This window comes from Medicago sativa, chromosome 1 (genome assembly GCF_051527215.1).
Source record: "Medicago sativa cultivar Bolivia chromosome 1, Bolivia_mono, whole genome shotgun sequence".
Classification (NCBI taxonomy): Eukaryota; Viridiplantae; Streptophyta; class Magnoliopsida; order Fabales; family Fabaceae; genus Medicago; species Medicago sativa.
This window is the reverse complement of record NC_140749.1, coordinates 33,047,194-33,119,282: the sequence shown is the minus strand read 5'-3', so window position 1 is coordinate 33,119,282 and position 72,089 is coordinate 33,047,194. Positions and strand designations below refer to the sequence as shown.

Below are 72,089 nucleotides of genomic sequence, written 5' to 3'. Positions count from 1 at the left end.
CTGGGCTCATACGGCGCTCTATCAGAATATATATCTTTGAGATTTGTAAAGTAATTTATAAGAGTTTTATTTTCAACAAGTTTAGAAAATTCAGAATATGAAGATTATACTTAAAAATGATTGAATAACAAACCTAGATTATAAGCTTAGAATTAAAATATTACATAAACAAAAAAAATGTCCTATATCATTTCCAAAAAACAATAAGTAAAAGAATAATTAAAGATACATGGTATATGTTGCATTCATGGTATAAAGATACATTCATGGTAAATGACTTCACAGAAATCCAACCCTCAACATCAAAGGTTTAATAACTATACGTCCATGGTATATAAAGTTTTTATACACATGTTTAATCATATTTCAGCATCTGACAATATCATCTTGTTACTTCTCAAAACATGTTTATGCCGTGACTAAATGGTGAAATATATTTGGAGGTCTGTGTAAAACTTGTTTGCACTATCATTGAATAGTTATTAACCTCCAAAATAAATGACAAAATATATTGAAGAAAACTACAAACTACATTGTTTATGTAACCAAAATCAGTGTTTTCAATGACAGATAGCGGTTAACCCATAAAACACTATAGTGGTATAGTGAATAGTAGGTTGACTGCTATTCTAAATTTTCCACACATTTTATAGAATGTAAACTGTTACTCTATGTATATAAATTCTCAAAAAAAAAAAAAAAGGAAAAAATAATTGAAATCCCAGACATTCAACATTATCAATGTCTCAAACAAAACAGTCATGCTAAATTACAGCCTTCTTTTCTTGATATCTTACAAGCTGTTCTATGGCCAAGACATGTCAACATTCTTGTCCAGTGGGCATAACCAATGCATAAAAGGAAATAGATGCTGATTCTTGTTGAGTTGAGATGCTGTTGCCATGACTAAGAGAGGAGGAGCCCAAAACATATAGTGGCACAGCACAAAGGCATAGAGAGAGAGAGAGAGACACAAAAACGCACTAACACAGAGAGACAAAAATTTCGAGACGTCAAAGATGCAGAACAGCCATCAGAAAACACACATCACCACAAGAAAATGAAACAAAACTCACTTGCAGGGATGAGAGACAGTCTAGAAATGAGAGTTAGAAGATGAGAAATGAGTATACGTAAAAGCCATAACCAAGTCTACTGGTTTTTTAAGTGCAAAAAAAAAAATCTACAAAACACACCCAAAAAAAGTCTGAACGTTTTAATTTTGAGAGATTTTCCAAAATTTCAACGAGGCATAACTGGTGCGGCATAAAAACACGATCCCAAGACTCAGGCCACAATCTGACTGTTATTGCCACTACACTGAAACTCTACTACTGCGCTACTTGTAGCGGCCAGTAGCTGCTCTTCTATGCTATGGCGCTATAACACAATATTGGCAACAATGCACCGTTGTCATTTTAAGAGAACACTTGGGTGTATATTAATGGGTACATGTCAACTAAATTTGAAAAAGCAAGACATTAGAAGTTTCTATAGTAGTACCTAGTAGTAATACCCATTGTTATCAAAAACGCGACTTAAGTCCCAAAATCCTGGTTTTTGCGACTTTGCGTAGCTTCAACGACTCAAATCCATAGCAAAGTCCCAAAAACAGGCAAAATCCTATCAAAATCGCACAAAATCGCATAAAATCGTGAAATCCGTTCAAAATCGCAGGATTTTGATGGATTTTGTTCATTTTTTGATAAGGGTCAAAATTTGACCCGGTTCGTAAATTTACCCGATTTGAATCCATGACCCGGTTCTATAAATACCCAAAAGGCCAAAAATTTTCATTCTTTCACTTCCCCCACACTTCCTCAATAGTTACACGGGATTGTTCATTTTTCATCTAGTTCAAAATGAACTAAACCTAACTAGATTGCCTCCTTCCTATCCATCATTTTGTCAGGCATTTAGGATTTGCCTTTAAGTATTTTGTCTAGATTATTTACCATTATTATGACTACTAAAGAATATTTCCATCTAGGCTTTGAGTCATTTATGTTTATGTATTTTGTGAACTTTGAATTTTAGTCATTTATGACTATATGCAATTTATAACATATATTTAACATTTTTTTTTTTTGGTAGAATCCTCGATTTTGATTGCGATTTTACGAGTCCCGACTTTGCTATCCTATATCGATTCTACAAAAGTCCTTGAGTAAAATCCTTCGATTTTGATTGCGATTTTACGAGTCCCAATTTTGCTACTCCCTTTCGACTTGAAGTAAAGTCCCGATTTTGATAACCTTGGTAATACCATTTTGAACTTCAGTACTTTTTGGCTGTCAAAGCAAAGCAGCTATTCACAAAGCATGCAACATCCAGTGAATGGACAGCAGCTATGGAGGACAATTTGATGGTAAATAGCCAAAATTAAGTTGTGAATATAAACTACTGGCTTATAGTCACTTGGAAAGATGTGAGAAAATGGTCGATATGGCCTCGAAATTGGTAGAGATAAACCCAAAAGCAAAAAGCTGGGAAACTAGTAAAATAGATTTCAAGTAAATGAGATTCCATTATAATTAAGGATCAGGCACTATATCAAATTAGAATGCATGTGCCAATCCAGCTTAGAAGGAAAAAGGATTTATTTCCGTATTATGTTCTGGTTTATATTCTTGCGTTCCACAACTTCCTACAACAAGAACAATAAACAAGTGAAGAACCACTGAACCAACACTATGCAACATATGCAAAAGACTATTTAGATTTGGAAGGAAAAAGAAAGTTAAAAGATAACTGAGCTTGCAGGGGGCAACAGAATCAAAAGAAACAGGATGGGTCCAATGAAAAAAAACACAAATGTTGTTCTGCAATTCAGCCACTTTTGATTTTGTCTATTAACCATTTCATCAACACGGAAGTTATACCCATTTTGAGGATGACAACTTGTCATGAAACATAATTTGATATGAAGAAATGAATCTGGTATCTGAATTTAATAAAACACAATCTTGAGGATTAACTCATCTACACGTTATAGCAGAAACAGTAAAATGAACAAAAACAGCTATGAAATGTAGCACTGATCCTTACAGAAAATGGATAGAAAATCAAACTAAAAGAAAGCACCTTGCTGGGAAAGAGACCAAACTTCTCTACACAGAATAAACCACCTAAATCACTCAACAGAATTTGCGCCTACCCATCACGACCCCCCTCAAACCTCGTCTCATTTCCTCTTACTAGGCCAATCACAAGTCCAAGGCCTTCATCATTCCTCAGCTCCCAATAAACATAAGGAAGGTCAGAGTAGTCTTAGTGCAGTAAAGCAAACTCAACACAATACAATGTTCTGCTAGTTATTTATATGATCTAATGAGCTACACATCAGTATGTGATTTCGAAGATGTCTACCACAATGACATGACATAGCATCCGTATGACCGAGTCACAAATTTTTAAGTATTTAGAAAGAAAAAAAAATAGGATAAATTTTGCAATGAACAGAGCTACATATAACCCCGTCTGCCTCTTTCCTGTTGTAGAAGAGAAGAGAACCCCCATCTAAAAGGCTTTAATTGACCTGACCCCCAGTCTGTCCTCTGTTAGAGAAAACTAGGGAATGGCTAACCCAATTTTGTTTGTCCGCCTAAGTCTATACTCTATAGTCTATATATATATATATATATATATATATATATATATATATATATATATATATATATATATATATATATATATATATATATATATATATATATGGGATTTGCTAGAACACACCCACTAGTTTTTATGTGGGTGTGTTTTAGCAAGCTACACCTTAAGGTGTATTTAACTACTTTTTAGTTATAACTTGCTAAAACACACCTTCTAAAAATAAGTGGGTGTATCCTAGCAAATGCATATAGGAGTTGCTAACATACACCCACTTATTTTTTAGAAGGTGTGTTTTAGCAACATTCACCTTAAGGTGTATTTAACAACTTTTTAGTTATATCTTTGCTAAAACACACCTTAATAAAAACTAGTGGGTGTATCCTAGCAAACCCCTATATATATATATATATATATATATATATATATATATATATATACATATATATATATATATATATATATATATATATATATGAAAAATAGAGTGCGAAAAAGATAAACCCAGAACAATAATACCTAATAAACATAAATAAATATTACAGTAATTTCAATTCTCTAACAACTTCCATTTCCTACCATATCTCCAACCAACTTTGAGAAATCATATGTTTCTTGTTCTTTCTAATATCATATTATTGTGCTCTCATAAGCTATAATGTAACTTAAAATACACTTTTATAAGGTCTTAAACTATCAGGATAAAAAGAAGAATAAAGACCACCTGAGTACAAGGATTCAGGGTGAACAAGAACTTACATATACGGCCCTGCAAAAGTTTGAAATATTCAATTAAAAAACAATGCCAAGATGTACAATGCCAGCTTTCACAGTATCAACAACAAGAAAATTATTATCTACCTGGAAGACCCTTCAAGGCATTGAAACAGAGGCAAGTGTCTTCAACCAAAACAGGTCCTTTAACCTTGCAACAAACAAAAATAATGAGAAAGCTAATATAGAAAATAGAAAAGGAAACCAACCTAAAATCATACAAGCCTAGGCATGTTGTATCAAATAGGTAGTTCGGTAGGTGAGCTAAAAGATACCGAAAGAGTTTTAAACAGGAAGTTAGGGTTCGAACCACAGAAACTAACATACTAACATTTGCGTATTGAAAATAAGTACAAGCCTCGGTGTTTGTGAGAAAAGATATTAACTTGAGTACCTGAATAGCAGCCAAACGAGCCTTTTCTTTGGAGATATCTTCAGGCTCTCCTTGCAACTCAGGCACTACAAAAATACAAAAAAAAAAAAAAAACAACATAAAACCTACAATAAGCAGGTTTTTCAAAAAGAGCAGAGAAGAAATGCACTAAAGATAAACAACTCAAATAATAAAGAAAATTGGATAAGAAAGATTGTGGGGATAGAATGGTATTACAGTCAAGTTTGAGGGATTGAAAAGGAGTGGAGTGACCCAAGATGGCGCGAACTTCCTCAAGCTTTTTGGCATTTCCGGTAACAAAAGTAACCGGACGTGGCAGAACCAACCCAGAGGCAGCAGATTTTATAGCAGCCATTTCCCAAATCTTCGTTGATATTTCTGCGGTTACAAGAACCAAACATAATCACTAACAATGTCAATATACTTGACTTCAATCTTATAAAGAACCCGATTAGAGGGATGTAATCGAGTCGGGTTGATGGGAAATAAGAAAACAAACCAATTACAAGATTAACAACATTGCATATTTTGCACTCTCACTATGAAGAATATGTATTAAAACAGTGATTAGAACTCTATAGTGTTGTTGAAACCCTCTGGGTCAGAACATTTATCAAACACCTTGTGTTCAACCAGCAACAATCAAATTAAATTGGTATAAGGATAAAGATTGACAACTTTGAAATACACCCATACTATTTCTGTCCCACAAAATACAACAGTTGCACGTGATAAGCTTCTCCCACAGAATATAATGAATCAGACAATTGAATCTCGATCTCTTCTATGGGATGATCCTTCTTGAAAAGATAAAACATTTAAGGGGCATGAATAATATATAGAGGAGTATCGTTCTACCCACTCATGTATAAAATCAATTTCCAACAAATGTGATTTCTTAGATGAAAGATTTCAGCCATTGGATACCCATTCAACTAATAATGAGGAAGCTACATAGAATCAGAATGGTGTATATATGAAACTAAAGGAATTGATTGTTGCTGATGAAAATCAAAATTTATCTTGGCAAAACAATGTAAACGGTACTTCTTATGCAAATGAGAATTGGTTAGAAGGAAGAAATGAGAACTGGTCGGAAGGAATAAATGAGCATTGGTCCGATGAAAGGAATGAAAATTGGTCCGAATGACGATATTCATAGGAGAATGAGGAGAATCACAATTCTACATTACAGGAGAACGAGAATTCTAGTTTTGCATTTGAAAAAGAGTACAATACTTAGTTCTCCATTAGAGCATCAATACAACATAGCTAAGGTTGTTGGGAATCTTTTATAACAATTGATATATATGTAATTTATTAAATTTTTTACATATAAATAACTTGTAATAATTGTTATTTGTAAAAAAACAATAAGTTAATATATTACATATGTAACAATAGTTATCAAACATTCTCAACCACCTGAGCTATGTTGTATTGATGCTCTAATGGAAAACAGGTATTTTCCTCTTTCTCAAAGAAAAAACTGAAGTTCTCCTCCTCCTCTAATGGATAATGTGGATTCTCCTCCTTCTCATTTGAATGTTTTCCGTTTGACTAATTTTCATTCCTTCCATCAGACTAATTCTCATTCCTTCCTTCAGTCCAATTTTTATTTCTTCCTTCTGACCAATTCTCATTCTTTCCTTTCGACCAATTCTCATTTGCATAAGAAGTATCGTATACATTGTTTTGCCAAGATAGAATTTGATTTTCACGAGCAACAATCAATTCATTTAGTGTCATCTATACACCTTTCTTATTATGTGTAACTTCCTCCCTATCAGCTGAATGGGTATCCAATAGCTGAAATCATTCATCTAACAAATCATTCTTGTTGGAAACTGATTTCATACTTGAGTGGAAAGAACGATGCTCCTTTATCTTTGATTCATGCCTCTTAAGTGTTTTATCTTTTCAAGAAGGATCGTGTCATGGAAAAGATAGGGATACAGTTGTGGGACAAACTTAGCTTGGACAATTGTCGTATTTTGTTGGACATAAATAGTAAGGGCGTACGCAAAAGGTGACAGTAAAGTAATATATCGGTTTGTTTGTCCATGGTCGGGCTCAAACCATAATCGATTATGAACATAATAGTTTGCAGCAACATAGTTTTAAAAATTGGACCGGTCATCGACTTGGTGAGGTCACTGGGTAACTGAGTCAATGGTTCAACCATTAGGTCATTGGTTGAACTGCATGACTGAACCAGATTATATCTGATACCCGGCAATTTAACTCGGCCTCTATAAAAAAGAACCAGATTATATTGGATGTTCCGCTTTTTATAGAGGCTGAGTTATAAATCCGAGTAATCCGGTTTAATCTGATTCAGTCATGCGGTTCAACTAATGACCCCATGGATGAACCATTGACTCAATGACCCGGTGACCTCATATAGTCGACAACCGGTCTTGTTTTTAAAACTATGTTGATGACAAATATTATGTTCATAACCATTTAGGGTTTGAGCTCGACCATGAACAAACAAACCGATTGATGGCTTTACTGACAACTTTTAAATACACCCCTACTATTTCTGTCCCACAAAATACAACAATTGCACGTGATAAGCTTCTCCCACATAATATAATCAATCAGACAATTGAATCTCGATCTCTTCTATGGGATGATCCTTCTTGAAAAGATAAAACATTTAAGAGGCATGAATAATATATAGAGGAGTATCGTTCTACCCACTCAAGTATAAAATCAATTTCCATCAAATGTGATTTGTTAGATGAAAGATTTCAGCCATTGGATACCCATTCAACTAATAATGAGGAAGCTACACAGAATCAGAATGGTGTATATATGAAACTAAAGGAATTGATTGTTGCTGATGAAAATCAAAATTTATCTTGGCAAAACAATGTAAACGATACTTCTTATGCAAATGAGAATTGGTCGGAAGGAAGAAATGAGAACTGGTCGGAAGGAAGAAATGAGAACTGGTCTGATGAAAGGAAAGAAAATTGGTTCGAATGAAGATATTCAGAGGATTATGAGGAGAATCCCAATTCTACATTACAGGAGAACGAGAATTCTAGTGTTGCATTTGAAAAAGAGTACAATACTTAGTTCTCCATTAGAGCATCAATACAACATATGTAACAATAGTTATCAAACATTCTCAACCACTTGAGCTATGTTGTATTGATGCTCTAATGGAAAACTGGTATTTTCCTCTTTCTCAAAGAAAAAACTGAAGTTCTCCTCCTTCTCATTTGAATGTTTTCCGTTTGACCAATTTTCATTCCTTTCATCAGACTAATTCTCATTCCTTCCTTTAGTCCAATTTTCATTTATTCCTTCTGACCAATTCTCATTCTTTCCTTTCGACCAATTCTCATTTGCATAAGAAGTATCGTATACATTGTTTTGACAAGATAGATTTTGATTTTCACGAGCAACAATCAATTCATTTAGTGTCATCTATACGCCTTTCTTATTATGTGTAACTTCCTCCCTATCAGCTGAATGGGTATCCAGTAGCTGAAATCATTCATCTAACAAATCATTCTTGTTGGAAACTGATTTCATACTTGAGTGGAAAGAAAGATGCTCCTCAATCTCTGATTCATGCCTCTTAAGTGTTTTATCTTTTCAAGAAGGATCGTGTCATGGAAAAGATAGGGATACAGTTGTCATATTCATATTATGTGGGACAAACTTAGCTTGGACAATTATCGTATTTTGTGGGACATAAATAGTAAGGGCGTACGCAAAAGGTGTCAGTGATATATCGGTTTGTTTGTCCATGGTCGACCTCAAACCATAATCGATTATGAACATAATAGTTGGCAGCAACATAGTTTAAAAAATTGGACCGGTCATCGACTTGGTGAGGTCACTGGGTAACTGAGTCAATGGTTCAACCATTAGGTCATTGGTTGATCGGATACTTGGCAATTTAACTCGGCCTTTATAAAAAAGAACCGGATTATGTCAGATGCTCGGCATTTTATAGAGGCCGGGTTATAAATCGAGTTATCCGGTTTAATCTGATTCAGTCATGCGGTTCAACTAATGACCCCGTGGATGAACCATTGACTCAATGACCCGATGACCTCATTGAGTCGACAGTCGATCTGGTTTTTAAAACTATGTTGCTGAAAAATATTATGTTCAAAACCATTTAGGGTTTGAGCTCGACCATGAACAAACAGACCGATTGATGGCTTTACTGACAACTTTGAAATACACCCCTACTATTTCTGTCCCACAAAATACAACAATTGCACGTAATAAGCTTCTCCCACAGAATATAATGAATCAGAAAATTGAATCTCGATCTCTTCTAAGGGATGATCCATCTTGAAAAGATAAAACATTTAAGAGACATGAATAATATATAGAGGAGTATCGTTCTACCCACTCAAATATAAAATCAATTTCCAACAAAAGTGATTTGTTAGATGAACGATTTCAGCCATTGGATACCCATTCAACTGATAATGAGGAAGCTACACAGAATCAGAATGGTGTATATATGAAACTAAAGGAATTGATTGTTGCTGATGAAAATCAAAATTTATCTTGGCAAAACAATGTAAACGATACTTCTTATGCAAATGAGAATTGGTCGGAAGGAAGAAATGAGAACTGGTTGGAAGGAAGAAATGAGAACTGGTCTGAAGGAAGGAATGAGAATTGGTCCGATGAAAGGAAAGAAAATTGGTCCGAATGAAGATATTCAGAGGATTATGAGGAGAATCCCAATTCTACATTACAGGAGAACGAGAATTCTAGTGTTGCATTTGAAAAAGAGTACAATACTTAGTTCTCCATTAGAGCATCAATACAACGTATGTAACAATAGTTATCAAACATTCTCAACCACTTGAGCTATGTTGTATTGATGCTCTAATGGAAAACTGGTATTTTCCTCTTTCTCAAAGAAAAAACTGAAGTTCTCCTCCTTCTCATTTGAATGTTTTCCGTTTGACCAATTTTCATTCCTTTCATCAGACTAATTCTCATTCCTTCCTTTAGTCCAATTTTCATTTCTTCCTTCTGACCAATTCTCATTCTTTCCTTTCGACCAATTCTCATTTGCATAAGAAGTATCGTATACATTGTTTTGCCAAGATAGATTTTGATTTTCACGAGCAACAATCAATTCATTTAGTGTCATCTATACACCTTTCTTATTATGTGTAACTTCCTCCCTATCAGCTGAATGGGTATCCAGTAGCTGAAATCATTCATCTAACAAATCATTCTTGTTGGAAACTGATTTCATACTTGAGTGGAAAGAAAGATGCTCCTCTATCTCTGATTCATGCCTCTTAAGTGTTTTATCTTTTCAAGAAGGATCGTGTCATGGAAAAGATAGGGATACAGTTGTCATATTCATATTATGTGGGACAAACTTAGCTTGGACAATTATCGTATTTTGTGGGACATAAATAGTAAGGGCGTACGCAAAAGGTGTCAGTGATATATCGGTTTGTTTGTCCATGGTCGACCTCAAACCATAATCGATTATGAACATAATAGTTGGCAGCAACATAGTTTAAAAAATTGGACCGGTCATCGACTTGGTGAGGTCACTGGGTAACTGAGTCAATGGTTCAACCATTAGGTCATTGGTTGATCGGATACTTGGCAATTTAACTCGGCCTTTATAAAAAAGAACCGGATTATGTCAGATGCTCGGCTTTTTATAGAGGCCGGGTTATAAATCGAGTTATCGGGTTTAATCTGATTCAGTCATGCGGTTCAACTAATGACCCCGTGGATGAACCATTGACTCAATGACCCGATGACCTCATTGAGTCGACAGCCGATCTGGTTTTTAAAACTATGTTGCTGAAAAATATTATGTTCAAAACCATTTAGGGTTTGAGCTCGACCAAGAACAAACACACCGATTGATGGCTTTACTGACAACTTTGAAATACACCCCTACTATTTCTGTCCCACAAAATACAACAATTGCACATAATAAGCTTCTCCCACAGAATATAATGAATCAGAAAATTGAATCTCGATCTCTTCTAAGGGATGATCCATCTTGAAAAGATAAAACATTTAAGAGACATGAATAATATATAGAGGAGCATTGTTCTTCCCACTCAAATATAAAATCAATTTCCAACAAAAGTGATTTGTTAGATGAACGATTTCAGCCATTGGATACCCATTCAACTGATAATGAGGAAGCTACACAGAATCAGAATGGTGTATATATGAAACTAAATGAATTGATTGTTGCTGATGAAAATCAAAATTTGTCTTGGCAAAAAAATGTAAACGATACTTCTTATGCAAATGAGAATTGGTCGGAAGGAAGAAATGAGAACTGGTTTGAAGGAAGAAATGAGAATTGGTCTGATGAAAGGAAAGAAAATTGGTCCGAATGAAGACATTCAGAGGAGAATGAGGAGAATCCCAATTCTACATTACAGGAGAACGAGAATTCTAGTTTTGCATTTGAAAAGGAGTACAATACTTAGTTCTTCATTAGAGCATCAATACAACTGATAGAAAATTGGCAAGTGTACTAATAACTGTACTAATAACTATCGAAGTAGTAAAAATATCGATCCCACAAGGACTGTTTTGATCTCAATAATTCAATTGCGTTATAGATATAGGATGTATAAAAGTTATTTTTGGATTGCCACTAGGCAGTAGATTTGGTTTGATTTTATGAAATCAAATAACAGAAAATAAAGATTTGTTAAGAAAATATGGAGAGAAATGAGATTAGGTTTTTCGAATCCTCTATGGTTCCCCTAATTGGTATACTGCACCTATTATTACGAATGATTCTCTAGTTTCACGATAGTTAACAAATTAGCCCTAATCAATCCCTTGAGTTAGGACCCTCTTCTTAAACTACAGCCCCTAATTCCTCAAGTGGTCTAATAATTATCCAAGGTTTAAGCACGTTAACCGAATATCACTAACAAACGATTATCCATTCCTAGACTAACCATGTTTATTAGAATAATTCAATTAGGTCTAAGTGAAAGCTATGGTCAGTAGTCATTCGTTCTCACTAAATCATGTTTATATTTGATCAGGATATAAAAAGCATTAAGAACAATTGAATTGAATAAAAACTAGATTATCATTAATAAGTAATAGAGTTTCACAGCAACAAGGATCAATTAGGGTTACATAGATTCATCTCTGACCTAATCTCTGAGAGATTTAGCTACTCATAATTGAGTTTACAAATAGCATAATCAATGAAATAATTAAAACATACATGAACTGAGTAATGGAGGATGAAATCGCCCTTGAAGCAGTCTTCAAGTCTCAAAATCGCACTTTTGTTCTCCAAAATCGTAACCCCCGTTTCTTAGACTGACTTCTGTTTAAATAGGAAATATTCTCCTGAATGCCAAATCGCGCCGCGTTGCCTTCCAATCGCGTCACGATGCTTTAATTACCTCGAGTCATTCCAGATCTTTCTTCTCAATCGCATCACGCAGCTTACACATCGCGCCACGCTGTGGATAGCTCAAAAACATGGCTCTCTGTTTGCCAAAATCGCGTCACGCTGCCTGTAAACGCGCCGCAATTTGGCCAATTCAGCTTTTGATGTTTTCTTGCTCTTTAACACTCCTGGATCCTTATATTTGCTTTAGAACTCTATCAAATTGTCAAAATAAGTCCTAAAAATTACGTAATGACAGCATGTCATCAACAACATAGCTAAGGTTGTTGGGAATCTTTGATAACAATTGATATATATGTAATTTATTAACTTTTTTACATATAACTAACTTGTAATAACTGTTATTTGTAAAAAAAAAACAATAAGTTAATATATTACAGATGTAACGATAGTTATCAATCATTCTCAACCACCTGAGCTATGCTGTATTGATGCTCTAATGGAAAACTGGTATTTTCCTCTTTCTCAAAGAAAAAACTGAAGTTCTCCTCCTCCTCTAATGCAGAATGTGGATTCTCCTCCTTCTCATTTGATCTCCTCCTTCTCATTTGAATGTTTTCCGTTTGACCAATTTTCATTACTTCCATCAGACTAATTCTCATTCCTTCCTTTACTCCAATTTTCATTTCTTCCTTCTGACCAATTCTCATTCTTTCCTTTCGACCAATTCTCATTTGCATAAGAAGTATCGTTTACATTGTTTTGCCAAGATAGATTTGATTTTCACGAGCAACAATCAATTCATTTAGTGTCATCTATACACCCTTCTTTTTATGTGTAACTTCCTCCCAATCAGTTGAATGGGTATCCAATAGATGAAATCATTCATCTAACAAATCATTCTTGTTGGAAACTGATTTCATACTTGAGTGGAAGGAACGATGCTCCTCTATCTCTGATTCATGCCTCTTAAGTGTTTTATCCTTTCAAGAAGGATCGTGTCATGGAAAAGATAGGGATACAGTTGTCATATTCATATTATGTGGGACAAACTTAGCTTGGACAATTGTCGTATTTTATGGGACATAAATAGTAGGGGCTTACGCAAAAGGTGTCAGTAAAGTAATATATCGGTTTGTTTGTCCATGGTCGGGCTCAAACCATAATCGATTATGAACATAATACTTGGCAGCAACATAGTTTTAAAAATTGGATCGGTCATCGACTTGGTGAGGTCACTGGGTTACTTAGTCAATGGTTCAACGATTAGGTCATTGGTTGAACTACATGACTGAACCAGATTATATCAGATACTCGGCAATATCACTCGGCCTCTATAAAAAAGATCCAGATTATATCGGATACTCGGCTTTTTATAGAGGCTGAGTTATAAATTGATCCGAGTTATCAGGTTTAATATGATTCAGTCATGCGGTTCAACTAATGACCTCGTGGATGAACCATTGACTCAATGACCCGGTGACCTCATCGAGTCGACAACCGGTCTAGTTTTTAAAACTATGTTGCTGACAAATATTATGTTCATAACCATTTAGGGTTTGAGCTCGACCATGGACAAACAAACCGATTGATGGCTTTACTGACACCTTTGAAATACACCCCTACTATTTCTGTCCCACAAAATACGACAATTGCACATGATAAGTTTCTCCCACAGAATATAATGAATCAGACAACTGAATCCCGATCTCTTCTATGGGATGATCCTTCTTGAAAAGATAAAACATTTAAGAGGCATGAATAATAGATAGAGGAGCATCGTTCTTCCCACTCAAGTATAAAATTAGTTTCCAACAAAAGTGATTTGTTAGATTAATGATTTCAGCCATTGGATACCCATTCAACTGATAATGAGGAAGCTACACAGAATCAAAAGGGTGTATATATGAAACTAAAGAAATGATTGTTGCTGATGAAAATCAAAATCTATCTTGGCAAAACAATGTAAAATATAATTCTTATGCAAATGAGAATTTGTCGAAACGAATGAATGACAATTGGTCGTATGGAAGAAAAGAGAACTGGTCTGAAAGAAGGAATGAGAATTGGTGCGATGAAAGGAAAGAAAATTGGTCTGAAGGAAGATATTCAGAGGAGAATGAGGAGATTCACAATTCTCCATTATAAGAGGACGAGAATTCCAATTTTGCATTTGAAAAGCAGTATAATACTATTTCTTCATTAGAGCTTTAATACAACATAGCTCAGGTGGTTGAGAATCTTTTATATGTAATTTATTAACTTTTTTACAAATCGCTAACATGTAATAACTGTTATTTGTAAAAAAAAAAAGTTAATATATTACCTATATAACAACTGTTATCAAACATTCCATCTTTAAAAATGATAGAAGTTTTGTTGAGGATGGTAATGTTAAAGTTAATAATAGTGGTGAAGTGAATGTTGATGAAAAGAAGAGTGGTGAGTTGTCAAATGTGGGTGGAAAGATGGTGAAGAGAGAGAGAGAGAGAGAGAGAGAGAGAGAGAGAGAGTAATGTGTCTGGTTCTGGTCTTAATTTTTAGGGTTTGGAGGAAAAGATTAACACTAACGTTAGAAGGAAAAGACTTATGGTCATGAACATATTTTCTCCATTCAAAATTTCCATTAGTCTTTTCCTCTACGTCATCAAAATTAAGACCAAAAACATATGTTTTATCCACAAAAGTAACCATTTAGTTCTCATGTGTTTGAGATCACTGTTGCAGTTGAAGTATCAATTGTTCTCTTTGATTATGATCATTGTCGATAGAGGTAAATACGCAACCTAAATAGAAATTGAGCGGTGGTGCAAGCCACACTTTGTAAACCCAATGGGAGAATTGTAAGCTTTCATAGAAGGTCTAAGGTTTTTTTTCGATATCTAGGACATTTCTCTCATCACCATAATTGGAAAGTATTGGAGGATTGACAGTTTATTTATAATGAATTTATGGAATGATGGTTGGGGGAACTGCAACTCCTTCTCTTGTGACTTAAGAATTAGTTAAGTTGATGGTTGTATCTGTTGCAAACACTGCATCTGTAGAGCTCTGTTTGGCGGCCTATGCATTTGGAAGTGCACAAACCATCAAACCATGTTGCAGCTTGATAGGTTGTTTAAGGTAAATGCTTACGTGTCCAATGGTTGAGGATTACCATATGGAATGCATAACATGATGAGTAGCAACATCAAAAATCCCTCATCTTCTACTGAGGGTCGTATATGCAAAATGAGTATTACTGCGTCTTCACCACCTAAACCTCCTCACTTATAGTTAGAGAGCCTTGTGATTTATATATTGATGTTCAATCAAAACATACAATGTTGTTTTATTTTTAAAATTTCGATTTAATTGAATTGATAATTTTGTGGGTAAAATAAAATTTATATTGGACGAGGGTGGTGCACTGACAACACAAGATTCTTAAGGAATCTAAGAAACATGGATTTATAATTTTTTTCACTCATAAGCATCTATGTATTTCAATAATGGATTTTCAAATGGATTTTGAATGAAAGCAAAAAATAAAAATAATAAAAACAATCATCAATCGTTGATCATAATTAGAGATACTTCACCATGTAAAATGCATGGGTGTTGGCCTTAGTTAGTGCACCTCCTCTTATAAGATTTGTATCCTTTTTATTTTTTTAATTTTATATAAAATAATTATTTTAAATATCACACCATTAAAAATTTGATAAACATTGTATTAAAATTCTCTTAGAAATAATAAAAAAAACTCTATTAAAAATACAATAATCTAATTGTAGATATATCATGAAAAATTTGATTGAAGTTCAATATAGTTTATTATGGAAAAATGATATTTTAGTTTTTGGATAACTATATAAAAGGTAATTGATTGAAAAAGATATGCATAGCTAATGTTTAAAATCTAATAACAAATTACAAACTAAACCACGATTTATCGAAGAGATATAGATACATAATGTAAAATGATAATATAAACCCTAAAACATGTTTGATAACAATAAACTGTTGTAAATAATCAAGGAATTAAACTTTGTTGTTTACCTTTTCTGTTGAAATCTTTCCGTCAAAGTTTAGATTTGTTGCCAACGTTGAGAGATCTTCTTGCAAGGAAAAGAGGACTTCAATTTTAGGTTAACTATTCTTTGAAGTCAGAAATAATGAATAATCCCAAAATGTATAGCATCTGTATATATTGCGACCAACCCTGCATAAAAAGTAACAATATTATGTAGTTAACGATATATAGATTTATTACTAATATCGATATATAATTTAAGTGAATTTAAGTATTTAAACATATGATTTAATAAAAAATTAAAAACATTAACATATTTTTGTAATACAAAAAAACATCAACATATGTGTATGTTTGCTTTATACTTATAATTGTTATATGACATCTCAACTCTCAATCCATATAAGTGATAATATTTCATGGTGTCTTCCTTTTCATGATGTCCTGATATGTTGAATTATAAGATAAGTAATTGAAATTATTTAACTAAAAAATTATAGCGATAACCTATACAACAACAAAAAATTATTAAATCAATAATAATAAAGTTATTTCAATATTTACACAAAATAACATAAATCTACAAGAATTATGGTATAACATAAAAATTGTCAAAGTATAAATTGACTAGGGAAATGTAATACATTTGTTGAAACAATATTCCACCAAAAAATTAACCTCAAAATAGTGGATACCAATCCATCAAATTTATGAAAACATTAACATAAATGTGTGTATTTAATCTAAAATTAAATACGATATAAATGAATTAAAGTTTTCATTTTAAACTGTATGCATTCCTTATTATTTGTAACTTTGTCATTTCTCGATCTTCATAAGTGTTAGTGTTTCAAGTTGTCTTCCTTTTCTTGATGTTCTATTGTATGACTTTTCAATCTAAACACATATTAGATAAAAAAAACACAATCTAAACATTTAAGATAATTAGCTGAAATTAAAAAATAATTATAGCGATAAAATATACAACAAAGCAAAAAACTTAAACCAAAAATAAAAAAGTTACTTTAATAATTAACCAAAAGAGTGTAAATCAACAATATTTATGTAGATTTTGTCAAAGGAAAAAAATTCATGTAGTACATCAAAACTGTCACGTTATAAATAGACTAGTGAAATAGAATACATTGTTAAAACAATATTCCACAAAAAAAAAAATATATAAAACTAGTGTTGAGCTGAACAATGTTTACATTATTATATTCGTAATAGAGGTAACGACCGTGATTCATAGTTCACTTTTAATATGCCTTCTAAATTTTAAAACTTAATTTTTTGACAGGAAATTTTAAAACTTAATTGATAATAACTTTTTACATTTAATTTACTAAAATTTCAATCTAAATTTTAAAAAACTATCTTCCCAATTTTACTTAAATTTAGAATTGGATTAACAAAAAGTTATATATGCAAATCATCTGCTTAAATTCACAAAAAGGAATCACGCATTAAAATTATACGATTTATTGAAGGGAAAAACAATCAAACAAATAAACTTCATTATTTACCTTTACTACTTGAATCTTTGTGTTAAATTTTGGTTTCATTGATGTGGATGGATAATCTAGCTGCAAGACAAAGGGAACTTCAAATTATATGTTGAAAATTATTGGAAGTAAAAAAATATAAAATCATCCCCTTCGATAATAGTACATATATAAAATATGTTGAAAAACTTTAAACTTGAGTATAATGTTTAAAAATGAAAAATATAAACTCAAAAACAGAATAACTACACACATCATTAAACTCATGGTTGTTAAAATTGGGATCCCACTATAGATCATTGGTGTATAGAAAAAGCGTAGATCGTAGGATCGTAAGATCCCACTTATTAGAAAAAATTATAAAAGTAACTAAGAAAAATAACCTTTAATAAAAAAAAACTTTCATTAATCATCATTCTCATTGTCTTATACTTATACATCATCTAAAAACTTTCATAAAAAAATAAAATAAAAAACACAACATAATGATGCATTGAAGAATTACACAGTGAATTGGATTTTATACAGTGAGATACGAAGAGTTACAACTGGTTTTTATGGAAGAAGTGAAAGATAAGAGGGAATTTAATCATTGATGAATTACAATTTCATAGAAGATGAGAAAAAGTCTCAATTTCCTAACCTAATGATTCAATTAAACATAAGCAAGTCCCAAAAAAACAAAATTGAAGATAGGTTATAACCTTCTAGGGTGAAACAGGTCAAATTATGACCGAATCAGTTAAAAACGAAACTGACAAAGCAGATCAAAACCGGGTCGAATCGGGTCAACGCCTACTAAAACTGGAACAACCCTCTTCTCTATTTTGGAAAAATGTGATGATTTCGCGAGTTTCCGCTTTTCCACGGCGCGCCGCTTGATCTGTCATGATCTATAATCTTCAAACCACTCCAGATCGGTGGAGGCAGGATGAATCGCAAGATCTTGAGATGTAAATCGCGATCTCGACAACCATGATTAAACCCATTACCTTCTCTACTATTCTTGATACTTTCAACGCCTACAAAGAAACCGTCAAGATTCCCCATCGCAAAGCTTTAAGACATGAAGATTGAAAGGAAAAAAATTTGAGAGATGAAGATATGATTTAGAGACATGGGAAAAGTGGGATGAGATTAAGAGAGAAATGTTTTCTTTGCCTCTCAGATGATATTGTGCGGCCAGGGATTTCTTAGATGCCTTGTATCATTGCATTTTATAGTGGAAACATAGAGTTTGCTAGGTTTAGTTTGGGCTAGGTAAGATATGGGCTTTGAGAACCCATAGTTGGGCCCGGGGTAGTAGTTAAGGTGGTGGTGGTGGTAGCAGCAGCAGTAGTAGTAGTAGTAATAATAATAATAATAATAATAATAATAATAATAATAATAATAATAATAATAATAATATAAAAATTTAAGAATTGTTTTCGTCAGGATGTATAACATTGATGTAAATTCTTGTATAAAAATAATAATGTTATTCTTTGTTAAGTGATAAAAAAGAATAAAATAATTTTCAATAATTTGGAGTATAAATTTGTTTCGAATTTTTTACGTTATAAAAGATGAAAAATTTGGACTTTTCAGATTTAACAAATAATAAATGAAAATTTTCATTTTCATATTTTAGAAAGAAAAAAAAAGTTTCCACTACCCCTAATTTATTTTCAAAAAATTTATGTAAAACATTACTAGATCTATGTGTACCTAAGAGCACTTTGGTGAGTTAGACAAGAGATTAATCCCTCTTAATCAGAGGTGTGTAGTTTCTTTTCAGCCCAGTGCATGCAACAATGATATTCTCTTGAAAGAGAGCTTTATCATCCTTTATAGTGATACCCATCTCGGGGGACTAGTGTCTCCAGTGGCATGGGATAATAAAAAAAATGAGTTAAAATTGTAGAAACCCATGATGTCTTTAGTAGGATAATATCAAAATAAGGAAACCTTTGAGAAATATAAGAAAATTTAATACATGACTAAAATTAAATCTTTGTATAAGATAGATAAATTAAATTATAGAATAGATAATAGATTAAAAAGAAAGTTTAATTAGAGTCATTACATATTTGTTGTATTTTCATAGATATCTAAATTGACTTTTGTAGAATAAATGTACTATAATGAATATAACAAATATATTTCATTTTATAGAAAAGAATTATATATTGATTGTATTTTAATTTACTTTAAATTCTCTTAATAAGGTCTGAAGTAATATTTTTCTTAGTTTTAATTATAAATATATGGAAGTATTATTTTTCTTAGTTTTAATTAAAAATATATGGAATGTTAGTTAATTTTAATAAAATATTTAAATATTAAAAAATATATTTTCCTTTATGAAAAAAGTCAACACCTATCTTAAATATAATCATTTATAGTATACCTAAATTAATTTTTGTAGAATGAATTTCTTTATTGGTGTGTGTGACAGTCCGTTTTTAGCTAGAATTATTTTAATTATTTATTATATGTATTTATACGTGTTTATATGTGCTTATGTGTCTTTGTGTGTATTTGTTTTGGGATTAGAGGATTTTTAGCCTAAAAGGGTATTTTAGTCATTTTCAGACTAAGGGGTATTTTGGTCATTTGGTGAGTAAGGGTAAAACTAGTAATTTTATTAAGGAGGTTATTTTGATGTTTTAGTGAGAATAGTTATTTTTACTTTTCAATTAATGAGTTTTTCTTTAATTCCATGTTTGTTTTGGATAAATTCATGCATATCTTGTTTCTACGTGGTCTCAACTATGGTTACTATGCTCTCACAGAGTCTTCATGGCTCACAATTATTTAGATGATATTTTTGTCATAATTAACAGGTTGCAGAGTAGAGATTTCAGAAACTTAATCATATGGGTATGCTTCTAGGTTGAATGTTATCATTATACTTTTGTGTGACTTCAGTAAAATGCAGCCATAGAAATAGAAGTTACTTTTGAATTATATATGTTATAAGATTGGTAATACATTATTTGCGCAGCAGTTGTTCATTTGTTCTTGTAAAACTTATTATATGAATGGTGAAAATTAGATAAGACAAAAATCTGGTTGTTAAGGTTTGTCATTGGTATTTGACATTTTGGAAATGTTAGAAAAAGAAAGGAAACTTTGTTGAATTTTTGGTAGTTATTTTTTGGTAGTTATTTATTTATTTTTGTGGTAATGTGTGTAAGTTAGGCTAGCCGGGCCAACTGTATGGTGTGTAACATTAACCTAGTGCCAGTCATGATATGAGATTGGGTCATAACATTAGGATTTTATATTTGTATGTACAAATGTTTTGTAATGAGTTTCAGCATCAAAGTTGAAAAGTATAAGCTGCTCAATTCCCGTGGTGTTGATATGAGCACAAAGTTGCATGAGTGTTTAAGGTTAGGGAATATTAAAATTATAAACAATCGAAAAAGAAGTCCCTCATTGGTGAACCATACAAAATATGTGGTTTGATTAAATCGACATATTCCAAATTTAATAAAAATAAAAGGAACATATACACATTTTCACACACAATATTATCTCTATCTCTTCTTGAATTGTGTTTCTTCTCCAACCTGCTTCAAAGGTGAAATTTCAGAAGTTTTAGATTTTTCACTGCGGCCCAATGATTCAAATTTAACGGTAAACCTTTATTTAAATTCAAGGCAGCCATGGCAAAACAAAGCAGAAGAAAAAACAACGAAATTCGTAGTACTTAGAAATGATAAAAACTTACGTCAAATCTCAATTTAACCTTCAACCAAAACATAAATATTTCCAACTTGCTTGTAAAATTAAAATTAAAAAAACCTAAAATATGAGAAGAAGATGGTGATAATGGCGCTGCGGCGATTGTTCGAAAAGATGTTTGGAGGCAATGAGGGTGAAGCGGTTACACAGATGGGAGGCGGGGATAGTAACATGGATATTCTCAATTTTGATTTCATTAAAACTGGAGCATTGAATTAATCTAATGGTATGTTTTTAATGGTTCATCAGTGAGCGACTTAATTGAACCCTCACCCAAAAATTCACCGGGAAAAGCAATGGTCGTCAACTAAAAACATGAATTGGTTTAAATTTGCAGCTTTGCCAATGTTATTCAAACCCCTCACAATTCAAAGGTTGTGAACGTTGATTGTAACGTGGATACCAGGAAAATCACTCCACATGCATATGAACTTTCGATTCAAATGAATGCAAATGTTAATAAAACTTACTTTGCTCATGTTGAACTTGAATTATACCAGTTCAACGATCCCAAAGTGTATTTTCTCGTAACCATTAGGACCATGACTACTTTTTTTTCTCGAAAGAGGACCATGACTACTTTTTTTTTAACAGACATGGTTAGATTCATGTTCCTCTCAGTAGTGTAATCCCTGCAAAACTTTTGTAAAATGTCCACACTTCTCTGAGCTGCAGAAGAAAGTTCAACTGCATAATGCACTTCTGTATTGGCATGCTCCAAAATAGGACACTTGTCTGATGTTAGAGAGGTGTGTTTAGTAGTGATAGGTTGAGGCATAACAGATGGCAAGCAAGTGATATCCATACCAGACAAACTAGGATCCAAATCAATGGTTGATGAAACAACGACCGGTGACTTCTCAGGTAAGTTAGCCAATGCTAAGTGTGCCCCTGATGAACCTATAACAAGGTCCTCATTGCAAACAGTTAATGTGGAGGAGAGAGAGAACAGAGCATCTTTTCGTATTTTTTCAATTTGGTAGATTAACCAAACAATACACAGTGATGTTGAGGACCATGACTACTTGGTGGTAAGTTTATTGGTCTTTTTTGTTAGTCTAAAAATACACATATTTTAAATTTTTTTAAGATAAATTTTGCTATGTTTTTTCTCTTGCATTGGATGAATATTTTTCTTTTACTTAGTTTCAACTTAAGGAATGACCAAAACATATCCCCCGTTATGGCCTTCTCTTCGCATAAGTGAAAGGATTACCAAGTTCATAATTAAGAGAGAAAGAGATGACCCCTCCATAATTAATATATATTAGTAAATTATAGTTGTGTCCCTGCATTTTAATTTTTTCCAAAAAGCAAAAATTGATTTTTGATCCAAATGAAAAGGCGTAGCATGCTATTTCTTAAATAAACCTTCATAAAAAAGGGTGTTTATATTGTAGCAAAACCCATATATACACACACAAAAAGTACTTTCAATAAATATCATTATATTTTATCAAATATACGTTTGAATTTTTTTTTTTAGAAGGTACGTTTGAATTTTTTTTTTTTAGAGGGTACGTTTGAATATGTTGGAACAAATACATTTTTAACCGAGCTTAAATATGCAAAATGAGATTTAATGAAACTAAAGTTTGCAAACTTTAATCCGACATTCTTACGTTTAACTGATTCCAAAATTTCAAGGAATGTCTAGTATAGAACTTCTGACTTATAGTCTACCACGCATGTTTCAGATTTGAAAGGTATATCCAGCTTCAGCAAAATGTGATTTCACAAGTGCAAGAGATTTGGAGCGGTGAGAAATTTTGTTCTTTTCTTCTTTGGACATCTCTGCATAACTACAATTTTTATAAATGAAATAAATTAGCTCATGCAAATGACTATAGAACACTTATACAGAAAATGACATGAAATAAATTAAAGGATAGATCTACGTTTGATCATAGCCATCAGGTTGAAAAATGGGATCCCATCCAAAATCATTGGGTCCTCTTGCAGGAACAATCTTCCCCTGCCATACAAGCAGGAAATGAGTTAGTCATCATAAAGTTATGTCTATTAGTAAAGTTAAATATAAGGTGTGAATTGATCAACACTCCTCAATTTTTTTCAGCTTTGAAAAGTAGATTATCAAAGCATGTCCTATTGTTTTACAGACATACCAACTATTTCATCTTTATCGCACTAGTTTGGTCAGGTTGAAGAATAACACGTTTTTACAAGGGAAGCCATCATATTTTCATACACTCCATCGTAAATTTACTCATTGAATTTGCCTCACAATATTAACATGTAAATCAAAGAAAATACATGCATATAAAATTGTTTTTGGAAAGCGGTACCAGTGTTTTTCCTGAAAATGCGATAGGTTCACTATTTGGACCGATTGCAAAGGAAAATACACATAATGCATAAGCTGATTTATCATCATATGCCATCAACAGATTGTTGAGACCTGCAAAATGATCAAGAAGAATGAGTAAATTAAATTCTGAGATATCCTGAAACCAAGAACTAAAAATCTGAGGACTACACAACAATTACAGAGTTATGGCCTAACCTTCATGACCAATCTTCTGGAGAAACCATTTGCTGCATGATTTAACAAAGTAATTAGAAAATGATAATCTGAAGTGTATAAAAAATCATGTAGCCTAATACTGATGCTTTAGAAACAACTATACATTTCTACACAGACACGCGTGTTAAGCTTGAATGAGTTCAGATTAACATGCTTTTATATTCAAATATATTCAACAGCAATAACCAAAATTGATTAGATTACTACATGTTCATAAAGGATATGGATAAATAATAGGTCAGTCACCAAATATTGCATAATATAATCAGTAAAAGCAATATCACTTCAGGAAATGCAAAACGACATACATCCTTCATTTTACCAAAAATGGCATACTTATGTCTTTCTCTCAACATCAAATAGTTTGGTGACAAGAGAGGGGGATGAAAGATGCATTGATAACCAAAACAGGGAGACAGAATATGATAAAGCAGAATTAAGAATAGTATTAAAAAAAAGGTACAATTGTATTCAGATGCAAGACAAAGGGAGGAACTCTCAATACAAAAAATCCATTGCCAAGGCTCCTCGGAAGAGAGAAAAGATTCTCTCTCTGCCTACCACTATAGGTCCTAACAGAATAATGATGACACGAGTGTACCAATCCTTAGCCTACACAACTTGGCATCAGAGTCGGGTTAAGGATTGCAATGTTGGAATTGGACCCAGGATCCACACTTGGCGTGATGATGGCTATTGAGGTTGTTTGGGTTTATTTCGGGTCCCATATTGACCCACACAAGGCGTGAGGGAGGGTATTGAGTTTGTTTGGAGTCCCCTGTTGCTCATGTTCACATTGCTCATGTTCCCGTACTGTTGAGTGTACAAATGTATTTGCATACCCTCATTCTTTGAGCAACTTTTGGGATGAGATCCAAGCTCATTTAACTGGAACATCCTAACTAAATGGCCAGCCAGTACCTTACTTCCCTCCCTCTTTCACTTTCTACTTCTTCCTTTCATCGACTCTCCATACTTTGGGTTTATCCTGTCATAAGCCCACAAGAACATCCCCTCCTGTTGGACTGGGCTCATACGGCGCTCTATCAGAATATATATCTTTGAGATTTGTACTTTAATTTCATGTAAAGAAAGTAATTTATAAGAGTTTTATTTTCAACAAGTTCAGAAAATTCAGAATATGGTGAAGATTATACTTAAAAATGATTGAATAACAAACCTAGATCATAAGCTTAGAATTAAAATATTACATAAACAAAAAAAATGTCCTATATGTTGCATTCATGGTATAAAGATACATTCATGGTAAATGACTTCACAGAAATCCAACCCTCAACATCAAAGGTTTAATAACTATACGTCCACGGTATATAAAGTTTTTATACGAGTAAACCCCCATTTTCGTCCCTGAAAGCTTCCCTCGCTATCAGCCACGTCCCTGGAACAAGGAAACGTAAAAAAAACTCCCCGAAAGTCTCTTCCGTTTGTCATTAACATCCAAAACGTTAACTGAGCCGTTAACTTTGCTGATCTGGCCATTTTGTTTCCATCTCAGCTGCAATGAAGGGGTTCCACGCTGGAGGGACTAAATTGGAGGGTGAATAGAAAGATGGCAACGATAAAATTTCATCCCTCCTTTATTGTCACCCATTTCATCTGCATTTCTCCCTCACCTCCATTTCTCATACTTTGATGAAACACCCATGTTCCCAATTTGAAGCATAAAACCAGTTCATCTCTTAATTTCTCTTCACTGATTTTCGAATTCCTTACCCAAACTGAGATTGAACATGGTGGGAGGTGGGGCGATGCACATTAACAACAACAACAACAACAAACAATAACAACAACAGCACATAAAAACATCACCAACTCAAAATTCAACCTCCTTATTTTCATTTCCAACTCAAAATCATCAACATAAAAAATTCAAAATATTCCCAAAATTCTATAACAAAATAGAAGAAAGATTTAAAAAAACCCCAAAAAATTAACAACAAAAGAAACAATTGAAATCGATTGTGAAAAGAAAAAAAATAGAAACAAAATTCCAGTTTTAACACAACATTACAGTTCACTTGTTGAAAGCTCATTATTTCTCATAAAACAACTTAAACTAGATATGAAATAACATAATAACAAAGCCCAGATCCACTTCAACCACACTTGAAATAAGCAAAAATCTCAATCCATGCTTGAATTTCATAATGAGGAACACAACATTGCCACCTCCATATGTAGCTGTAACAACAGAAACGAACTATACAGAACAACACATCCTGAAGCTGAAGCTCAAACCAAAGACCACCTATGAACCGCTCCATATGTACAGAAACCACATAGTTTTGAAACACACCACAACAGGCTACACATACATCCACTAGAAATGATCTCACTCATTCCCTAAATGAAAAAGCAAACGCTAATAAGCTGAAATGACAAAAAAAAAAAAAAAAAAAAAAACTATAAGCTCCCTGAAATAGACAACCAGAAAACCTCCAATCTGAAATTCAATTTAGAAAATAAGATGGAAAAGTGGAGAGTGATGAACAAATATGATGTTAGGCCCGGCGAGTGAGTGGAAGGTAAGCAAGAGAGAGGGTGTAGCTATCTGAAAATGAAAATAATGGATGATTGCATTTTCCCCTAATTTGAAATAATGCATATTTTCCAGGTTTTGAAAAGGAAAGGAATATAAAAGGACTGATTTTGAGTGTTTGGATCTGAAATTTGGTATTTTGTTGTTGTTTTGTTGAGTATGATGATGCTTGATGGAGGTTTGAGAGAGGGAGAAGAAGAAGATGAAGATTGAAGTTTGTTCATCTTTATCCAGAAAATGAAAGACTTATTCTATATTCATTCTGGTCCTAGACTACGTGGACATAACCACTAAGCATATGATGTGGCAAAAAATTGAGACACATCACCAGAGTTAACACCAAGTTAACGTTTTGGACTTATTTGACTAACGGAATTAACATTGAAGGAGTTTTTGATAATTTTCGTTGATCCAAGGACGTGTATGATAGCGAGGGAAGCTTTCAGGGACGAAAATGGGGGTTTACTCGTTTTTATACACACGTTTAATCATATTTCAGCATCTGACAATATCATCTTGTTACTTCTCAAAACATGTTTATGCCGTGACTAAATGGTGAAATATATTTGGAGGTCTGTGTAAAACTTGTTTGCACTATCATTGTATAGTTATTAACCTCCAAAATAAATGACAAAATATATTGAAGAAAACTACAAACTGCATTGTTTATGTAACCAAAGTCAGTGTTTTCAATGACAGATAGCGGTTAACCCATAAAACACTATAGTGGTATAGTGAATAGTAGGTTGACTGCTATTCTAAATTTTTCACACATTTTATAGAATGTAAACTGTTACTCTATGTATATAAATTCTCAAAATAAAAAGGAAAAAATAATTGAAATTCCAGACATTCAACATTATCAATGTCTCAAACAAAACATAGTCATGCTAAATTACAGCCTTCTTTTCTTGATATCTTACAAGCTGTTCTATGGCCAAGACATGTCAACATTCTTGTCCAGTGGGCATAACCAATGCATAAAAGGAAATAGATGCTGATTCTTGTTGAGTTGAGATGCTGTTGCCATGACTAAGAGAGGAGGGGCCCAAAACAGATAGTGGCACAGCACAAAGGCATGGAGAGAGAGAGACACAAAAACGCACTAACAGAGAGACAAAAATTCCGAGACGTCGAAGATGCAGAACAGCCATCAGAAAATACACATCACAAGAAAATGAAACAAAACTCACTTGCAGGGATGAGAGACAGAGTCTAGAAATGAGAGTTAGAAGATGAGAAATGAGTATACGTAAAAGCCATAACCAAGTCTACTGGATTTTTAAATGCAAAAAAAAAACTACAAAACACACCCAAAAAAAAGTCTGAACGTTTTAATTTTGAGAGATTTTCCAAAATTTCAACGAGGCATAACTGGTGCGGCGTAAAAACACGATATTCCCAAGACTCAGGCCACAATCTGACTGTTATTGCCACTACACTGAAACTCTGCTACTGCGCTACTTGTAGCGGCCAGTAGCTGCTCTTCTATGCTATGGCGCTATAACACAATATTGGCAACAATGCACCGTTGTCATTTTAAGAGAACACTTGGGTGTATATTAATGGGTACATGTCAACTAAATTTGAAAAAACAATACATTAGAAGTTTCTATAGTAGTACCTAGTAGTAATACCATATTGAACTTCAGTACTTTTTGGCTGTCAAAGCAAAGCAGCTATTCACAAAGCATGCAACATCCAGTGAATGGACAGCAGCTATGGAGGACAATTTGATGGTAAATAGCCAAAATTAAGTTGTGAATATAAACTACTGGCTTATAGTCACTTGGAAAGATGTGAGAAAATGGTCGATATGGCCTCGAAATTGGTAGAGATAAACCCAAAAGCAAAAAGCTGGGAAACTAGTAAAATAGATTTCAAGTAAATGAGATTCCATTATAATTAAGGATCAGGCACTATATCAAATTAGAATGCATGTGCCAATCCAGCTTAGAAGGAAAAAGGATTTATTTCCGTATTATGTTCTGGTTTATATTCTTGCGTTCCACAACTTCCTACAACAAGAACAATAAACAAGTGAAGAACCACTGAACCAACACTATGCAACATATGCAAAAGACTATTTAGATTTGGAAGGAAAAAGAAAGTTAAAAGATAACTGAGCTTGCAGGGGGCAACAGAATCAAAAGAAACAGGATGGGTCCAATGAAAAAAAACACAAATGTTGTTCTGCAATTCAGCCACTTTTGATTTTGTCTATTAACCATTTCATCAACACGGAAGTTATACCCATTTTGAGGATGACAACTTGTCATGAAACATAATTTGATATGAAGAAATGAATCTGGTATCTGAATTTAATAAAACACAATCTTGAGGATTAACTCATCTACACGTTATAGCAGAAACAGTAAAATGAACAAAAACAGCTATGAAATGTAGCACTGATCCTTACAGAAAATGGATAGAAAATCAAACTAAAAGAAAGCACCTTGCTGGGAAAGAGACCAAACTTCTCTACACAGAATAAACCACCTAAATCACTCAACAGAATTTGCGCCTACCCATCACGACCCCCCTCAAACCTCGTCTCATTTCCTCTTACTAGGCCAATCACAAGTCCAAGGCCTTCATCATTCCTCAGCTCCCAATAAACATAAGGAAGGTCAGAGTAGTCTTAGTGCAGTAAAGCAAACTCAACACAATACAATGTTCTGCTAGTTATTTATATGATCTAATGAGCTACACATCAGTATGTGATTTCGAAGATGTCTACCACAATGACATGACATAGCATCCGTATGACCGAGTCACAAATTTTTAAGTATTTAGAAAGAAAAAAAAATAGGATAAATTTTGCAATGAACAGAGCTACATATAACCCCGTCTGCCTCTTTCCTGTTGTAGAAGAGAAGAGAACCCCCATCTAAAAGGCTTTAATTGACCTGACCCCCAGTCTGTCCTCTGTTAGAGAAAACTAGGGAATGGCTAACCCAATTTTGTTTGTCCGCCTAAGTCTATACTCTATAGTCTATATATATATATATATATATATATATATATATATATATATATATACATATATATATATATATACATATATATATATATATACATATATATATATATATATGAAAAATAGAGTGCGAAAAAGATAAACCCAGAACAATAATACCTAATAAACATAAATAAATATTACAGTAATTTCAATTCTCTAACAACTTCCATTTCCTACCATATCTCCAACCAACTTTGAGAAATCATATGTTTCTTGTTCTTTCTAATATCATATTATTGTGCTCTCATAAGCTATAATGTAACTTAAAATACACTTTTATAAGGTCTTAAACTATCAGGATAAAAAGAAGAATAAAGACCACCTGAGTACAAGGATTCAGGGTGAACAAGAACTTACATATACGGCCCTGCAAAAGTTTGAAATATTCAATTAAAAAACAATGCCAAGATGTACAATGCCAGCTTTCACAGTATCAACAACAAGAAAATTATTATCTACCTGGAAGACCCTTCAAGGCATTGAAACAGAGGCAAGTGTCTTCAACCAAAACAGGTCCTTTAACCTTGCAACAAACAAAAATAATGAGAAAGCTAATATAGAAAATAGAAAAGGAAACCAACCTAAAATCATACAAGCCTAGGCATGTTGTATCAAATAGGTAGTTCGGTAGGTGAGCTAAAAGATACCGAAAGAGTTTTAAACAGGAAGTTAGGGTTCGAACCACAGAAACTAACATACTAACATTTGCGTATTGAAAATAAGTACAAGCCTCGGTGTTTGTGAGAAAAGATATTAACTTGAGTACCTGAATAGCAGCCAAACGAGCCTTTTCTTTGGAGATATCTTCAGGCTCTCCTTGCAACTCAGGCACTACAAAAATACAAAAAAAAAAAAAAAAAAAAAAAAAAAAATAAACAACATAAAACCTACAATAAGCAGGTTTTTCAAAAAGAGCAGAGAAGAAATGCACTAAAGATAAACAACTCAAATAATAAACAAAATTGGATAAGAAAGATTGTGGGGATAGAATGGTATTACAGTCAAGTTTGAGGGATTGAAAAGGAATGGAGTGACCCAAGATGGCGCGAACTTCCTCAAGCTTTTTGGCATTTCCGGTAACAAAAGTAACCGGACGTGGCAGAACCAACCCAGAGGCAGCAGATTTTATAGCAGCCATTTCCCAAATCTTCGTTGATATTTCTGCGGTTACAAGAACCAAACATAATCACTAACAATGTCAATATACTTGACTTCAATCTTATAAAGAACCCAATTAGAGGGATGTAATCGAGTCGGGTTGATGGGAAATAAGAAAACAAACCAATTACAAGATTAACAACATTGCATATTTTGCACTCTCACTATGAAGAATATGTATTAAAACAGTGATTAGAACTCTATAGTGTTGCTGATACCCTCTGTGTCAGAACATTTATCAAACACCTTGTGTTCAACCAGCAACAATCAAATTAAATTGGTATAAGGATAAAGATTGCAACTAGAATTCGGTACTACACAAGATTTTTCATGTTTTGGAATAGAGAAAGAGAGAATACCTGGCGAAAACCTATGAATGGAGACTTTTGGACCATAGCACTCAAACGAAAGGCACTAAAACCGTGAAAATGGCGTTTGAATTGAGTTCAAACTAAATATAACTCTTTTGGTTCGGTTTGGTAACCCAGGTGTTTAAGTGGTTGTTTCACTTTAAGTTAGGGTCGGACAATAAACTGAACCAACTCAAAAATAATTTGAGATTCATTCAATAGTTAATTCGAATTTGATTTACGAACCAAATGAATGGAATTTGAGTTGAACTAAGGGTGACAAAACGAGTACAATTCATCGGACCGACCCGTTTCACCCATCATTTGATATGGGTTTGATTGAGGTTTTGAGCCGACCTCCTATAATTGGTCCGCCCAGTTTAACCCGCTGATAAAACAGATTAGGTGGAGTGGGGCGGGTTGGTCTACGTGTTCATTAAAAAAATGTTTTTCTAATTTTTATTGTACTAATAAATTATAAAAGTTTCAAATTTTAGGTAATATAAGCCTAACATCACTATCTCTTATGATGTAACTTCATTATAAATTCTGACATCCACCTCAACCATATACTAACTTGGTCGTCAGAATGTTTACACCCTGACCAATCAGACGTGGATTTCGGCCAAACATCACCGTCTAGGGAGCTCTCTTTCACTAATATACCATCGTCGTTGTGAACCAAAGTTCTAGATTCCGAAAAGTGGCACCATATGTGGGGATGCCTTTTTGTTCTTGTTTTATAATTCATTATCAACGTAAATCTCTGAAGAAGTTTTCTCCAACCAATATTGAGGTCCAGATTTTTCTCATTTTGTTCATAAACAAGCAGAAAATCTCAGGATTGCCCATGTATATTTCCCATTTGTATATAGTATAGATGACCTAAATTTTTTTTTTATGACCTAAAATAATTATTATTATTATATAAAATATAATACTATTAATTAATTAAATTAAATTAAAATTACAAATTTGAAACTAAAAGAAATGTGAGGGTTTGTAATCCCTTTGGGCCGGCCTGACATCCAAATAGATAAAAGAAGTTTCCACAGATTTTATTTTCTATTTTGTAATCGCAAGTTTTTAGGCGTGTGTTAGGGTTTGTGGTTGGTTTGAAATACGGCACCGGTGTGATGGCTGGCATCCTTCCGATTAAAAACCGATGTCAATCCAAAGCACCATTGCCGCCACTGGTGTTCATTCCCGATGAACTCGTCACTGAAATCTTGTCTTTCCTGAAAGTCAAAATCATCCTCCGACTCAAGTCCGTTTGCAAATCATGGAACTCTCTCATCTCCGATTCAACCTTCATCAAAAAGCATCTTAAGAAATCCTCACAAAACCCTCACCTCATACTCACTTTGGAAATTAATAAGCCTAATAACATCCTAATGTTCCCTGTCCATGGTATACTCGAAAATCCATCCTCCATCACGGTTCATAGTGACAGTTTCCACCATCCTTTGAAGGACGAGGTCATTGCCGTTGGTTCCTGCAACGGATTGCTGTGTTTTCTTTTCGGTTCCATCTCAATGACATTGGCAGGGAACGTTACAGCTTATCAGAACCACTGGTTTCGTTTTAGGAACCCTTCCACAAGAACAACATCTAAAGAACTAGGGCTGTTTCATTATAGCTTCCTTATGGAGAGTAAAAATCAACGTTCCGCCATTTTTAAGTTCATGTTTGGTTATGATGATTCACATGAAACTTATAAGGTTGTAGCATTCCGTGTTCAAGGTGATTTGGATAACATAGCTTCATGGAAAAGCGAGGTTAAAGTTTACCGTTTGAATGATAATTGTTGGAGAAATGTTCAAGGTTTTCATGTGATTCCTTTTAAGTGGTTGGATTATAGTAGGACCAATCATTATAATAATCATGGTGTGCATTTAAGTGGCACAATTAACTGGTTGGCTGTTCATAAGTATTTCCGTTATGAATATCTGCCTGAGTATATTGCTCATGTTGGCCAATTTGTGATTGTGATGTTTGATCTTTCGACGGAGACATTCAAGCAACTTTTACTGCCTCAAGGTTTTGACGAGGTGCCATTTGATGAGCCAGTTCTTAGTGTTCTAACGGGCTGCCTTTGTTTTTCGTATGATTTCAGGAAAACCGAATTCGTTTTATGGCAGATGAAAGAGTATGGGGTTCACGAGTCTTGGAAACAATTATTTAAGATTAGTTACTACGATGTGCCAATAAATAACATTGCTCCTGGTTTTCCATTGGCCTGCCTTTATATGAATATGAACGATGGTAAGGTGATATTTGTAAAAGGTATTCGCTACCCGGTGGCCATTATCTATAATTTGAGAGAATACTCAATAGAGAGAATTAATACCAACTGCATACAAGGGCTCTCTTACGCAAATGATTACGTAGAAAGTTTGGTTTCGGTTCTATGAAATTGAAAGTAAGTTTCACTCTAATGGTTCACTTATTTGAATTTTTATTGATTCATTGTTTCAATATCCTTATACTCTCTATTAATAGATTGTGTGAAATTTTTTATAGATGGAATGAATTTGCTGTTACAATGTATGTACTCGGTGGAATGAATTTGCTGTTTTAATTTTATATATATTAATTATAAGGTAGAAGATGATTTTTTTTCAAGGTAACTGGCTAGAACTTTATTCTCATAAAAATGAAATTCGTTCTCAGAGAAATATGATATTCTCATAAGAAAATTGAAACACGACGAAATATTACTTGATTTCAAAGGTATTGGAAACACTTGGTATGCACAAACAGACATGTATACGGAAACTTGGTTAAATTTATTGGATCTATAGATATATACAAATGAGAATGTTATATTCCAAATTTATAGTGTATAATCCAAATTTATACTGAAACACATGCTTATATTTTAATAGTGATTTTCAAGCTAAGGAGAGAAGTATGGTATTATTCAAGGATTGGCCTTTTGATATGTCCACAATTTGGTTAACATGTTCTTTCTCCTTTCAGATTCTCTGTCATTGTTTATTTATCATGAGAGCTAGGAAATGTATCATTATTTTGGTTTACTATTTTTGTTATTATTATGTTAGCTGACTTGGTTAAAAAATATATATATTATAATGGCAAGGGAGCAATAGCTATTGCCAAGAAATGATACACCAACACGACACTAGTTTATTTTGATTTATTTATTTTATATTGACAATGATATGTAACTTTTTAATGGATATTTCATACATTTTTTTATCAGGGATGTTTCAATCATGTTTGTTTGGATATCATTTTTGGGTCAAATGCATTTTATCCCTAATATATTTGATTCATTTTTAAATATCAAAATGGTTTGCATATATGATCCGTTGACACGAGATGTACGTCTAATAAACTACACATGTATTGAATTGATCTAATAAATGACACCATTTCATCCTCGAAAAATTAAAATCGAGAGATATGTGATCTTTGCATTTTCTGGTGAATGAATTCAAGTCACCATTGACGTCGAAACAGCTATAAACAATCATCATATGGTGGCAAAAACCATCAAATCCAGTCCAACTTTCAGTATCAAAGTTGAAAAGTATAAGTTGCACAATATACGGTTTGATTAAATCAGATATTTCAGAAGTTTTAGATTTTTCACTACGGCTCAATGATTCAAATTTAATGGTAAACCTTTAATTCCAAGGCAGCCAGGGCAAAAACAAAGAGGAAGAAAAAACAATGGAATTCGCAGTACTTAGAAATGATAAAAAAAAAAAAAAATTACGTTTAAAAGATATTCACAATTAAAACTGGAGCATTGAATTAATCTAATGGTATGTTTTTAATGGTTCATCAATGAGCGACTTAATTGAACCTTCACCTTAGAATACATGCGAAAAGCAATGGTCGTCAACTAAAAATTTGAATTGGTTTAGATTTGCAGCTTTGCCAATGAAAAAAAAAAATCTCATAGTGCAAAGGTTGTGAAGGTTGATTGTAACGTGAGTACCATGAAAATCACTCCACATGCATATGCACTTTCGCTTCAAATGAAATCAAATGTTGCTCATGTTGAACCTGAATTATATTTTATCAAACATACACGTTTGAATTTTTTTTTAGGGTACGTTTGAATATGTTGGAACAAATTCATTTTTAACCAAGCTTAAGTATGCAAAATGAGATTTAATCAAACTCAAGTTTGCAAACTTTAATCCAACATTCTTACGTTTAACCGATTCCAAAATTCAAGGAATATCTAGTACAGAATTTCTGACTTATAGTCTACCACACATCAGTCAGATTTGAAAGGTATATCCAGCTTCAGCAAAATGTGATTTCACTAGTGCAAGAGATTTGGAGCGGTGAGAAATTTTGTTCTTTTCTTCTTTGGACATCTCTGCATAACTACAATTGTTATAAATGAAATAAATTAGCTCATTCAAATAACTATAGAACACTTATACAGAAAATGACATGAAATAAATTAAAGGATAGATCTACGTTTGATCATAGCCATCAGGTTGAAAAATGGGATCCCATCCAAAATCATTGGGTCCTCTTGGAGAAACAATCTTCCCCTACCATACAAGCACAAAATGAGTAAGTCATCATAAAAGTCAAGTTAAATATAAGGTGTGAATTGATCAACACTCATCAATTTTTTCAGCTTTGAAAAGTAGATTATCAAAGCATACCCTATTGTTTTACGGACAAACCAACTATTTCATCTTTATCGCACTAGTTTGGTCAGGTTGAAGAATAACACGTTTTTTACAAGGGAAACAATTATATTTTCAGACTACATCATAAAATTTACTCATTGAATTGTCTTCACAGTATTGCCTTGTAAATCAAAGAAAATATATGCATACATAATTGTTTTTGGTAAACAGAACTCAGAGATTCAAAACGGTACCGGTGTTTTTCCTGAAAATGTGATAGGCTCACTATTTGGACCGATTGCAAAGGAAAATACACATAATGCATAAGCGGATTTATCATCATATGCCATCAACAGATTGTTGAGACCTGCAAAATGATCAAAAGAATGAATAAATTAAATTCTGAGATATCCCGCAAGAACTAAAAATTTGAGGACTACTCTACAATTGCAGAGTTATGGCACGACCTTCATGACCAATCTTCTGGAGAAACCATTTGCTGCATGATTTAACAAAGTAATTAGAAAATGATCATCATAAGTGTATAAAAAATCATGTAGCCTAATAATACTGATATTAATTTAAAAAATCTCACTTGCCGATGCTTTAGAAACAACAATACATTTTGACACTCACACAGGGACACACACATTCAGCTTGGAAGAATTCATATTAATATGATTTTCTATTCAATATATTCAACAGCAATAACCAACATTAATTAGAATACTACATATTCATACAGGACATGGATAAATAATATATAGCTCAGTCAGCAAATGACCATCCACCATATGGAATCGCATAACATAATCAGCAAGAGAAATATAATTTAAGGAAATGCAAAATCACATACATCCTTTTACAATTATTTCTCTCATCAAATAGTTTTGTGACAAAAGAGGGGGATGAAAATGCATTGATAACCAAAACAAGAAGACAGAATATGATAGAGCAGAATTAAGAATGGTTGAAAGAAAAGTGCAAAATGTATTCAGATGTAAGAAAAAGAGAGGAAACATTCTCTCTTTACCTACCAGTCCTAACACAATAACGATGACACGAGTGTGCCAATCCTTAGCCTACAACCCTTATTGGAACATCCTAACGAACTGGTCAGCCCTTACCTTACTTCCCTTCCTCTTTCACTTTATTCTTCTTCCTTTCATAGACTCTCCGTACTTTGGGCTTATCTTGTCATAAGCCCACAAGCACATCCCCTCCTACTGGACTGGGCTCATACAGTGTCTATCAGAATATATCGCGTTAAGAGTTGAACATTAATTTCATATAAAGAATGATCTTTATAAGAGTTTAATTTTCAAAAATTTTAGAAAATTCAGAATATGGTGAAGATTGTAATTAAAATAGATTGAATAATAAACCTAGATTATATGCTTTTTTAGAATTAAAATATTGTATAAACAGAAAAATGTCATACATCATTTCCAAAAAAACTATGATTAAAAGAATAACAATACATCCCCAATATATGTTGCAAAAATGACTTCACAAAAATTCAACCCTCAACATCAGAGATTTAATGACTATACATTCACAGTATACAGTTTTTATACACACGTTTAATCGTATTTCAGCATCTGACAATATCATCAAGTTACTTCTTAAAACATGTTTATACTGTAACTAAATGGTGAAATAGAAATATAATTGGACATCTGTTTAAAACTTGTTTACACCGTCGATGTATAGTTATTAAACTTCCAAATAAATGTCAAAAAATATTGACGAAAACTACAAATTACATTGATTACGTGACCAAAATCAGTGTTTCCAACCCCAGATAGCGGTTAACCCCTAAAACACTATAGCAGTATAGTGAATAGCAGTTTGACTGTTATTCTTAATTTTTCATATATTTTATAGAATGCATACTGTTACTGTATGTATATAAATTCTCAAAAAAATGAAAAAATAATTGAAATTCCTGACATTCAACAGTATCAGAGTCTCAAACAAAATGTAGTCATGCTAAATTACAGCCTTCTTTTCTTGATATCTTACAAGCTGTTCTATGGCCAACACATGTCAACATTTTTGTCCAGTGGGTATAACCAATGCATAAGAGGAAATAATTGCTTATTCTTGTTGAGTTTAGATGCCGTTGCCATGACTAAGAGAGGAGGGGCCCAAAACATATGGTGACAGAGCACAAAGGCAGAGAGAGAGACACAGAAACGCACTAACACAGAGACAAAAATTCAGAGATGTCGAAGATGCAGAATAGCCACCAGAAAACACACAGCACCACAAGAAAATGAACAGAGCCACGGGAAAATGAAACCAAACTCACTTGCAGAGATGAGAGACAGAGACTAAAAATGAGAGTTAGAAGATGAGAATGAGAATACATAAAAGCCATAACAAAGTCTGCTGGAAAGGTTCATTGGTGAAGCTAGAAATTTGAAGATAAAGAGGGGTTATTGGTTAACTTGGCACTCCGTTATTTGGGTTCTTTGGAAGGCTAGGAATGAGAAAATCTTCAAGATTTTGGCTAGAGAATGTGAGGATAGTGTGGATGAGATCAAAGTGTTGTCTTGGAAATGGAGTCTCAGCCGTTTAAAGGGGAGCCCTTGGTTATTCTATGACTGGAGTTGGGATCCGGGGGAATGTTTGAAGAGGCAGAGATAATGTAGAGGAGTCCAGCTGCAGCAGATCAGTGATCCGTCTGGATGTCGTTTTTGGAAGTGGTTGCTGCAGTATGTACGCTGAATTGTTTGGTACTGTTCTGCTGATGTGCGGGTATTGTTATGCTGTTAGGTGTTCTTTTTTTCTCCTTGGGTCTTTTTGTTGTTTTGCTTGTGTGTTTGTGTTTGGCAGTTTGTGTGATGTGGCTTTTTAGCTGTTTGTATTAGGCAGTTTGTGTTTTCGTTGCTTTTTTGGCTACTTGTAGAAGGTTCGTTTCTCTCTAGTAGCCGTTGGGTGTTGAGCAACGTGTGTGCGCTCTAACTTAGTATGTTTCCCTTGTCCTGTAGCATATCTTGTGTGCGGGTTCAAGCTTCGTTAATAAAATTCGCCGATTAAAAAAAAAAAAAATCTGCTAGATTTTTAAATGCGCAATCTCCAAAACACACCCAAGAAGTCTGAATGTTTTAATTTTCAGAGATTTTCCAAAATTTCAACGAGGCATAACTGGTGCGGCGTAAAAACACCGATACTCCCGCGACTCAGGCCCCAATCCTGACTGTTATTGCCACTAAACTGAAACTCTCTGCTACTGCGATTCTTGTAGCGGCCACTGGCCGCTCTTCTATGCTATGCCGCTATAACACACTATTGACAGCAATGCACCGTCATCATTTTAAGAAAATACTAGGGTGTATATTAATGAGTACATATCAACTAAATTTGAAAAAACAAGACATTAGAAGTTTCTATAGTAGTAATACCATATTGAACTTTAGTCCTTTTTGGCTGTCAAAGCACAGAAGCTATTCACAAAGCATGCAACATCCAGTGAATGGACAGCAGCTATGGAGGAATATTTGATGGTAAATAGCCTAAATTAGGTTGAGAATATAAAATAATGGCTTATAGTCCTTTGGAAAGATGTGAGAAAATGGCCAATATTGGCTCGAAATTGGTAGAGGTAAACCCAAAGGTACTTTTCTTGGAGACAAGTAAAATAGATTTCCTACATCAGATAACAAACAAGTGAAGCAGCACTGAACCAACACTACACAACATATGAGAAAGACTATTTAGATTCGGAAGGAAGAAGAAAGTTAAAAGATAACTGAGCTGGCAGGGGCAACAGAATCAAAAGAAACAGGATGACACCAATAAAAATAAATAAAAAACAAAGACAACTGTTGTTCTGCCGTCCAGCCGCTTTTGATTTTGTCTCTAAACAATTTCATCAACACAGAAGTTATAACCATCTAGAGGACTACAACTTATCAGGAACCATAATTTGATATGAAGAAATTAAACTGGAATCTGTATTTAATAACACTCAATCTTGAGGATTATTAATTCATCTACACATTATTGCAGAAACGGTAAAATAAACAGAAACAACAATGAAATGTAGCACTGATCCTTACAGAAAATGGATAGCAATTCACACTAAAAGATAGCACCCTTGCTGGGAAGGAACAAACTTCTCTATACAGCAAAAATAACCTAAATCATTCGACAGAATTTGCGCCTACCCATTACGACCCCCCTAAAACCTCATCTCATTTCCTCTTACTAGGCCTGTCACAACTCCAAGGCCTTCATCCTTTCCTCAGCTCCCAAAAAATACAAGGAAGGTCAGAGTAATCTTGGTGCAGTATAGCAAAGTCAACACAATATTCTGCTAGTTATTAAGAGGATCTAATGATATATACATCAGTATATGATGTACAGAGAAATCTACCACTATGACAAAGCATCAGTATGACTGAGTCACAAATTTGTTAGTATTTAGAAAAAATAGGATAAATTTTAAAATGTTCAGAACTACATATCACCTAGTCTGCCTCTTTCCTGATGTAGCCCCATCTAAAAGTTATTAATTGACCAGACCCCGTTCTGTCCTGTGTTAGAGAAAACTAAGGAATGGCTAACCGAATGTTGTTTGTCACCCTTAGTCAATATATAATATAGGTGAAAAACAGAGTACAAGAAAGATTGGCACATATCAATTATACCTAATAAGCATGAATAAATATTAATTACAACTCTCTAACAACTTCCATTTCCTACCATATCTTCAGCAAACTTTGAGAAATCAATTTTTAACTTGTTATTTCTTTTATCATAGTATTGTGCTCTCATAAACAATAATGTAACTTATGCAACAGTTTTGTAAGGTCTTAAACTATCAGGGTAAAAAGAAGGATAAAGACCACCTGAGTACAATGATTCAGGGGGAACGAGAACTTACATATACGGCCCTGCAAAAGTTTGAATTGTTCAATTAAAAACAATGCCAAGCTGTACAATGCCAGATTTCATAGTATGAACAACAAGAAAATTATTATCTACCTGGAAGACCCTTCAAGGCATTGAAACAGAGGCAAGTGTCTTCAACCAAAACAGGTCCTTTAACCTTGCCACAAACAAAAATAATGAGAAAGCTAATACGGAGGAAAAAAAAAGACACCAACCTAAAATCATACAAGCATAGGTGTGTTGTCTCAAATAGGTAGTTTGGTTGGTGAACTAAGAGATATTGAATGAGTTTTAAACCTGAGGTTAGGGTTCGAACCATAGAAACTAACATAATAACCACTAGTTTACTAACATTTGCGTCTCAAAAAAAAAAAAAAAAAACAAAGAAATATGCAAGCCTTAGGTGTTTATGAGAGAAAATATTAACTCGAGTACCTGAATAGCAGCCAAACGGGCCTTCTCTTTAGATATATCTTCAGGCTCTCCTTGCAACTCAGGCACTGCAAAAATACAAAACAAAACATAAAACTGTACAATAAGCAGGTTTTTCAAAAAGAGCAAAGAAGAAATGCACTAAAGATAAACAACTCAAATAATAAACATGTAGCGAGAAACCAACACGAAATTGGAAAAGAAAAAAAATAGATTGAAGGGAGAAAGTGGTACTACAGTCAAGTTTGAGGGATTGAAAAGGAATGGAGTGACCCAAGATGGCGCGAACTTCCTCAAGCTTTTTGGCATTTCCGGTAACAAAAGTAACAGGACGTGGCAGAACCAACCCAGAGGCAGCAGATTTTATAGCAGCCATTTCCCAAATCTTCTTTGATATTTCTGCGGTTACAAGAACCAAACATAATCACTAACAATGTCAATATACTTGACTTCAATTTTATCAATGAATATATAAATACAACACAAAAAAGAGAATATAAAGAACCCAATTAGAGGGATGTAATCGAGTCGGGTTGTGGGAAATAAGAAAACAAACCTATGAACCACAGATATAGACATAGACACCGACACGCCGACGCCGCTTAGAATGTGAGAAAATCACAAAATTCAGTGTAATTGTATGTGTTGGTGTCGTGTCGGTGTACATGCATCCGACACCAGGACACGCCACGCCCAATCCGAGGAGTGTCCGTGCTTCATAGAAACAATCTAATTACAATTTAACAACATTGCATATTTTTCACTCTCACTAGCATTTCAATCATGTCTTGTCAAGTTAAAACAAAACGAAAAGCGAAACTAGGAAGAATATGTATTAAATCAGTGATTAGAACTCTATAGTGTTGTTGAAACCCTCTCTCTGGGTCAGAACATTTATCAAACACCTTGTGTTCAACCAGCAACAGTCAAATTAAATTGGTATAAGGAAAAAGATTGCGACTAGAATTCAGTACTACACAAGATTTTCAAGTTTTGGAATAGAGAAAGAGAATACCTGGCGAAAACCTATGAATGGAGACTTTTGTTTCAAACGAAAGACACACTAGAACCGTAAAAATGGCGTTGGAATTGAATTCAATCTAAATATAACTCTTGGTTCGGTTTGGTTCAGTTTGTTAACCCAGTGTTGAAGTGATTGTCTTTGCTTTAACTTGGGTTCAGGAAATGAACCGAATCAACTAAAAAATAATTCGAGACTCATTTCGTAACTAATTCGAAGTTGATTTACGAACCAAATAAATGAAATTTGAGTTGAACTAAGGGTGGTAAAACGAGTATAATTCATTGGACCGATCCGTTTAAACCGTCATTTTAGATGGGTTTGATTGAGGTTTTGAGCCCACCTCCCATTAGTTGGCTCGCCCAGTTTAACCCGCTGAAAAACGGATTATGGTGGAGTAGAGCGAGTTGGCCCACGTGTTCATTAAAAAAATATTTATTTAATTTTTATTGTACTAATAAATAATAAAAGTTTCAATTTTTTAGTTTTCCCCCTAAAAATAATTCAACAATTATTTATTAAACAATTGTTTTTCTTTTTATGTGAGATTAAAATTAGAATAAAATGATTATGAGAAAATAAAATTGAATTTTTATAGCGGTACATATATTTTTTAGTATCATTTGTCACAAAAAACAAAAGATTTAAAAAATAAAATTATTAGACGAGTCAATCCGCCAACCCCGTCGTTCCACCTCTTGGTAGGGTGTGTGATTGAGCCTTCCACCATAATTGTCCCGCCCCCCACCACCCCGTTTTTGGCGGGCTAATAGATGGGTGGGCTTAAACGGGGTGGACTAGGCATCACTGCCATCCATAAGTTGATATGGGACTTTAACACATTAATTGATTATGAACTAATTAATTGATTCGGTTTATTTCTAGGATCAGGACCTCAACCCATTGTCTTCGTTTTCGACTATTTTGTTAACCGATTGACCTAGATGATTTGCATCGTTTTGGGTCAATTCAACATGTCAATTGAATGATCATATGGAAGAGAACTTAATGGAGTAGAGTGAAATTGTGGAATGAAACAAGGTTTTCATTCCATTGTTTGGATACTTTATGATGGAATTGAAACAACTTTCATTTTATTGTTTTTGAGAGTGAACGAAAAGGAAAAAAAATTATAACCTTTTTATTACATTTTTATCTTTATTTAAAAATATTATCTTGTATAACTAAAAAAAAAAAAGTATTATTTTTTATTAAAATTATTAAGGAATGATACCAAAAATTAAAAAGAAGAGCATATGTATATTAGTTATTCCTTATTTTAAAGGTTGTGATGGATGATGAAGAAGAGGTAGGCATGTTCGAAGCTTGTTTCGGGTTGGACTTGAGGCTCGCGCGAACCCAATACCACATCTTTTAGGTTATATACGCCTAACAACATCACTACCTCGTATAATGTAACTTCATTCTAAATTCTGATATCCACCCCAACCACATGCTAACTTGGTCGTCAGAATGTTTACACGCACACCCCGACCACTCAAACCTGGATTTCGGCCAAACATCACCGTAAATAGAGCTCTCGTTCACTAATATATCATCGTCGTTGTGAACCAAATTTCTAGGTTTTGAAAAGTGGCACCATATGTGGAGATGCCTTTTTGTTCTTGTTTTATAATTCACTAGTGCTGTACCCGTGCATACGCACGGGTTGCGCCGTTGGCGCATTTTTTTTTGCCAATGTTTATAATTTAATTTAGGACAATAATATTAAAAGTAGTTTTATTTGTAGATGGGCAAAAAAATTTCAAAAAATCACCATTTCAGGAGAATTATAAATATATACTTGTATAATTCGCACGCTTAAGTGGTTATTAAGTTTTATATAATTAATTATGATATAACTGACCCCACTTATTAAGTTTTCTGGATCCGTCACTGCATAGATCTGCTTTACTACAGACCAAACCACATGCAAGCTCAGTTTATCTGTCATATCTTAGTGAATGTATATAAAATATTTTGACAGGGAGTTAATAAACATATTAATCATTACACACACATAATCAATATTATATTATATCATAACTTAAAGCATTTCATACAAAGTTTTAAACTAAATTTATACATAAAGTCATTTGTATGCTTCAATGAGAAACGACTTAGTATCTAAACACTGAAATATTGTAAATATCATGGCTGGATATAAAGTCCAGCCATGATATATGTAATTGATTAAATAGAGTAAGAAAAAAAAAATTCAATTCAAGACGACTAATAATAGACAAAGGGACAAAAAAAAATTGAAGGTGGACATTGCATTAACATAACAATCAAAAGACATCTCCAATAAAATAGTTAAGCAGGACATATAATTATTGGAGTTGTGACAACGATTGATGGGAACAACGTTAATTGTTTGAAGATGATACTGATATTTGGTAAACATGACACGAAGTGAGACTGCAGTCCTTTGTGAATTTGAATCTAATGATTCCTGGGTAAAAAGCATTTGCTTTGCATAAGCTGTTCCAATCCATTCCTAATTGCACTGTGGAATGTTCATTTTTTAGAAGGAGGACATTAAGAATATAGCAATGTCCATTACCAGTGCAACATTTTAATTCATCATATGAAAACTGTACGACGAAGCGTCCAAACTTGGTAGGGAGAACCTATTAAAAATGTAACGATGAGTTATTTGTCGATAGACTTAAATAGAAGGCAGATAAATTAATATTCAAGAACAGATTGAATGAACAGAGAATAAAACTATGATTAAAGCAAATAGGAAATGTTATAATAACCATTATAGGTTGGTGTAAGTTGGAGTGATGGATATCAACATCAAAGTAGAATGTTTCAGCTGGATCCATACTTCTACTATGATATTTTGGGTAAGTTTTAGGATCTAGAAGTAGTTTGTAGATTGATACTACAAATATGCTTTTCCCATAATATGAGAAAATAATCTCAGCATTTGCAGGTAAATGGTTTCTTTCAATGGATTCTTTCCAACCTTTTGTAAATGTTGGGAAAATTAAAGAATTGTTGAACTTGAGTTCATTTACTTCAGCACCCTTGTTTATGACATGCCATGTTGTGGTTAATTGGTCATAGTATTTGCCAATGTTTATAATATAATTGTTGAGTGTATAAGCAATGCAAAATTGTTAAAATAATTTTATTTGACAGTAAATTTTATTTTTTTGGAAAAAGCAAGATTAGGACAAACTAAACTTATCAAAATTGAATTTCATTGGTAGCTTGGCAAATAAGTAATTGGCAGATTTGTACCCATAATAAGTAAATAATTGGATTGGAAATGATGGAAAGTATTATAAATATTTTTTTCGGTCAACATGAGGGTTAATATTAAGCAAAATTGTTTATATAATTAGGTGAATTTCTGGGAACACAGAGGAAAAGGCAACTTTATTAATCAACATATGTAAATGTGGAGTACACCACTTGATTCGATAGAAATAAAGCTGAGTGAAAACTTGTTTAGAGTATTTGCTCGTAAAAAAAAAATTCTAATCTTATGAAATTTTATTTTATTAGTGCCAACTTGTCACTTTTTCATGCATTTTATTTAAAGATAGTCTAATATCGTTGTATTATAAAAGTTTATCAGAGTTAATTTCATTTGTGACAACTTATCCCGTACATTTGAGTTATTTCTAAGATTTTATAAGTGACAACTTGAGTACAAATATCAACGTTAATTTCATTTGTGACAACTTATCCCGCAAATTTAAGTTATTTCTAAGATTATATAAGTGACAACTCGTTAAACGTATTTGCTCCTAAAAAAACACTTATGTCATATGAAGTTTAACTTTATTAGTGACAACTTATCATTTTTTTCATGCATTTTAATTAAAGAGAGTTTAATATCGTTATATAATAAAAGTTTATCAGAGTTAATTTTATTTGTGATAACTTATCCAGTACATTTGAGCTATTTTTAGGAACTTGTCTTTTTATCAGAGTTAATTCCTTTTGTGACAACTGATCCCGTACATTTGAGCTATTTATAAGATTTTATAAGTGACTTCTCGTTTAGCGTGTTTGCTCATTAAAAAAACTTGTCTGCTATATGTAATTTAACTTTATCAGTGACAACTTATCACTTTTTCAAGCATTTTAGTTAAAGAGAGCTTAATATCGTTGTATAATAAAAGTTTATCCCGTACATTTGAGTTATTTCTAAGATTTTATAAGTGACAACTTGTCTTTTTTATCTGAGTTAATTCTATTTGTGACAACTGATCCCGTACGTTATAGTTATTCCTAAGATTTTATAAGCGACAACTGGTTTAGCATATTAACTCCTAAAAAAAACGTGTATGTCGTATGAAGTTTAACTTTATTAGTGACAACTTATCACTTTTTTCATGCATTTTAGGTAAAGAGAGCCTAATATCGTTGTATAATAAAAGTTTATCAGAGTTAATTTCATTTGTGAAAACTTATCCCGTACAGTTGAGTTATTTTAAAGATTTTATAAGTGACAACTTGTCTTTTTATCAGAGTTAATTCCTTTTGTTACAACTAATCCCGTACATTTGAGCTATTTCTAAGATTTTATAAGTGACAACTCGTTTAGCGTGTTTCCTCCTAAAAAAAACATGTCTGGTGTATGAAATTTAACTTTATTAGTGACAACTTATCACTTTTTTCATGTATTTTAGTTAAAGAGAGCTTAATATCGTTGTATAATAATAGTTTATTAGTGTTAATATGATTTGTGAAAACTCATCCCGTACATTTGAGTTATTTCTAAGACTTTATAAGTGATAACTTGTCTTTTTTATCTGAGTTAATTCCTTTTGTGACAACTGATCCCGTACATTTAAGCTATTTCTAAGATTTTATAAGTGACAACTTGTTTAGCGTGTTTGCACCTAAAAAAAACTTGTTTGTTGTATGAAATTTAATTTTATTAGTGACTACTTATCATTTTTTTCATGCATTATAGTTAAAGAGAGCTTAATATCGTTGTACAATTTATAGTTAAAGAGAGCTTAATATCGTTGTATAATAAAAGTTTATCAAAGTTAATTTCATTTGTGAAAACTTATCCCATACATTTGAGTAATTTCTAAGATTTTATAAGTGACAACTTGTCTTTTAATCTGATTTAATTCCATTTGTGACAAGTGATCCCGTACATTATAGTTATTTCTAAGATTTTATAAGTGACAAATGGTTTAGCGTACTAACTCCTAAAAAAATCGTCTATGTCGTATGAAGTTTAACTTTATTAATGACAACTTATCACTTTTTTCATGCATTTTATTTAAAGAGACCTTAATATCGTTGTATAATAAAAGTTTATCAGAATTAATTTCATTTGTGAAAACTTATCCCGTACATTTAAGTTATTTTAAAGATTTTATAAGTGACAACTTGTTTTTTTATCAGAGTTAACTCCTTTTGTGACAACTGATCCCGTACATTTGAGCTATTTCTAAGATTTTATAAGTGACTTCTCGTTTAGCGTGTTTGCTCATTAAAAAAACTTGTCTGCTATATGTAATTTAACTTTATCAGTGACAACTTATCACTTTTTTCATGCATTTTAGTTAAAGAGAGCTTAATATCGTTGTATAATAAAAGTTTATCAGAGTTAATTTTATTTGTGAAAACTTATCCCGTACATTTGAGTTATTTCTAAGATTTTATAAGTGGCAACTTGTCTTTTTTATCTGAGTTAATTCCATTTGTGACAACTGATCTCGTACATTATAGTTATTTCTAAGATTTTATAAGTGACAACTGGTTTAGCATATGAAGTCCAAAAAAAAAAAACGTGTATGTCGTATGAAGTTGAACTTTATTAGTGACAACTTATCACTTTTTTCATGCATTTTAGTTAAAGAGAGCTTAATATCGTTGTATAATAAAAGTTTATCAGAGTTAATTTCATTTGTGAAAACTTATCCCGTACATTTGAGTTATTTTAAATATTTTATAAGTGACAACTTCTCTTTTTATCAGAGTTAATTCCTTTTGTGACAACTGATCCCGTACATTTGAGATATTTCTAAGATTTTATAAGTGACAGCTCGTTTAGCGTGTTTGCTCCTAAAAAAATTTGTATGTTGTATGAAATTTAACTTTATTAGTGACAACTTATCACTTTTTTCATGCATTGTAGTTAAAGAGAGCTTAATATCGTTGTATAATAAAAGTTTATCAAAGTTAATTTCATTTGTGAAAACTTATCCCATACATTTGAGTAATTTCTAAGATTTTATAAGCGACAACTTGTTTTTTTATCTGATTTAATTCCATTTGTGACAACTGATCCCGTACATTATAGTTATTTCTAAGATTTTATAAGTGCATGAAAAAAGCGATAAGTTGCCACTAATATCTTAAGCGCATTAACTCCTAAAAAAAACGTCTATGTCGTATGAAGTTTAACTTTATCAGTGACAACTTATCACTTTTTTCATGCATTTTATTTAAAGAGAGTTTAATATCGTTGTATAATAAAAGTTTATCAGAGTTAATTTCATTTGTGAAAACTTATCCCGTACATTTAAGTTATTTTAAAGATTTTATAAGTGACAACTTGTTTTTTTATCAGAGTTAACTCCTTTTGTGACAACTGATCCCGTACATTTGAGCTATTTCTAAGATTTTATAAGTGACTTCTCGTTTAGCGTGTTTGCTCATTAAAAAAACTTGTCTGCTATATGTAATTTAACTTTATCAGTGACAACTTATCACTTTTTCATGCATTTTAGTTAAGGAGAGCTTAATATCGTTGTATAATAAAAGTTTATCAGAGTTAATTTTATTTGTGAAAACTTATCCCGTACATTTGAGTTATTTCTAAGATTTTATAGGTGGCAACTTGTCTTTTTTATCTGAGTTAATTCAATTTGTGACAACTGATCCCGTACATTATAGTTATTTCTAAGATTTTATAAATGACAACTGGGTTAGCATATTAACTCCTAAAAAAACGTGTATGTCGTATGAAGTTTTACTTTATTAGTGACAACTTATCACTTTTTTCATGCATTTTAGTTAAAGAGAGCTTAATATCGTTGTATAATAAAAGTTTATCAGAGTTAATTTCATTTGTGAAAACTTATCCCGTACATTTGAGTTATTTTAAAGATTTTATAAGTGACAACTTGTCTTTTTATCAGAGTTAATTCCTTTTGTGACAACTGATCGCGTACATTTGACATATTTCTAAGATTTTATAATGGACAGCTCGTTTAGCATGTTTGCTCCTAAAAAACTTGTCTGCTGTATGAAATTTAACTTTATTAGTGACAACTTATCACTTTTTTCATCCATTGTAGTTAAAGAGAGCTTAATATCGTTGTATAATAAAAGTTTATCAGAGTTAATTTCATTTGTGAAAACTTATCCCGTACATTTGAGTTATTTTAAAGATTTTATAAGTGACAACTTGTCTTTTTATCAGAGTTAATTCCTTTTGTGACAACTGATCCCGTACATTATAGTTATTTCTAAGATTTTTTAAGTGACAGCTGGTTTAGCATATTAACTCCTAAAAAAAGCGTGTATGTCGTATGAAGTTTAATTTTGTTAGTGATAACTTATCACTTTTTTCATGCATTTTAGTTAAAGATAGCTTAATATCGTTGTATAATAAAAGTTTATCAGAGTTAATTTCATTTGTGAAAACTTATCCCGTACATTTGAGTTATTTCTAAGATTTTATAAGTGACAACTTGTCTTTTTTATCTAAGTTAATTCCATTTGCGAGAACTGATCCCGTACATTATAGTTATTTCTTAGATTTTTTAAGTGACAACTGGTTTAGCCTATTAATTTCTAAAAAAGACGTCTATGTCGTATGAAGTTTAACTTTATTAGTGACAACTTATCACTTTTTTCATGCATTTTAGTTAAAGATAGCTTAATATCGTTGTATAATAAAAGTTTATCGGAGTTAATTTCATTTGTGAAAACTTATCCCGTACATTTGAGTTATTTTAAAGATTTTATAAGTGACAACTTGTCTTTTTATCAGAGTTAATTCCTTTTGTGACAACTGATCCCGTACATTTGAGATATTTCTAAGATTTTATAAGTGACAGCTCGTTTAGCGTGTTCGCTCCTAAAAAAATTTTGTCTGCTGTATGAAATTTAACTTTATTAGTGACAACTTATCACTTTTTCATGCATTTAAGTTAAAGAGAGCTTAATATCTTTGTATGATAGAAATTACGGTGCAAATAATAGGAATATCGTTATAGTGATATCATGTTGATTTTTTTATATGTCATTGAAAGAAGATATTCTGCGTTGAATGTTATTTAATATGTCGATAAAAAAAATTATTTCATCAATGACCACTTAACAAAAATTATTTTATCGATGGTAGTTTGTATCATTCTTATAATTTGTATCTCTAATCAGAGTTAATTTCATTTGTGAACTTATCCCGTGCATTTGAGTTATTTCTAAGATTTTATAAGAGACAACTTGTCTAGCGTATTTTCTCCTCAATAAAATTTGTATTCTGTATGAAATTTAACTTTATTAGTGACAACTTATCCGTTTTTTCATGCATTCTTCTTAAACAGGGTTTAATATCGTTGTATAATAAAAGTTATGGTCTAGATAATAGGAACATTATTATAGTTATATCATTGTTTTTTTATATATCAGTGAAAAAGATACTCTACATTGAATATTATTTAATATATCTATGAAAAATATCATTTTATCAGTGCCCCCTCAACAAAGTTTATTTTATCAATGACAGCTTGTCTCTTTTAAGTGAGTTAATTTCATTTGTGACAATTTATCCCGTACATTTGAGTTATTTCTAAGATTTTATAAGTGACAACTGGTTTAACATATTAACTCCTAAAAAAACGTGTATGTCTTATGAAGTTTAACTTTATTAGTGACAACTTATCACTTTTTTCATGCATTTTAATTAAAGATAGCTTAATATCGTTGTATAATAAAAGTTTATCAGAGTTACTTTAATTTGTGAAAACTTATCCCGTACATTTGAGTTATTTTAAAGATTTTATAAGTGACAACTTGTCTTTTTATCAGAGTTAATTCCTTTTGTGACAACTGATCCCGTACATTTGAGATATTTCTAAGATTTTATAAGTGACAGCTCGTTTAGCGTGTTCGCTCCTAAAAAAAACTTGTCTGCTGTATGAAATTTAACTTTATTAGTGACAACTTATCACTTTTTCATGCATTTTAGTTGAAGAGAGCTTAATATCTTTGTATGATAGAAATTACGGTGCAAATAATAGGAATATCGTTATAGTGATATCATGTTGATTTTTTTATATGTCATTGAAAGAAGATATTATACGTTGAATGTTATTTAATATGTCGATAAAAAAAATTATTTCATCAATGATCACTTAACAAAAATTATTTTATTGATGGTAGTTTGTATCTCTTATCAGAGTTAATTTTATTTGTGAAACTTATCATGTGCATTTGAGTTATTTCTAAGATTTTATAAGAGACAACGTATTTTCTCCTCATTAAAATTTGTCTTCTGTATGAAATTTAACTTTATTAGTGACAACTTATCCGTTTTTTCATGCATTCTTGTTAAAGAGGGTTTAATATCGTTGTATAATAAAAGTTATGGTCTAAATAATAGGAACATTATTATAGTTATATCATTGTGTTGTTTTATATATCTGTGAAAAAGATACTCTACATTGAATATTATTTAATATATCTATGAAAAATATCATTTTATCAGTGGCCGCTTAACAAAGTTTATTTTATCAATGACAACTTGTCTCTTTTAAGTGAGTTAATTTCATTTGTGACAACTTAACTCGTGCATTTTGCGTTATTTCTATAATTTTATAAATGAAAACTTATCTAGCGTATCCGCTCCTAAAAAAAACTTGCATTATGTTTGAAATAATATTATTTTATCAATCACTTAACAATTTTTTTTTATCCATGACTGTTTGTCTCTTTTATCAGAGTTAATTTAATTTGTGAACTTATTTTGTGCATTTGAGTTATTTCTAAGATTTTATAAGGGACAACTTCTCTAGCGTATTTTCTCCTCAATAAAACTTGTCTTCCGTATGAAATTTAACTTTATTAGTGGCAACTTCTCGCTTTTTTCATGCATTTTTGTTAAAGAGAGTTTAATATCGTTGTATAATAAAAGTTATGGTATAAATAATAGAAACATTGTTATAGTTACATCATGTTTTTTTTTAATATATCACTGAAAGAAGATACTCTACATTGAATATTATTTAATATATCTATGAAATTCCACGTTAAAAACAACCTTTGGGTAATTAGTTACTTTAATCCTTGAATAGGAAATGAGTCGTCTCTTTAGCCTCTGAATGCAGATAAATTACAAAATAGTCCTTAAACGTAGATTCTGTTAGTCAATTTAGTCCCTGAATGTAAACTTCGTTAGTCAATTTGGTCCTTGAATGTAAACTTCGTTAGTCACTTTAGTCCCTGAAATTGACTAACAAAGTCAACATTCAGAGACTGTTTTGCAATTTATCTGCATTCAGAAATTAAAGTGATTACTTCGTTCTTGTTCAGAGACTAAAGTGACTAATTTGTCACAATCTTTTGATAACCCCCATTAAAAAATCTTTTTTGTCCATTTTTATCACCTCTCTCACCTCGACTTTTTACCAAACAAACTATTTTTTTTTGTCTTTACTACTGTCTCTCCCACGTGAAAACTGCCCAAAGCATCACTACTCACTCCTTCCAATATTCAATTTCACATCACATTTACTTTGTAATTATTTCTTATTTTTTATTGTGAAAAGTCTCATTCATCTTTGGTAATTGGTACTACTCTCTCACGTGAAGTACATCAGCCTCCCATCACTCTTTTTTAATTTTTATCTATTAGTCTCTCTCTTGTAAGTGAAGAGAGCAAGAGTTCTACCACTCACAATAGTTTTTGGGCCGGGTATAACAATAGATCAAGCCCAATTAATAATAAACCCTAGTCTGTTTTGTATATTGTGTTGACAGTTTCAACTCTCAATTTTTCTCAAACGGCTGCCGCATCCTGTCTCCAACACAAACCCTCATTTGTTAATTTTTTTCTCTCTCTCTTCAGGAATCAACATGAGAAGCTCTCCTTGTGTAAAATAACCCTAGCCGCCGAATCACTGCTCACAACCTCCTTAATCCATTTCCGACTGCCTCTGGCTAATCTTCATCTATTTCTTCTCCTCTATTATTTTATTAAGTTTATTTTCAGATCATATAAATTTGTAAACATCTCAACCAACACTTTCACAGCTAGATCTCGGACAACATAGACAATATTTTGAAAAATCATCATCTAAAAAAACTTTCCTCCATCTCCTCTACAAAACCCACAAAAAAGATCTGAACTCGGAATTCCTTTTTTCCGGCCACCACCGTGTGTTATCGTCTGAAAAATCAGTGTCTTCATCAAGGTCAAGTTCTGGCCATCTTTGCATTACATGCAACATCAACAAACAACAGCAGCAACAACAACAATCAAAAGATGGAATTTGATATGGTTGTAAGACTTGTTTGTAGATCAATGAATCTATTTTAACTTCTTTAGATCTGATACTAATGGTATTTTTTTTGGTAATATTCTTCTATTGAATTCTTCCTTTTTCTTTTTTTGAAAATTCAATGAAGAATTCTTTTCACGTTTTTTTTTATACGATAGAAGACTTTTTTTTTTTAACTTCAAAAAAAGGACTTTTCTTATCAAGTTTTTTATTTTTATTTTAAGTATAAATAGATGACACTTTTCTTGAACCCAAATCATAAAGATTTGATTTTTAATACAATAAAAAGATATTATAAGATCTGGTGTATTGATTTTCTATTAACCCATGTCTGTATTTATTTTCTTATCTCGTTTTTTTTTTCCTACACTCTTTGTAAAAAAAAATATTTTTGTTTCTATTATTTGTTTTATGCTTTGACAAAAAAACATAAATCAAAAATATGTTGTTGATAAAAAAAACTCATCAAATCAAATTAAGTGGGCTTAATTTGGGTCTTCATATTTTTCAAAATTGTAGAGATTTACAATACCATGAGTCTTACCAGTGTGATATTCTTTCCCATTTTACACAATAATAATAATATTAAAATTAAAAAAAGGTAAATCTATAATTTGTTACCCATTGCTTTTAATAAAAATTTCTTTCATGGTGGTATTCAATTTAGAAAACTCTTTATTATGACCTTTCCCATCCAGATTCGCACACTTGATACGTTTACAAATCTCTTTTTTTTTTTTCCCTTTTATCTTGCTACTTCAATGATTCATTCATATAATCACAACAAATAAGATTGCTATTTCTTTTGATATTTGTACTCATCTTCCTTCTCTTGTTGTTTTTACTCTTGCAAAAATATAAAGACATAACTTTATTATAATTTGGATATGAATGTTATTTGGTATACTTTAAAGTAGAGTTTGTTATGTTTGTGAAGTTGAAAAAAAACTAAATTATCTTTATTTAGTTTAAGATGATGATATGAAGGGCATAAAGAAGGAAGAAGTCAAGTTTGCAAAGTGAAAAAAAAAAAAAAAATTGTTCTTGTTACCCTCCATTTTCTTTACATTTCCTGCAAAATAAGAAAATGATTAAAAATACAGAGTAGATGATGAAACATACATGATATACATATAAATTGTATCTACTTTTTTTCCTATTGCAATTTATTGGCTTTGTATTTTCTTTTTCTTTCTTCATTTCAAAACAAAAAATGAAGGGAAACGTTCTATGTATTTTTTTTCTTCCAATAAAAATGAGGAAAAAGTAATAGTGGAGAAATACACATTATAAATGTTGTTTGTATACCTTGATGATGTCATAGTCATTTAGCTGAAGAAAAAAATGAAGAAAAAAAGAAGCTGTAGTCAGTTTACATGTTGATATGAAGAAAAAAAAATATTAAGAAGAAGAGTTATTGTTACCTTCCTGTGTTCTCCTTTACACTTAAACCTTCGTCCATCAAAAGAGGAATCTCTGCATAATAAGAGAAGAAAATGAAGATTAGAAACAGGGAGAAGATTGAAATAAAAATAAGAACAGGTGAGAGAGAAAGATCAATGTTTGAAATGGGCTGTTGAATATTGTATATAAAAGTGTTTTGAGAATAAATAAAATGAGTTTGAATTTGAATTTCAAATTTAAGAGCCAAAAGTTTGTACTAAAGCAATAAGTTTTGAAATTCAAATTTGGAAGAGGAAAGAAAGTGTGGGAACGTTTGTGTTTTGAAAAGCTTTTGGGAAGAAAAAGTTTTGCCACTTGTCAAACACAAAACGAACCCACTTGTCAAGCAAAGCTGCAGCCAAATGGCACACACACAGGCAGCCAGATGTCAAGCTCACATGCAGCGTGCACTCCTTTCTTATATTATAAGAGATTATCAACGTAAATCTCTGAAGAAGTTTTCTCGAACCAATATTGAGGTCCAGATTTTTCTCATTTTGCTCATAAACAAGCAGAAAAATCTCAGGATTGTGAGTGATTCTCCACTCTCTTGCACAACAAGAAAACATTGATGGACCCTCAATTTATTCATCGCGCCAGCCACGTTTTGTCCACACAACCTGCTCATCACGTAAGAAAAATAGAAAAAGATGTTCAAACCATTCGTATCTGAAGCGATTTCTGATGTCGCCTTCATCACAAAAGATCAATAGAAAACTTTAGAGTAAGGACATGTCTCTATGATCTAAATGTGTGAATCCCTCAATCTATTATGCGTGCAACAAATCCAAAAATTTGAGATAAACATGTTAAACATTCCTTTTCCTTATGGTATTGGCACGTTCAATTGATTGCAATGCACATCATAACTGACAATAAGTTTATGATAAATGGGTGTTGTGTGCTTCATTCCATAGAAAATGTTAGAATCTTATCACCCCTAATGGGCAAGTTCTTACTATTATTATTGACTGATTTAAACACAGTAGATTCATACACCGTTATTCATATCTTAACACTTTACGCCTGTTTTATTTTGGTTTTCGGGTGTCAAACATTGATTACGTTTGAACCTTTTTAACCGGTGATATCTTATTTTTTCTTGGGAAGGGAAAAAGTAAGCAAAACCCTTGAGAATCGAGGTCCGGGAGTTGTTTTCGCTACGGGAAGGTGTTAGGCACCCATAACGACTATAGTATCCTATAGGAACCGTCTTTATTTTCTACGCGCGCGCTCTATTTTTAAATGCTATTTTGAAAGAAAATATTTAAACCTAAAGGTATTCTAAGTGAAGAATTGGAGGGAGAAGAGTGTTTTTGGATTTTTATTTTAGTTGAATTGAAGGAATTTTTGTTCCTTGCCTACGTACCCGTTTAAGGGATCAAATCCACCGTAGTTCTCTCTCAAAAATGTTTTTGTTTTTGTTGGTTGATTTTAAGTTTGAAAAAGGAATTTGAAGAATAGAAAGAGGCCTCAAGGGCATGAGAATTTAAGAAAAGGTGAGGTTTGATTAGTCATTTGCAAAAGAAGTCAAGTATGATTATTTTTCATTGAAATTTGATTAAGAAAATGGAAAAGGAAAATTCAATGGGATTTTGATCCCAAGGTTTATTATGAAAAAAGGTTTGAGTGAAGTTTGTTCATATTTTTTGGAAAATTGATTTTTCTAAGTATAAAGCCTAAACATTCATCTAAACATACAATCCTAAACATACATCTAAACATGCATATTCTAGCTATATACCTAAAGTGGTGTGTGTGCATGTGTCGGTGCTTGTGTCGGTGTACATCATTAGAGTCCATTGTCCTTATTACATCATTGGCCTAGATACATTCTATGGTCTTGCAAGAATTTAAAATTTGCATAAAAGTAAAGTACAAAAATGTCCTAATTATTACATTCTAATCTTTGCATGAATTAAAGTGCAAGAAATGAAACTAAAATTGAAGAATGAAATATGCTCATGAAACATGAAAGGAAAGAGGTTAGTAGCACAAAAATATAGAAAAGAAATAGAAACAAGTAAAGAAAATTAAAGTAACTAGAAATTAACAAAGAGATGACCAAGAACTTAATCAAAAAACATGATGAAATAGTACTTGAAAGATTACTAAAATTCTAAGGCAAAACTAAGGCCTATAATCCTCACATCAATGGTAATATTCCAAGAGTTTTAAATCCATCATGATGTGAGAAATTAAGGGAAATTAGCATGCAATATAATCATAGTGTTTTCAAGCCTATTTGCACTTGGTTTAGCACAAGAAACACACATTATTCACAAGGCACAAAAATCCACAACAAGAAAACGAATCAAGCAGCAAGTATATACTAAATCAAGAAGCCAACTCACTCAAAAAAATGCATAACCAAAGTCACTATTATGAGTCAACTTCAAGAGCCAAAATCACTTCAAAATTTGCACAAAATTTTACAAGAGAAGGTGAACCAAAAGCACAAGAAGGTTGCACATAATTCTGAAGCGAATTTCAGCATGAATTTACATTTCACAAGCAAACATCGAGTACCAACAATTATGAGCCAAAAAGAATCACGCAAGTCTTAGAAATTTTTAACACAATTTGACATCACGAATTAAAAGAAAACGAAATCGACACAATCAAAATTTTCTTCACCTATTTCGGATCAAAATCATACAAGATAAATCGAAAATCCTCACAAAATTGTCAAGAAAGTTACAAGAAAAATTGTGGAATTTTTTACATAAAAGAGGACATGCCAGCGGTGTAATTAGAATAAAGCAGTGTAAGAATAGCACAAAAATAAACTGGAAATTGAGAAACAAAGCCAAACAGGCCCAAGCCCAATCCACAATGCAGAAATGGGTAGGGTTATGGGTCAGTCCAGGATCCATGGGTTATGATTTGGATAGTATAGAAAAGGTTTTGGCTGATGGACTTGAAACATATCCACACATTCACGTCCTTCTTCTTTAAAAAAAATTTCTCACTTCTCTTTCCAAATGAAACAAGAACAACACCATTACTCCTTCTTCTTCGTTCAGTTTACTCATTCCGGCACGGTGGCCGGTGGTGGCACCACCGTGCCGGAATATTCAACCACCTCCGTTTTCGAAAATAAACACACATTCAGCAATCTTTTTTCACGTAGAGCATAGATCCGATCTTAGTTTTCAAAGAAAAGCACACAATACATCACAAATCTAACAATCAAAATCGAACATAAACTAACAATCTTTACCTCTCTTGCTTCTGTTCCTTGCTTCAATTTCGATTTTGGATTCTCTGCTTCAGCTTTGATTCCAGTTCGAATTTGCTTCCTCCCTCTTCACGTTGCTGTTCTTGATTTGTTCTTTGCGTCGGATTCGGTTCGATTCAAAATTGCGATGTGTTGGTTTGATCGGAATTCGTGATACTCGAATGAATTGAATGCGTGTTTGATTCGAACGAATTCGTCGGAGTTGTTTGAAAATTGAATGGAGAATTGTTGAAGGAAAAAGAGGAAGAAAAGATGGATTAAGGATGAAGAAAGTGGTGGTTATGGAGGTTTTTTTGTAGTGATTGAAGGTTGTTATGATGATTGAAGATGAAGATTGATGAAGATGGTGGTGGTTTGTGGTGGTGGAAATTAGTTATGGAGTTTGTTAGGGTGGTTGAAGGTGGAGGAGTGGGTTAGTTATGAATTGGTTGTGGTGGTGATGTTCACGTAAATGGAAAAGAGAGGGAGAGAAAATGAAAGAGTTTGTTTTTTTTATTTTTATTTTTTGTGGAATTTTTTGTGGAAAAATGATTGAATTCGACTTTGACTTGACTTTGACCCATTTATAGATGATGTGGTAAACCTTGGACCAATTGGAATGAGACATGTGGCACTAGACTTGTAACAAACTCTTAAGGACCAATAGCATTTGGACACATGGCATTTGGACTCTAACAAACTTAAAAAGGGATTAAAATGTAAATAACAAAAGTACAAGGACCGAAACGAAAATTAAAACTAAAATTGAATTGAGAAAGTAAATTGAAAATTAACGTAAAGCGAGACGATTAAAACAACAAAGCAAATTAAAATGAATCAGCAATTTTATGTGAAATGACCAAAACGCCCCTAGGGACTAAAACGACTAAAAAATGACTCAGATGCAAATTAAAAATGGATTTTTAACAGGGAATTGAAACAAAAATTTATTTAAACTAATTTGAAAGACTCAGAGACAATTTTTAGAATTTAAACAGAGTTTTGACACATGAAAAGACTAAAATGCCCCTATGGGCAAAACTGACTCAAAATGACTTCAAACGCAATTTTTAAAATGGATTCTGACATAGAATTGAAATGAAGACTTATTCACACCATTTGAAAAGACTCAAACAAATTTTTAAAGATTGAAAGAGATTTTATCATGGGAAATGACTAAAATGCCCCTAGGGGCTAAACTGACTAAAAATGACTCAACTGATATTTTTTGAAATGAATTTTGACATGAGATTGAAACAAGGACTTATACAGACCAATTTAAAAGACTCAAACAATTTTCAAAGACTAAAATGAGTTGAATGCAGGAAATGACTAAAATACCCTTTTATGTAAATTTTGCAAATAACATTGAAATAAAATGCAGGGAAAGATGCAATTGATCAGGGACAGTTTAAATGACTTATGATGCAAGAAAGGAAGAATTGAACAAGTATTTTTAGGTCCAAAATTAGGGTATAACAGCTGCCCCTATTTAAGTTTCTTTGTCCGGAGAGTGAAGAGACGAAGTCTTAGAGTTGACGGGACGAAGATACTTAAATATTAACATTTGCACTGCTTTTGGATATAAAAATACGTTTTCAGAGTTGAACATATGAATGCCATGCAATACTTTGATTATGAATGCAAGACAAACAGCTGGAGTCCATGGAACATGTCATGTCACTGGGGATTCAGGTGGACATTGACAGGGTAGACAAACCAGGGGATAGAAACAAGGTACAAGCTGTTCTTTGGATCGAACTTGACACTTGACCGGGGAATACAAAACAAGAGATAGGTGCAAGCTGTTCTTGGGATCGAACTTGGCACTTGACCGGAAACATAGACATATAGGCAGATACAAGCTGTTCTTTGGATCGAACTTGACACTTGATTGAAAATACAAACAGATAGGCAAACACAAACTGTTCTTTGGATCGAACTGGTTGTTTGGCTGGAGACATAGACAAAAGGGTAGATACAAACTTTTCTTTGGATCGAACTTGCTGCTGGATCATCACCTCATCATGTAAGTAGGTGCGAACTGTTCTTTGGATCGAACTTGCCGTTTGACCGATAACAAAACATAAGCAAAGGGTACAAACTGTTCTTTGGATCGAACTTGCCGTTTGACCGGAAACATAGACATATGAGCAGGTACAAGTGGTTCTTTCTTGGATCGAACCTGGCACTTGACCAGTAACAAGATACAAATTGAAAGTCTGGTTTAACAAGATACCAATTGAGGGTAAATTGTCATTGACTTGATTTGAAAATAGACATGACCATTTTGGTTGGCCCAAGAGTAAATTGAGAGTGAATTGACATTGATTTGAGTTGAAAATTGACATTGAAGGAGAGATTGAAAGTTGAGATTGAACAGAGACATAGACATTGGATTGGAGAGTTGCAATTGACATTGAGATTGGATTGGAATTGAATTGAAAGTTGAAATTGACATTGACATTGGATATTGGAATTGAATTGAAAATTGACATTGACATTGACATTGACATTGGATATTGACATTGACATTGACATTGGATATTGACATTGACATTGACATTGAGATTGCTTCGAATTTGACATTGAGATTGCTTCGAATTTGACAATTGAAATTGAATTGAATTTGACATTGGAATTGGAATTGAAATTGAAATTGAATTTGACAGTTGACAGTTGGATATGCAACATGTATGTATGATATAGCAAGATTATTGGATGTATGAGCACATGAAATGCATGATTATGCATGTATGAATGCTTGAAATGCATGATTGATTGGCAGTTGGACAGAGAAGCTTCACAAAGGCAGACGAAACATTGGAAGATTGGGCACGTAGTGGCTCGTGCTGCAACATATTCACAGGGGAAAACCTCTTTGGAGATACCATCACTGAGCCGTATCAAACCCATGGTTGAGGGCAATAAAACTTGTAAAGGATAGATCTTTAGAAGGTTCTTGGATACAGGTCGCCGTTGCTAGGCGTGTCAGTGCTGGGTAAACATTGGATGTTCGCATCTGTGGTCAATGCTTTTCAATATTCTTTTTATTTTTCATCTTTCAATCCCATTTTGCCTGAACCGCCCTTTCGGGTTTTCGATTCACCGGGGAGTAAAGTTCTTTTTATTGCCCCATTTTTGCCTGAATTGCCTTCGTAGGTTGTCAATCAGCGGGGTGCTCATTCTTGCCTAAGCCGCCCTTTCGGGTTTTCAACTTAGCGAGCTTTTCATTTCCATTTTTCATTCATTTTTTTTTCATTCTGTTTTTTCATTCTTGCCATTGGCCACAGATCATCCTGGGGAGTGACCTGCTTGTAACATGTATTGAAATAGACATTGACATTCATTTATTCATGCATGTTTCATTGAAATGTACCTTATTGCTCAGGTTTGCTTTCAGAATAGACAGAAAAAGATTTTTCAATTTTCAAAGATGTTTGTTTCAGACATTGACATCATCAAATAGAAAGAAAATATTTTGTATATAGCATTGAAAGTGGAAAGAAAAATAGAGTTTCAAACAATAGCACAGGCTCAAACTGATGTAGAAGAGTGAGAGTCAGCCAAAGGCATGACTTCACGGATTTACAAAGCTTGGAAAATGGTAATTTTATTGGTTGGTGATACATTGAACACGATGACCGCTACATTTCATAGAAATTTTGAATTCACTAGTACAGAAGCCTCTGATGAAGACGATCATTGACAGTTGCAGATGCCCCAAGGGGTGATGGTGATTTGCTAGATATAGTTACTTATCTTTTATCAACCTCATTTTTGCATGGACCGCCCTTTCGGGTTTTCGGCTCATCGAGGCGCTCATTCTTGCCTGAGTTGTGTACAATCTCAGCGAGCTCTTTCATATTCATTTTTTTTTGTCCCTAACTTTTGCCTGGATCGCCCTTTCGGGTTTTCGATCCACCGGGAACGCATTTTTGCCTAGGCCGCCCTTTCGGGTTTTCGACCTACCACGCTGTTCTTTTCTTTCTAGACAAAGTATTTCTTGACTATATCGGCATTAACAGGATTTGGGAGCTCAACACCATCCATGTGTGTAAGAATCAAAGCACCACCAGAGAAAGCCTTCTTGACAACATAAGGACCTTCGTAGTTAGGTGTCCACTTGCCCCTTGGGGTCGGGTTGCTGACTTATCCTTCTTTTCAGTACAAGTTCGCCTTCCTTGAATTCTCGAGGTCGGACTTTCTTGTCAAAATCATTCTTCATTCGCACTTGATACAACTGTCCATGAGTCATAGCATCCATACGTTTCTCTTCAATTAGATTCAACTGGTCATACCGACTTTGACACCATTCAGCCTCAGTTAATTTTGCTTCCATAATCACTCGAAGAGATGGAATCTCCACTTCCAGAGGGAGAACTGCTTCCATGCCATACACAAGAGAGAAAGGGGTTGCCCCGGTTGAACTGCGTACTGTGGTACGGTAACCATGCAAGGCAAAAGGTAGCATCTCATGCCAGTCTTTGTAAGTAGTGACCATCTTCTGAACAATCTTCTTGATGTTCTTGTTAGCGGCCTCAACTGCACCATTCATCTGAGGTCTATAAGGAGAAGAGTTGTGATGTTCAATTTTGAATTCTTCACATAGAGTTTGCACCATGCTATTGTTCAGATTGGAACCATTGTTAGTGATGATCTTGTTGGGAACACCGTATCGACAGATGATGTTATTCTTGATAAACTTGACAACCACTTGCTTGGTCACATTTGCATAGGAGGCAGCTTCAACCCACTTGGTGAAGTAGTCAATTGCCACTAGGATGAAACGATGTCCACTGGAAGCCTTCGGTTCGATTCTTCCGATCATGTCAATGCCCCACATAGAGAAAGGCCATGGGGAAGATATAACATTGAGAGCGTGTGGAGGCACATGAATCTTGTCCGCATAAATTTGACATTTGTGGCATCTTTTAGCATGTTTGTGGCAGTCACGCTTCATAGTTATCCAGTAATAGCCGGCTCTTAACAGTTTCCTTGTCATGGCATGGCCCGAAGCATGGGTCCCGAAAGTACCATCATGTACATCATGCATCAACTTCTCAGCTTCTTGTTTGTCAACACATCTCAGTAAGACCATGTCATAGTTCCTCTTGTATAGGATTTCTCCGTCCAGAAGGAATTTGCTAGCCCATCTTCTCAAAGTCTTTTTATCCCTGTTGGAAGCACCAGTTGGATATTCACGATTCTGCAAGAATTGTTTGATGTTGTAATACCAAGGCTTTTTATCATTCACATCTCTATCAGCTTGTTTTGGCATATTTTCAATAGTAAACACATGAGCGGGTCTATCAAGACGCTGCACCTTGATTACGGGCACGTCATTCCAATGATTCACACGAAACATGGAAGACAAAGTAGCAAGAGCATCAGCCATCTGGTTTTCATCCCGAGGGATGTGGTGCAGCTCAACCTTGGAAAAGTACGTCAACTGACGCCTTGCATAGTCACGGTAAGGGATCAGCTTCTCATGATGAGTCTCCCATTCACCCTTTATCTGATTAATAACAAGTGCAGAATCTCCATAGATGTCAAGGTGTTTAATTCTCAAATCAAGGGCTTCTTCAATGCCCAAGATGCATGCTTCATATTCAGCTATGTTGTTTGTGCATTCAAAAGTTATTCGAGCGGTGAAAGGAATGTGGTGCCCCTGTGGAGTTACAATGATGGCCCCAATTCCTTTACCATAAGCATTAACAACACCATCAAACACCAATCCCCACTTGCTATTGGGATCCGGCCCTTCATTGATCAGTGGTTCTTCACAGTCTTTTGCTTTCAGATACATAATCTCTTCATCAGGGAAATCAAACTTAATCGGCTGGTAGTCATCAAGAGGTTGACAAGCAAGATGCTCAGCAAGGACACTTCCTTTGATTGCTTTCTGAGCTTTGTACACAATATCATATTCGGACAACAACATTTGCCAACGTGCGATCTTTCCAGTAACAGCAGGCTTCTCAAAGATGTAGTTGATTGGATCCATTCGGGATATCAACCAAGTGGTATGATTCACCATATAATGACGCAGGCGTTTGGCAGCCCAAGCTAAAGCACAACAAGTCTTTTCAAGCATTGTATACCGAGTCTCACAGTCGGTGAACTTCTTGCTCAGATAGTAGATAGCATGCTCTTTCTTACCAGTCTCATCTTGTTGTCCGAGAACACAACCCACTGAATCATCTAACACTGACAGATACATAATCAATGGCCTTCCTTCCACTGGCGGGACAAGGATAGGTGGTTCCAACAGGTATTCTTTAATGCTATCAAAAGCTTCCTGGCATTCATCATTCCATACAACAGGCTGATTCTTTCTGAGCAATTTGAAAATTGGTCCGCAAGTAGTAGTCATGTGAGATATGAATCTTGAAATATAGTTCAGACGTCCGAGGAAACCTCTGACTTGCTTCTCAGTCTGAGGGCTGGCATCTCTCTGATGGCTCGGACTTTGTCAGGGTCAACTTCAATGCCTCTTTGACTGACAATGAAGCCTAGCAACTTCCCAGATCGTACACCGAATGTGCACTTGTTAGGATTCAACCGCAGCTTGTACTTTCTTAATCTTTCGAACATCTTTTTCAAATACACAACATGCTGCTCTTCATCACTTGACTTCACAATCATGTCATCAACATATACTTCAATCTCTTTGTGAAACATATCATGAAACAGAGTTGTCATACCTCTTTGATAGGTAGCACCAGTATTTATCAAGCCAAATGGCATCACTTTATAACAGAACGTTCCCCACGGAGTGATGAAGGACGTGTTTTCTCTATCTTCAGGTGACATCCGTATCTGATTATAACCAGAGAAACCATCCATGAAAGAGAACACTTTGGATTGAGCAGTATTGTCAACAAGCACATCGATATGAGGCAATGGGAAGTTATCTTTTGGACTGGCTTTGTTCAGATCTCTGTAATCAACACACATTCGAACTTTCCCATCTTTCTTTGGTACTGGTACGATGTTGGCAATCCACTCAGGATATTCAGCTGTCATGAGGAAACCCGCATCAATTTGCTTCTGCACCTCAGCCTTGATCTTAAGAGCCATGTCTGGACGAGACCTTCTCAATTTCTGTTTGACAGGAGGACATTCAGGTCTTGTCGGTATCCGATGTTCCACAATCTTGGGATCTAGACCCGGCATATCTTCATAGGACCATGCAAAGACATCTGGATAATCATGGAGAAGTTGAATGATCTTCTTTTTCACCTCTGGCTCAAGTGCAGCACCGATCTTAATCTCACGCTTGTTCTCTTCGGTACCCAGGTTGATAAGCTCAATCTCTTCCTGGTGAGGCTGAATGGCTCTTCTTTCCTGCTCAAGCAGTCGAGTGATCTCATACGGTATCTCTTCATTATCCTCCTCATCTTCAGCTTCATATACAGGGAATTCAAAATTTGGAGGAACCATAGGGTCACTGTGTTCAACGGGTTTATTGTGGTTCAATCTGCATAATATGATTGGGATGATTTTTAGAAAAAATGTTTTTTCATGCAGATTTTTGAAATTAATAAAAAAATACAGATGTTTTGGTTTTTTCTGGCATTACCATTATTTCCAAGAGAAAAGGCACTAAAAAGTAAAAAAAACAAAGAGTCGTGAGAAAAACGGCAACTTTTTATTGATAACGGCAATGCCGAAACAAACACGCCCTTACAATGATATCACTTTCGCCTTGGGCAGAGCGAAAGGATTGTTATTTTGAAAACGAAGAAAACATGAGCAACAAGACACATTACATGGAAGCATGCATGACTAAAGGAACATCAATGGCCTCCCAATTTCTCACAGTGCCTCCTGGTACAACAAATGTAGGCACATAACTACTTTCAGCAGCATCTTCAGCAATAGCATTAATGAACCCAGCACTGTAGAAAGTTCCTGTCGAAACACCAGATGTTGGGGAGAATCCAAGGCCCTCTTTACGCTTGTTTTCCAGAATCTGAATCACTTTGCCCCAGCCTGCAGCTTGCCCTTCTTGAACAGCCTTCTGGGCATCTTTCAGTGAAGCCATGCTAGTACCAGCCCTCCGGGGTTCTGCTCCTTCAACAGTTAAGCCTTGAAAAGACGTCCCCTCAGCAGACCCTGCTTCAACACAAGAGAAAGATGACACTTGGCTAACCAGAAATGCTTCTTCACCATGCACAGTGACAATCTTACCGTTCCTCATGAACTTGAGCTTCTGTGCAAAGTAGAAGTGACTGCTCCAGCGTCATGAATCCATGGCCTTCCGAGGAGACAGCTGTACGAAGCATTGATGTCCATAACTTGGAAAGTGATTTGGAATGTCTCTGGACCAATGGTAATTGGCAAGTCTACCTCCCCGAGAACATCCTTGCGGGATCCATCAAAAGCTTTAACCAAGTAGTTGCTTCCCCTCAAAGAGATTCCGTGATGGCTCAATTGCCTCAGTGTAGATTCAGGCATTACGTTTAAGGATGATCCAGTGTCCACCAACACAATAGATATCATGTCAGACTTGCAGTGTACTGAGATGTACAGGGCCAAGTTGTGGTGTTTCCCTGCTTCGGGGAGTTCATCGTCACCAAACCCCAAGTTATTGCAAGCAGTGATGTTACCCACTATTCCATCAAACTGATCCACAGAGACTTCATGATCAATATATGCTTGTTCTAGCACTTTCATTAACACTTTCCTGTGAGCTTCTGAGCTCAAGAGCAGAGACAAGATGGATATCTTTGACGGAGTTTGCAGCAGCTGGTCAACAATCTTATAATCACTCTTTTTAATAAGCCTCAAAATCTCGTCCAGATTAGACTCTTCAATGGGCTGGCCCGAGGGGCTGGCATTCTCTTCCTCAAGGTTAGCCATGTTTCTTCTCTTGTACCATCTTGTCTGCTGAACTCTATCTGGTTGGTAAACCTTACGAGCACGAGCCACTTTTCAGACTGCGGCAGAAGAACCAGGAGACAATGAGCACAGGAAGCCATTTGTGACCGATGAATGATGCATATGATGTATGATATGCAAATGCGAAAAGACTCTTTTTTTTTGTCAGAGGACTTGTCAAAGTGGTTGTGAACATCACGGAGAAACACGGTTTTATTTGAAAAGCTTGATCAAAACTAAAAGTTTAGTTGAGATGGTATCACTTGGCGTTCACATCCGTGATGTTCAAAAGATGACTTGTCTAAGTCCTCCGATAAATGCATGGAAAAAAATTTATGCATGTATGCATGTATGCATGAATGCATGATTATGTTCAAGTTCGGAGAAAACATGGTGGGTTGAAGTTCAAAGTCGAGGAGTCATGGGTGGACACGGTGTCCGGTGAATCTAGGGCTTTAGGATAATAGTAACCGGGTTCTAAAAAGGTTCCCAAGTTGCAACCTCTCCGACGTATATCACGGTGTCACGAGACAACACTCGCTCCATGATTATGCGTGGAAGGTCTAACTTGAGTGTAGTATCGCGTGACGCTAAAACTCGAGACAACACTCGGTTTAGCCTCCGCACTACATCCTAGAAAAATGGCCATGGATGGGTTTGGTTATCTACGGTTCATAGCGTCATAGAACAATTAGAAGCAAAGTGCCTAAACGCGACAACACGCGCCGACAACATCACCCCCAAAATGCCTCAGCTATGTGGGATTGATCGCATAATCCAAAACACGAGGCAACCCCCGGAATGAATTGTCGATTATATCCCTCCTAAATCCTAAGTTCACTCAGCCCGGGTGCAGGACTTTTGATATTCTCACCCCACACGTTTGCAAGAAATTAAACATTTATTCACATAGGAAAGCAAGTAAAAGAAGCAAGTAAAAATACAAGCGCAAGCGTGGAAATAAAGACTAGGCGTAACTCTCGAATCTCCCCAGTGAAGTCGCCAGCTGTTTTATCTTGGTTTTCGGGTGTCAAACATTGATTACGTTTGAACCTTTTTAACCGGTGATATCTTATTTTTTCTTGGGAAGGGAAAAAGTAAGCAAAACCCTTGAGAATCGAGGTCCGGGAGTTGTTTTCGCTACGGGAAGGTGTTAGGCACCCATAACGACTATAGTATCCTATAGGAACCGTCTTTATTTTCTACGCGCGCGCTCTATTTTTAAATGCTATTTTGAAAGAAAATATTTAAACCTAAAGGTATTCTAAGTGAAGAATTGGAGGGAGAAGAGTGTTTTTGGATTTTTATTTTAGTTGAATTGAAGGAATTTTTGTTCCTTGCCTACGTACCCGTTTAAGGGATCAAATCCACCGTAGTTCTCTCTCAAAAATGTTTTTGTTTTTGTTGGTTGATTTTAAGTTTGAAAAAGGAATTTGAAGAATAGAAAGAGGCCTCAAGGGCATGAGAATTTAAGAAAAGGTGAGGTTTGATTAGTCATTTGCAAAAGAAGTCAAGTATGATTATTTTTCATTGAAATTTGATTAAGAAAATGGAAAAGGAAAATTCAATGGGATTTTGATCCCAAGGTTTATTATGAAAAAAGGTTTGAGTGAAGTTTGTTCATATTTTTTGGAAAATTGATTTTTCTAAGTATAAAGCCTAAACATTCATCTAAACATACAATCCTAAACATACATCTAAACATGCATATTCTAGCTATATACCTAAAGTGGTGTGTGTGCATGTGTCGGTGCTTGTGTCGGTGTACATCATTAGAGTCCATTGTCCTTATTACATCATTGGCCTAGATACATTCTATGGTCTTGCAAGAATTTAAAATTTGCATAAAAGTAAAGTACAAAAATGTCCTAATTATTACATTCTAATCTTTGCATGAATTAAAGTGCAAGAAATGAAACTAAAATTGAAGAATGAAATATGCTCATGAAACATGAAAGGAAAGAGGTTAGTAGCACAAAAATATAGAAAAGAAATAGAAACAAGTAAAGAAAATTAAAGTAACTAGAAATTAACAAAGAGATGACCAAGAACTTAATCAAAAAACATGATGAAATAGTACTTGAAAGATTACTAAAATTCTAAGGCAAAACTAAGGCCTATAATCCTCACATCAATGGTAATATTCCAAGAGTTTTAAATCCATCATGATGTGAGAAATTAAGGGAAATTGGCATGCAATATAATCATAGTGTTTTCAAGCCTATTTGCACTTGGTTTAGCACAAGAAACACACATTATTCACAAGGCACAAAAATCCACAACAAGAAAACGAATCAAGCAGCAAGTATATACTAAATCAAGAAGCCAACTCACTCAAAAAAATGCATAACCAAAGTCACTATTATGAGTCAACTTCAAGAGCCAAAATCACTTCAAAATTTGCACAAAATTTTACAAGAGAAGGTGAACCAAAAGCACAAGAAGGTTGCACATAATTCTGAAGCGAATTTCAGCATGAATTTACATTTCACAAGCAAACATCGAGTACCAACAATTATGAGCCAAAAAGAATCACGCAAGTCTTAGAAATTTTTAACACAATTTGACATCACGAATTAAAAGAAAACGAAATCGACACAATCAAAATTTTCTTCACCTATTTCGGATCAAAATCATACAAGATAAATCGAAAATCCTCACAAAATTGTCAAGAAAGTTACAAGAAAAATTGTGGAATTTTTTACATAAAAGAGGACATGCCAGCGGTGTAATTAGAATAAAGCAGTGTAAGAATAGCACAAAAATAAACTGGAAATTGAGAAACAAAGCCAAACAGGCCCAAGCCCAATCCACAATGCAGAAATGGGTAGGGTTATGGGTCAGTCCAGGATCCATGGGTTATGATTTGGATAGTATAGAAAAGGTTTTGGCTGATGGACTTGAAACATATCCACACATTCACGTCCTTCTTCTTTAAAAAAAATTTCTCACTTCTCTTTCCAAATGAAACAAGAACAACACCATTACTCCTTCTTCTTCGTTCAGTTTACTCATTCCGGCACGGTGGCCGGTGGTGGCACCACCGTGCCGGAATATTCAACCACCTCCGTTTTCGAAAATAAACACACATTCAGCAATCTTTTTTCACGTAGAGCATAGATCCGATCTTAGTTTTCAAAGAAAAGCACACAATACATCACAAATCTAACAATCAAAATCGAACATAAACTAACAATCTTTACCTCTCTTGCTTCTGTTCCTTGCTTCAATTTCGATTTTGGATTCTCTGCTTCAGCTTTGATTCCAGTTCGAATTTGCTTCCTCCCTCTTCACGTTGCTGTTCTTGATTTGTTCTTTGCGTCGGATTCGGTTCGATTCAAAATTGCGATGTGTTGGTTTGATCGGAATTCGTGATACTCGAATGAATTGAATGCGTGTTTGATTCGAACGAATTCGTCGGAGTTGTTTGAAAATTGAATGGAGAATTGTTGAAGGAAAAAGAGGAAGAAAAGATGGATTAAGGATGAAGAAAGTGGTGGTTATGGAGGTTTTTTTGTAGTGATTGAAGGTTGTTATGATGATTGAAGATGAAGATTGATGAAGATGGTGGTGGTTTGTGGTGGTGGAAATTAGTTATGGAGTTTGTTAGGGTGGTTGAAGGTGGAGGAGTGGGTTAGTTATGAATTGGTTGTGGTGGTTATGTTCACGTAAATGGAAAAGAGAGGGAGAGAAAATGAAAGAGTTTGTTTTTTTTTATTTTTATTTTTTGTGGAATTTTTTGTGGAAAAATGATTGAATTCGACTTTGACTTGACTTTGACCCATTTATAGATGATGTGGTAAACCTTGGACCAATTGGAATGAGACATGTGGCACTAGACTTGTAACAAACTCTTAAGGACCAATAGCATTTGGACACATGGCATTTGGACTCTAACAAACTTAAAAAGGGATTAAAATGTAAATAACAAAAGTACAAGGACCGAAACGAAAATTAAAACTAAAATTGAATTGAGAAAGTAAATTGAAAATTAACGTAAAGCGAGACGATTAAAACAACAAAGCAAATTAAAATGAATCAGCAATTTTATGTGAAATGACCAAAACGCCCCTAGGGACTAAAACGACTAAAAAATGACTCAGATGCAAATTAAAAATGGATTTTTAACAGGGAATTGAAACAAAAATTTATTTAAACTAATTTGAAAGACTCAGAGACAATTTTTAGAATTTAAACAGAGTTTTGACACATGAAAAGACTAAAATGCCCCTAGGGGCAAAACTGACTCAAAATGACTTCAAACGCAATTTTTAAAATGGATTCTGACATAGAATTGAAATGAAGACTTATTCACACCATTTGAAAAGACTCAAACAAATTTTTAAAGATTGAAAGAGATTTTATCATGGGAAATGACTAAAATGCCCCTAGGGGCTAAACTGACTAAAAATGACTCAACTGATATTTTTTGAAATGAATTTTGACATGAGATTGAAACAAGGACTTATACAGACCAATTTAAAAGACTCAAACAATTTTCAAAGACTAAAATGAGTTGAATGCAGGAAATGACTAAAATACCCTTTTATGTAAATTTTGCAAATAACATTGAAATAAAATGCAGGGAAAGATGCAATTGATCAGGGACAGTTCAAATGACTTATGATGCAAGAAAGGAAGAATTGAACAAGTATTTTTAGGTCCAAAATTAGGGTATAACAACGCCTACATCAAAGCATGTCATAAAATATACTCGTTTTGTAGTTATTCTTCATAACTTCAATAATGATTCCTTGATAACAAATATGTTATGACATGAAGAAAATAGAATTTGTGGAGATGTACATTGCATGCATTAGCCCTTCATGTTTTGAATCTATGTGTGGTAGTCTCAAAGAAATTACTCCATAGCACTTCATCTTCTCAGAAATTTCAATTCCCAAATAAATTTGCAATGATGTTCATTGGCTCTGTTGAAATATGCTAGAACATTCTGAAATAAAGTTCTTGATTCCCCAGGATGATCTTAAATGACTTTTATTATAACTTCTACATGGAGTTTCTCTATGTTTTTCTT

The 72,089-nt window shown here is 33.6% G+C and overlaps 3 protein-coding genes and 1 long non-coding RNA gene across 5 annotated transcripts; 1 reads left to right on the top strand and 3 right to left on the bottom strand.

The window, feature by feature from the left end:
- Positions 1-22,935: 22,935 nt before the first annotated feature.
- On the bottom strand, positions 22,936-31,409 carry LOC146954432 (inosine triphosphate pyrophosphatase-like). 2 transcript variants are annotated; one of them, XM_085716304.1, is made up of 9 exons: positions 31,034-31,409; positions 30,516-30,677; positions 30,283-30,347; positions 29,976-30,039; positions 29,874-29,883; positions 23,914-23,945; positions 23,696-23,808; positions 23,288-23,364; positions 22,936-23,191 (listed from the first exon to the last, which is right to left on the bottom strand). In XM_085716304.1, exons 2-9 carry the CDS (start codon positions 30,652-30,654, stop codon positions 23,083-23,085), a joined length of 609 nt encoding a protein of 202 aa, XP_085572430.1. In that variant the 5' UTR covers positions 30,655-30,677; positions 31,034-31,409; the 3' UTR covers positions 22,936-23,082. The 2 variants fall into 2 exon arrangements, with proteins under 2 accessions (XP_085572430.1, XP_085572439.1); XM_085716313.1 differs by lacking the exon at positions 31,034-31,409 and adding an exon at positions 30,799-30,820.
- A 521-nt stretch (positions 31,410-31,930) lies between these two features.
- Positions 31,931-34,064, top strand: LOC146954431 (F-box/kelch-repeat protein At3g23880-like). Its single transcript, XM_085716280.1, has one exon. It carries the CDS (start codon positions 32,161-32,163, stop codon positions 33,436-33,438), a length of 1,278 nt encoding a protein of 425 aa, XP_085572406.1. The 5' UTR covers positions 31,931-32,160; the 3' UTR covers positions 33,439-34,064.
- A 965-nt stretch (positions 34,065-35,029) lies between these two features.
- LOC146954430 (inosine triphosphate pyrophosphatase) lies at positions 35,030-42,271 on the bottom strand. The gene is made up of 9 exons (XM_085716294.1): positions 41,999-42,271; positions 41,221-41,382; positions 40,987-41,051; positions 40,645-40,708; positions 40,544-40,553; positions 36,117-36,148; positions 35,904-36,016; positions 35,489-35,565; positions 35,030-35,392 (listed from the first exon to the last, which is right to left on the bottom strand). The coding sequence occupies exons 2-9, from the start codon at positions 41,357-41,359 to the stop codon at positions 35,284-35,286; spliced, it is 609 nt and encodes a 202-aa protein (XP_085572420.1). The 5' UTR covers positions 41,360-41,382; positions 41,999-42,271; the 3' UTR covers positions 35,030-35,283.
- Positions 42,272-52,731: 10,460 nt separating this feature from the next.
- LOC146954429 (uncharacterized) lies at positions 52,732-55,372 on the bottom strand. Its single transcript, XR_015013237.1, has 3 exons — positions 54,927-55,372; positions 54,811-54,834; positions 52,732-54,574 (listed from the first exon to the last, which is right to left on the bottom strand). It is a non-coding gene; the product is annotated as an uncharacterized LOC146954429 (long non-coding RNA).
- Positions 55,373-72,089: the final 16,717 nt, after the last annotated feature.

Excerpts from the sequence above, each read along its gene's own strand:
- LOC146954432 (XM_085716304.1), bottom strand. The coding sequence starts at position 30,654 with ATGGCTGCTATAAAATCTGCTGCCTCTGGGTTGGTTCTGCCACGTCCG. Across the intron at positions 30,348-30,515 it reads TCAATCCCTCAAACTTGACT|TGCCTGAGTTGCAAGGAGAG; the intron begins GTAATACCATTC and ends GTATTTTTGTAG. Across the intron at positions 23,365-23,695 it reads CATTTTCAGGAAAAACACTG|GGGAAGATTGTTCCTGCAAG; the intron begins GTACCGCTTTCC and ends CTTGTATGGCAG.
- LOC146954431 (XM_085716280.1), top strand. The coding sequence starts at position 32,161 with ATGGCTGGCATCCTTCCGATTAAAAACCGATGTCAATCCAAAGCACCA.
- LOC146954430 (XM_085716294.1), bottom strand. The coding sequence starts at position 41,359 with ATGGCTGCTATAAAATCTGCTGCCTCTGGGTTGGTTCTGCCACGTCCT. Across the intron at positions 41,052-41,220 it reads TCAATCCCTCAAACTTGACT|TGCCTGAGTTGCAAGGAGAG; the intron begins GTAGTACCACTT and ends GTATTTTTGCAG. Across the intron at positions 36,017-36,116 it reads CCAGAAGATTGGTCATGAAG|GTCTCAACAATCTGTTGATG; the intron begins GTCGTGCCATAA and ends ATCATTTTGCAG.